The 63,216-nt window shown below is 40.1% G+C and overlaps 4 protein-coding genes across 4 annotated transcripts; 1 reads left to right on the top strand and 3 right to left on the bottom strand.

Annotated features, from left to right (window-relative positions):
- Positions 1-3,600: 3,600 nt before the first annotated feature.
- Positions 3,601-5,013, bottom strand: cunh15orf61 (chromosome unknown C15orf61 homolog). Its single transcript, XM_074678498.1, has 2 exons — positions 4,221-5,013; positions 3,601-4,124 (listed from the first exon to the last, which is right to left on the bottom strand). Exons 1-2 carry the CDS (start codon positions 4,561-4,563, stop codon positions 3,997-3,999), a joined length of 471 nt encoding a protein of 156 aa, XP_074534599.1. The 5' UTR covers positions 4,564-5,013; the 3' UTR covers positions 3,601-3,996.
- A 449-nt stretch (positions 5,014-5,462) lies between these two features.
- On the bottom strand, positions 5,463-25,600 carry iqch (IQ motif containing H). The gene is made up of 20 exons (XM_074677127.1): positions 25,498-25,600; positions 25,033-25,149; positions 24,838-24,935; positions 24,623-24,713; positions 22,612-22,714; positions 22,303-22,389; positions 21,680-21,876; positions 20,993-21,550; positions 19,581-19,647; positions 18,613-18,696; positions 18,331-18,512; positions 17,141-17,413; positions 16,802-16,990; positions 12,361-12,481; positions 11,840-12,126; positions 8,436-8,588; positions 7,004-7,126; positions 6,706-6,767; positions 6,143-6,251; positions 5,463-5,915 (listed from the first exon to the last, which is right to left on the bottom strand). Exons 1-20 carry the CDS (start codon positions 25,546-25,548, stop codon positions 5,832-5,834), a joined length of 3,036 nt encoding a protein of 1,011 aa, XP_074533228.1. The 5' UTR covers positions 25,549-25,600; the 3' UTR covers positions 5,463-5,831.
- A 477-nt stretch (positions 25,601-26,077) lies between these two features.
- aagab (alpha and gamma adaptin binding protein) lies at positions 26,078-29,202 on the top strand. The gene is made up of 10 exons (XM_074677129.1): positions 26,078-26,275; positions 26,592-26,782; positions 26,898-26,994; positions 27,098-27,187; positions 27,299-27,382; positions 27,486-27,565; positions 27,756-27,846; positions 27,961-28,065; positions 28,242-28,291; positions 28,503-29,202. Exons 1-10 carry the CDS (start codon positions 26,182-26,184, stop codon positions 28,578-28,580), a joined length of 960 nt encoding a protein of 319 aa, XP_074533230.1. The 5' UTR covers positions 26,078-26,181; the 3' UTR covers positions 28,581-29,202.
- Positions 29,203-29,394: 192 nt separating this feature from the next.
- Positions 29,395-37,795, bottom strand: smad3b (SMAD family member 3b). Its single transcript, XM_074677128.1, has 9 exons — positions 37,322-37,795; positions 34,004-34,197; positions 33,756-33,890; positions 33,437-33,511; positions 33,292-33,342; positions 32,142-32,354; positions 31,922-32,059; positions 31,654-31,798; positions 29,395-31,142 (listed from the first exon to the last, which is right to left on the bottom strand). The coding sequence occupies exons 1-9, from the start codon at positions 37,522-37,524 to the stop codon at positions 31,019-31,021; spliced, it is 1,278 nt and encodes a 425-aa protein (XP_074533229.1). The 5' UTR covers positions 37,525-37,795; the 3' UTR covers positions 29,395-31,018.
- Between the last annotated feature and the right edge of the window lie 25,421 nt (positions 37,796-63,216).

Here is a 63,216-nt window from a genome sequence, read left to right on the forward strand (position 1 = left end):
CAGCTCATTTGCAGAAAGATTGGAGATCACGCTGCATCAAAAAGTATGTGAAGCATTTCTCCGAACAAAATTGATTTATTCCATTTCTATGTTTGTATGCAGCATCGGTATCAGTGTATTTAATGTAAATCCCCAGTCAAGCATTGAGTTGCTGCATAGGTTGCTGCTTATTGTGCAAGTAAGAAGCAGAGCAATCAAATAGCATAAGGCGCCTGTTCTGCTGCAGAATGATAGTACACGCTGTATTTTCATCCAGAATATTTTGTGTTGAGCTATATAACCCATATGCAGTGTGATAAATTATATCAATCAAACAAAGCCATGCATTACGCCCTTTTTTCAGATCCACTGACGCCGCTTGTTTAAGCTACAAAGACATTAGGCTGCTCTTTGGTGAAATAAAAAGGCATAAGCAAATAAATAAATATTCCAGAATATTTCAATTTTGACTTGGAAAAAACAGATCAAGCAGAGCCCGTGGCTAGAGGAGCCTGACTGCATGCTGGTGGGGGGTAAAAGACAGCCTGGGGGGTGTGGAGGGCGTCTGTTTTTTAATGAGCTGAAACTTTAAATACTGCATAATATATAATAAAAATGGATAGTTCATTTAACTCTCCCGATAAGTCATGGAAAAACTATTAAAATCCATTACTCTCCTAATGTCAACAGAGTAAGCATTAAGTATGAATGAAGGGAACAGGGTAGCACATCATCAGCAGAAAGAAAGAAAAACAAAACAATAATCAACTTGAAGTGAAAAAAAAAAGAATCTGGGTATAAAGTTAAGTGCACAAGCTTTAGGGCATCTGTTAAAGACAGGAAAACAAAAACTATAATAAAACTATACAATTTTGTCTCCATTCAAAGAATGCTAAATTAGCTTGTTTATCATGCTTTTAAATATCACACAGATCACAAGGAGCTTTGATGGAGCAGTCAAGAATTGCTTTGGACTGCTACTTCAGACAGAGTCCGGCTCTGCAGAGTGGTCATCAACTAGAGAAGCTACAATAGATGACTGACAGATATTTCTGCCACCCACTGACTGCAGCTTTGGAAACACTGATTGGCACAGCAGGCAAAGTGTTCCAGTGCTTCTCTCCTTACTGCACACACAAAATCACACACACACACAAGCACACAAATATAGGGCACATCATAAGGATAAAGAAGGAAGGGGGGTGTAGGGAGAAGAATTATGGTGCCTCTCATCATCCCTTGGGTGAAGAAATACACCATAATAGATTTTTAATGGCTTCACTAGGATAACCCCCTGCAAAAGAAAAACAAAAGTTACTGATTTAAGTGAGAATGACAAGAGGTCAGCAGTTATTAACTACAAGTTTAACAGAACAAAAATGTTATGTTGCAGAAGTGCATGAAAAGTGTCTCTAACTGCAAGTAAAGGGGGCAGTACAGTCAGAAAGTAATGGGCTCTATGTTTCAGCTGTCACATTATTATTCAAAGAGTGCCACTTCACTGTGAATATAGTGACAATGTTGGCTGACACCTCTGCATAAAGATGTAATTCCAGTGTGATCTTAAAGTGATCTGAGTGATGGCTCCAGTCCCCCCGCTGCTCATGCAGGAAGCAGGGAGACCGTGCTGGTGGCCGATCCAGAGGCTCAATAATGATCACCTCGCCAGCATTAGCTGCAGGGGTTGTTCACACAATAATTGTTTCTGCCAAGCCATATATCTAGATGACAGTGAAAAAACTGCTGTGGCTTTCCTGTTAAATAATTGATTTTAAGAATTGGCCGTGTCGACTATTTCAAGGAGATGAACATGGTCCGTGTTTTTTTTTTTTTTTTTTTTTTTTCACAAAAGAAACTGTGAACTTATTAGCTAATTAGAAGATAATTAGAAGTCTCTGCAAGTTGATTAGCTATTTCACTGCTGAACATTAACAATTTACGGCAACACTACACTCAATTTTAGCACTTGTTTTGCTTTACTTACCTAAATTCTAAATAGTACAAGTATTTAAAGATTTCACCTTGACAAAACTTATTACCAGCGTCAGCATGCAATTAAACTTGCCAAACAGGCATTAATTCTTTGTTCATTACCACATTAGATGTGTGTCGGGTGAATTAGACACTTCAATACAGGACAGGACTACAGCAGCTATTAAAGGCATCAATCCTGCATTAAATCCTGATGTATTTTCTTCATTTACAGCAGCTCATTTGCAGTGCAGATAGTCTAGACCTGCACTGGCAGTGACTGAAGTTCCACACGTGTAACGCTAAGCCTCTGCCCAGGCTGAAGGGGCGCCCTCCCCTGCAGTTTAGAGTGACTCAAAGGTGAAGCCCTGAAAATGAATACAACACACTCACATGCTCCACAGTTTAGATTTCACTGACTCACACCATCCTGTAATAGCCGCACACAAAGCTGCAGTCAATTGCAAACCCTGCGCAATTGTGTCTGGCTGTATGCAGTGGTATCAATGCAGCTAACGGGTCAAAGGGTCAATGAGTAATTAAGACATGGTTGCCTGAGCATTCCCCATGCACACTTTCAGTCCTGATGAAAGGAGGAGGATTTAAGTGCAGCCTGATACCATGGATAAGATTTCTATAAGTGTGTCTAACTGTTCCTTGTTCAAGGCAATTAGTATGATTAACAAACAGCGTGGTGTCATCAGGTTCAAAAGGATCTGCACATCAATTTTGCAGTAAGCTGGGACATTTTGCTCACAACAGAAGTTACTGCTCAAATAGAAATTAACATTCTTCCTATATTGTGGTTTTGGGGCTCTGATATTAATTGTGCATCAAGTGATAAACAAAATAATTTAGTCATAATCAAGCTGATTTCTCAAGAAGAAAGGGATATCTAGTGAAAGTCTGAGTCATAATTAAAACAAATAAATGCAGACACTTACATTTACACTACAAGGAAAGATTGGCACATTTTACAAATCCAGACCCTCGTGAAAAAGCTGAACATCATGAAACCTATGCAGGCCGATATCACAGCCATCAAGTGTGGAGAAGGTCAAGAGGTGCATTGATTTACATGTACAACAAGAAATTATTCGTCAGGTTTCATTGTTGCTAAAAATGAAGAGGCCAAGGCCAGAAAATTGAGGTCGCTGATAAATGCTATTAGCGGGAGAAGCTGAGGGGTGAAGAAATCAATATGGCAGTTTGTCAAGCTGCCTCTCAGAGGGAGCACGACTCTGCAGCAGAGAAGCATGCCCTGTCAGCAGAGCACATTACCAGAAATCAAAGGCCGGAGAGGGCCTGAAGGAAGGGACGTAGATGTCTCTGTACAAAGGCCACACTTTGGTAATTAAAACCTATTTTATCAGACCTGTCTTGTCACTGGTTTTTCTCTAACACTATTGACTATCTGTTGCATGGAGACTGATCACTAATTTAGCTTTAAATAAATGAGCCAGAGTTATTTAAATTCTTTCATTTGTCACACAAAATGAAGCCGAAGACATTGCAATGATGAATAAATTATGCCACTTGGTATCTTTAAGATTAATTATTAATACTGCTTTGGACAATGGCATTGTAGAAAATGCTGTCTGACATTTTTCCACACGTATGAACAAAGGAAACATTGCAACTTAATCTCTTTGTAAAGTTTAACAGCTGTTGCAAAAATACACTTTTACAACTTACTTGCAGTGAAGACATTTTGGCTGCTACAGTGTTCACTGGTGCCACTGTGAAAACATCCTGGAATAGTAATGCAGTCTTAACTTGGAGAAACCTTAAACTTTCGATTAAACTTTAATGGCCAGTAAGCTTCCCAAATAAACAGTGTCAGTATTGTATGTCAGTGCAACAACATGCATAGCTGACTCCTGCACTGCAACTTTTAAGTCTTAAATAATTAAGCACAAATGAACCTGGTCAGTCAAAGGCAGCACTAATGACAAGGATGGCATTTTTGTCTCTGGGTACAACAGAGCATCCCTCCAGGAACACAGCAGCAACACACATTAAAACAGTCCTCTCTTTGCCCAGGTTTCAGTACTGTGCACCTTCTTGTTCCTTGTAGGCAAAATAGACTGTGACTGGTCCGACACTTGTCTGCACTGTTTCTGCAGCTCCTATCACCATCCAGCAACCGATACCATAGGCTAAACAAGGGATACCTGAAAAGGGCAGAGTGGTTATTTGGCATCAATAGTGTTTCTAAGTTGTACAAATATTTCATTTATATTGGATTAAGAAATGTTAGATTTACTAACCTAGATTGATAGCTTTCAGTACAGTGAAAAACTTGTCCTCAAAGTCCAGGTTCTGTGGTGGTGCTTTGGTACAGTGATATTTGATGAAAGGAAAGCAGCCTGTTCTCAGTATTTGGTAGTTTGATCCCTGAACTCCCCAGTTAAAATTGGACAATCCAAACTGGTCATTGTGAACCGAGCTGTAGCGGACACAGAAAGAGGTCCACGGGGGGAGCCTTCGCTGCTGCAAGTGGCAAGTCAGCACCTCTGAGGCAGCTGGCCGTGGCCCTGTTCTGCCTAAAGTGCTAGGAAACAAGGCGATCTTCAAAAAGGTGTTGTGGATCTTTCTCAAATACTCCTTCATGGCTTGTATTCGAACAAATCAATCCTGGTGCTCTATGAATGTTTCCATCTCGACATACAGATTACTGACACGTAGAGCTGTGCTTTACTTCAAATGAAATGTTCAAGATGTTCAAATCAGACCGCATTCAATGACATTTTTATGGTGGAACTGCACGTTCTTTTAATCAGTGTCAACAGAAGGTCGACACTGCAGACAGGACTGTCAATATGAGCTGTACACGACAGCTAAAGTTAGCAAACAAGATATGCTAACATCAGACTGCCTGCCGTTTAAATCAAGCGTCTCATCCCAAACAGAAAAAAACCGATTTGCCAAAACCACAGCAAACAAACCGCAAAATATGAAAAGTGTCTCTTCACATACAACAGAACAGCTTGCTCCAACCTCGCACTCCAGCAAAGACGTCCGGGTGGAAACTCAGCGCAGCACAATCGTTCCTCATCACACGCATGAGCCAAGAGCAGCCCATCGGGCTTCTTGTACGTACTACCCTCAGGATACTTCGCCAATGTCTCTCATGTTAAACTGTTTAGATTAAAAAAAAAATCCTGTGAACAAAGAAATGTGACCTGCTGGCGTTTTATAGTTGGTTAATATTAAATTATTTAACTGGCAGCCCAGTTAGATGATTTAATTCTTCATGATAATTTGTAAGTACATACAAATATATTGTGTTTAAATTATTATAGACGTTATGTGTATAGTATCTCCAGAATCCAGAATCATATTTAAGTAACTTTATGGGCTGTGTTTAAGAAGAATTTTGAAAAAGTTCACAACCACATCTACAATTTGGTTTACATATTTAGCCATACACAACACATAAATTATTTATGAAGAGCTCAAACATTTATATTTATCATGATTATACTTAATACTCATATAAATGGCTTTTTATCATAAGTAGCTGTATTTGATGCATGGAATGAAAAAAAAAACAATCCATTATCAAATATTTTCTAATGTTAGTAACTCCTATCTCATGGCATGTTAGGGTATCCTTTTATACATTTCTGACAAAAACAAAAACATACTGTTTCTAAAACATTGTATTTTTTTTTTTTTTACTATTCACAGGATGAGGGGAAAAAAGTATTGTTAATCTACAGAAGTCTGGAGTTCAGTTCAGCGGACTCTGGACTTTGTATCCACCTATCCAAATCATCCTTGGCCATATATCCCCAGCTTCACTCAACATGAAAACTGGTAGACACATGATGATGTAACTTATCTTGAGTCAGGAAGTTCCTCACTGAAGCAGCTGTTTAAGCAGCAGTTTCATCCTCCACTGCTCGCATCTTGTTTTTTCTTGTCATATGCAGTACTTCTTCTATTTCTCTGATCAGCTTCTACACCACCGGCAACAAGAAAACAAAACAAAACAAAACAAAAATGAGTTTAAGATTAAAAAAAATATTCACTGAATTATGATGTTTAAAATTAAGCTGTTGCACATTCATCAGCACACACACACACACCCACACACACACACACAAAGCTGAGCAACACTTCAGTGAATAATATGCAAGTTTAATTATATAGATGAGGAGAGATCGTTAAGTCATTAACAGGGTACCTTAAAATTGGTTTCTCCTTGCATCTTAGGAGCTGATATTTCCTGATGAATAACTGACAGATTCCGAGCAAAGGTCACAAGAGCTCCCGGGAGATCTTCTGAGACAGTCCTATTAACAACACCCCAAACAAACGAGTTTACTAATGTTCCCCATGTTGCCAGCTAAGAAACAATCACCTCGTTTGTCTGATGGTAGCGCTTAAATGAAACTTTCAGCAGACAACATCTTCAGTCTTTAGGGGGATGAGCACAGCTTGATTTAACTGTTACAGCACTGTGAAAGCTAAAGGATTTCAGTGATAAATATGTTAAATAACCCTCTGCTAGACAACTTTTAGACTTTGTAACAACATTAACAAAGCCAGAGGTGGCATGTTAATCTCTAAAAGAATTGGCTTTATGCTCAGTCAAAAGAAATCTTCAGTCCACTTAAACCTCTACTGTTTTTCACATGCTCATTTATCTGAACACAGAGGATAACCAAATCCTAAATGAGCTTCTGGTGATAAATATGTTGTTTTCTTGACTGTGTTCATGAACTGAACTTAAGAAAAAATACTCACATCATTCCCATGTTGCACCTCTCAATGCTGTCATAAAGAGCAAAAACAGTGCCTTGCATCCTCTGAAATTAAGGATTTAAAACAAACAGTCAAAAGAGGAGCTATACTTTCACAGGGTAGTCATTAAGATTAAATACGTAAGTTGTTTTTTCTGATGCAGTCGTACTCCCCAAGAACTGTAAACAGCCTTGATGTATAAAAATGTGCAGTCATATCAATCAAACCCACTAAGCTCCAAAGATATTCAAGACATGAAGATGCTAAAAAGATGATTCAGTGAGTTCTTGTTTTTTTCTACCTTTGAGTTAAATCCTATGCCGCGAGTCCGGCACATCTTAAGGAACACATGATGGTAGAACATGGAAAGGTTTGAATGAAACAAGTGAGTCCCGATAACTGCATGACGGTTCATCACAGGAGGCTGTTAAAAGACAAGAGGCGTGAGCAAAAGACAAAACATTTCAGTGCACTGATAAACTGCTGTACTTATTTTTTGTCTTTGAGTCAAATTAAACTAAACAGCAGTTTTAATCATATTATCACAGGTTTGAGTGTAATAAGTGCTGTTGTGTGTAAAATGGATAGAGAAGAGATGTCTGAATCCCATACACATGTCCTTAGGGTCACTGGTGAGTTAGGAAAGTGTGTGTGTGTTGGGGTGATTAGTAAACATGATGCATGTGGGGCACATGTGGTAAACTGTTGGGCTTTTCTTAATTAACTGCAAGGAGGAACAATTAATGTTTGGAAAACATGCCAAATACAAGATGGGCTAAATCGTACAATGCCAATCAAAGAAAATACAGTTTTGGGACAAAAGTGTTGGCATCCTATTTGGGACAAAAGCACTTCTAACAGCATTTAAAGACTCCTCACAACACAATGTGGCACAATAGGTGCGTCCCAAGCATGTGAGTGTCATAAGTAACACTAGAGAGGTTGATTACTTAAAAGTGGCCGCACTCAGGAGGATAAAATTGTTCCTGCTTCTGTGGTTCCTTTGGGAGAGAAAAAGAGCGAGCCTAAGCCCCTTCGAGCTCAGAAGAGAGCCCATAACTCCCCATGATAGCTGTGTGTTTACAGTTGTCAAACACAGGACCCTCACATAACAATAAAAGTGTCCAACAGGGGTTTAATTGTGTTTGTAATATGCAGGCCCCTAATGATGGCCACTGCTAAAGCCATTAACCACTGCGCTGGCTCAACTGCTGCACAGAGGCGCCAGGCCACCGACTAAATGAATGTTTGATAAAATAATACAAGCTGCAGATTAACAAGCGTAAACTCAGGCATACTGCTAATAAAAGAAGTCTATTGTTTAAGGCCTGGCACCAGGTTGATGAGGTGTTCAAGCATGCATACACATGCATAATGAAAGTGGTATGAATTATTAATGTGTTGATTATTTAGGCTCATCCATCAAAATGATAATGAATTCAGCACCTAAACACCAATTGAGCTCAGTGCGTAATTACAGTATTTAGTTGTATTTAACAAAAATAAAGAGGAAAACATTGATCTATCTTTGTGATTACTGCAGGGGTATAATTATGTCCTGTAAATCTCAGATTTCTTTAGACCCAGCCATTGCTTTCAAAAGTAAAAAAAAACAAACAAAAACATGTTAGAAGTATAAAACTTGAAATAGCAAATTTAACAGACATTCTCCTCTTTTAAGAAAATAATTTCAACTATCAACACTGTTATTATAAGTTAATATAAAAAGGTACTTCTGAGGTGGTCCTGTGTCCACAGCATGCCTCACTGACTGGCACTTCTAAACAGCCCGTACGGAAATTTAGCGTTCCTCCAGTCATCATCAGAAGCATCTGGGTCATGGCCAGCTGATTACTGTATGCGAGGTCCAGATCAATAGCCCACACCTGCACAGAAGCAAATATGAGCTTTGAGTAGCTTCAGATAAACAGAACTCCATAGACCTAGTAATGCCATTTTAATCACAAAGAAGGAAAGACTAAATATTTCACCCAGCAATACTCAATATTTAGTCAAGTGTTGGTACCTTTCATCCTAGCAGTTTTATCCAATTTAGAGGTGGCAAGGGGGAAGAAACACTGTAAATGATGTGTGTGTGTGTGTGTGTGTGTGTGTGTGTGTGTGTGTGTGTGTGTGTGTGTGTGTGTGTGTGTGTGTGTGTGTGTGTGTGTGTGTGTGTGTGTGTGTGAGAGAGAGAGAGTGTGCACGCGCGTGACAGTTTTTGGTAATGCAGTTGTGGAATGACACATGCACAAAGTAGACCCTTCACAACGTCAGTCTGCCCTGGGCTACTCTGTGTGGCTCAGGTCTGATGAGAAGCTAGGTCCAGATACGTATGGTAAATGGCATCATTATAAGTATATTAAGGGGTCAGGTATGGCCATAGCCTCCTGCTTAAACAGGGCTAATTTTCCCAATAATAACTTAATAGCTATGCCCTCTCTTCAAAAGTGGCAAATAAATCACCAGTGAAGGAGTTGTTAATAACTAAGTGGCAATCGGCTGCCTCCTTTTGCTGTTCCTATTTGTCAAAGTAAACGCTCCTGCCATGAATGCAAATCGCTGCCTGTCTGAACCACACAGTCTCTTTAACCTGAGCACTTTATCTCCACTAACACAAAGATACGTATCTGACCATTTACAGGAATCCACCAAGAGGCTCCATTTTATTCTATGAATCAAATAAAACAAAGCTCATAATCTGCAGCTGTAAACAATTATTTTCAAATTTGATCAATCCAATATTTAGTCTCTCTCTTAAAGCAGCTGTAAGCAACAAATGATTATCGGATACCTTTAAATATATTGTCTCAGATGGGCTTAAATATTTTACATTTAGAAAAAAAAAAATGCATCAGAAATCAGAACATTTTCATTACTGTTGCTAATCAGTACTTCACTGACCTAATACTTTTTTTGTCAAATGGATTTTTACTTCAGACCATTTTATCCAAACCAGTGAGTATAAATTTAAATAAAAGGCCATCAAACTAATTTTACAACGTTTCCAAAAAAGAACTCAAATACTGTAAATGATACACTAAAATTATATTTCATGTCAATTTTGTGATTCTGGAAAAAAAGAATAGATTTGTACAACTGTTGAAGTTGATAATCAGCAAGTTTTTCTTTTGAGTTAAGAAGGAAATTTAAATGCTTTTTTATTGCACCACTTAATTTTATTCGGTGCGCTAACCTGCCATACAAAAACTACTTGCAGATAAAAAAAGGTGACTGGTTTATCTGCAGTATGTTACAGGATGCAGGCTCCAAAACAATCTCAATTATTACAGACTTTTATAATCATGTTGAAAGACGGTTTACATGTTAGACATGCACTCAGTCACCTCTACTGTCAGAACCAGCTAACACCACATACATGCAAATCTCTCTGCATCAGGTTGGTACTGGGGCCTGCAGGATGAACACCCTCTGCCTGCCTTTCACTGGACACACAAGAAAAAAAAATCATACTCCATGTCTCATTGTTGCTCTTAACAAAGCTGTGGCAAATGTAAGCCTGGATTGTACCTGTTTTCTATTGCCTTGCATTTTCATTAAAATCCCTGATGCTGCAGCTGGGGCCCCATCATTCCACAATGTGAGGGAGGACTGCAAGGGCAAACATATGTGACCCACTTCTTCACATCAAATAAAGTAGGCAGCTTTTAGCAACAGGTTTGAATCTAAATTGATGTTTAAATCCAGACAGGTTTGCCCATGTGGCTCGCCTATGTCTGCGCCCTGTGTGAGGGGAGAAGCTTAAGAATCCGCCTTTAATGTTCCTGCTTCTATTCAGGCACATGCTGTTTATAGTCTGTTCTTAATTATGCTGTCAGTGAATCCCATTCAATTTCAGGTCAACACTGAAAATGGAAATTAAATCGAAGGCAGCTATTATATCACTTCAAACAGTGAAAGAGGAGTGCAGCTTCTGTCCTTTTGATGAATTTGAAAAATCACTCATTTTCTTACCTTAGTGTCATTAACATTAGAATGTGGTTTGACTGCATTTCAAAAGTAGAAATCCTGTGGCACAGGAGAGGGTTGTGTTTCACATGAAAAAATACAAAGTGACAAAATCCACAACACAGAAAAGACAGCTAGAAGACACATCTCTGTATTTGATAAACAGGTAATGGGAGTGAAGTTATATACATTTGACTAAATAAGAAAAAAACACAAGTTTTAGGTTACAAATTGTGCTGTCCAAGCACCTAAGATCACACTGCTACCATCAAATCCATAAGATACTACCCTCTAGTGGCAATCATGCTTTAAGCTACCATCTGCCCCATATTCATCTTTAAACTGAGATCCTCTGTGCATGCAAACATGGATTAAGCTGTTGAGGTTTGGAGAAAGATTTGTATGCAAGAAATGTACTGAAATATGCTCATTATTTTACTCTGACAATAAAAAAGAAAAAAAAATCCATGTACCTCTGTCTTAACCTTCCATACGACTCAAACATTGCATGAGAGTGCTCCCATGCAGTTAGATTATTTTATAGACCATATTATAAACAAAGCATTTTATTTTACAGCTCTGGATCAATAAGCAGTCAGTGTAGCCACATGTGAGGAGCAGAGGTTAAACCATCATAAACCAGTCCATTTCCAATATCATAAATCAACAAGGTTTCAACAAAACTTAATCCTGACAAATGAGATAAGGTTTCACTGCTGCCTGGCTATAATAAAGAGAGAAATTTCAGCAGACCACTACGAGTAAGCAGTGATGGGTTAAATAGTGACAGGTCCTCCCTGTGAAGCAGCACAAATCACTTTAGAATGACCTATTGTCTGAAGGATAGGTGCCTCTGAATTTCTCGGCATTGCAAGGTTAAAGGGCAAGTCTTAAATGGTAGAATCAGTGTATCGACACGATAAGACCTGACAGTTTATTAGATGGTCTTGTGACACATTTGGTCCCCTTGCCCACTGTTTGCCTTTCCTGTTTTCCAAACCCCAAAGGAGCAGTAGGGGAGGCACCTATCTGCTTATATGGATCCCCAAAGCAGCCTAAAAATTGATCCCCTTCACTGAAATGGTGAAATACAGAGATTTGGCACCACATGTTGTAACACCATTACCCAGAACACCATTATCTTGGTAACATGAGATGAATGTCTCACCTTTTGCTCCATGGTGTTAGAGTTTACAAAACTGGCCAGGTTCAAAGAGATGTGACCCAAGATACGTTGCTTCAAACAGGCTTGGCCCACCCGCATGCAGATGGAGATCAAGGTGTCAGGAGGTACAGAGGTCTGAGGGACAGTAGAGCCCAAAGATTCCAGCTGACAGGAGCCGTGGAGCTGGTCTCCACAGGACAGCATGGTGACTTCACCCCCGGGCTCCAGGAGCAGATCTACTGTTAGACAGGTGACACTTTCTGAAGGTGGACAGCCCTCCACAACACCCCCTGAACACAGACAGAGTGGGTGAATAACTGCAAAACAGATGGCTGACAGATAAATTAGATACAGCATCAGCAACTTTCCTGTTTGCTGTTTAACAACCAATCGAGTGACACATTAATTTCTTTTTTTGTTCAGAGCAAAAAAGCAAGATTTGGGTACACACATGACTTTTAACACATTCAAATGTCTGTATTTGCAGGTGAACAGCATTCATTATCTGACAATAGTATTCTGACCTTGCCTGAGGAAGGTCTTCAGGAAGATGGCCCAGGTGGGATAGCAAGAGGTTTTAGCAGGCTGGGCGTAACGGGCAAGCCACTCTGGGATCTCATCTAAATATCTGAGCAGCACAGACTCCTGTAGAAAAAGAGAGTGAAGGTGCAGGGATCTACTGAGAGTAAGCCAGTGATAGATCTGAGGACTTCATGTATTTTGTTAATTCAAACACTAGTCAATGGCAAGTGCTGGCTACTTTAGTTTGTCCCATTACCAAAGCTCTCTACTTGTCGACTACATTATTGGAAATGCCCTTGTGTTATCCGGATGACTCCTGTGACTGCTTGTTATCCTTGAGACCTTTGGTGGCTGCTTCAATTTCTGTGCGAGTGTCTGATGGGTACTGCGGGAGGGTCTATCAGTGAGTGACAGCCTATTATCAGAAGGCCTCAGGAGTCTAATGGTTTTAACTCACAGCCACAGAGACAGCACCTGCCCTCAATAACAACTCTCTCCACTGGGCAGCTGATGAATGCCTAAGCTAACCCCATCTATCTGGGGATCAATCAGGGCTCGACAAGGATCGATATCACTCTTGTTTCTGTAACTAGGAAATGCCATAATGGTTTCAGCACTTAATTACGCCGTTAATTTCTCACTTTTTGTTTTGGGTGTCCTTGGCAACTCATGAACAGCGTTCTTTCTCATAATGCTGTGATTTGTTTGAACTAACAGTGACTGTACACTGCATTTGCACATTACATCATTAGGGAATAAGTTACTTCTTTAACTGACTGTTTGAAGACTTCAAGTGCCGGGTCTTGTTTTAAACAAATTACTTGGTGTTGGTGTCCCCATTAGAGAGGAATTTGATTCAGTCCTACCCATTAGAATATGTGAAACTTGTCTAAAAGACGACACGAATCTGAATAGAAATAATATCTTTAGTCTTCTATTGTTCTATCCAGAGCGTTACTTTGTTTGACTATATGCTGTCTGGCTTCACTGGAGACAGGGCTGGAGATTATGCTGTTGATATTCCAGTCATGTAACAGCCATCATCATATTCAAGTACTGTAAGAGGCGAGGTCAAATGCTACACAGTGATTCCCCCTATACAAACCATAAAGCACACAATGGTGCGGCAAAAAGTGTAAGGGAACGGTTGTCATTTTCAACGGAAGAGCAAGCTCACCCCAGGACTTTGCCTATGCAGTTCGCAGAAACAGCAGGACAGGAAGGAAAGAAAGGGAGGTATTTTGCAATAAATTATTTGGACTTAAACTGCGTACAGTCTCCTGCAATAGGATTCAGGCTTTGCTTGGTGTCCACATAAAGCCAAGCAATCCGGTCATAAATAAAAAAGATATTTCCCTGCCTCTTTGATTGCTATTCTGTCTCTCTAGTGAAACAACTGCAGTCCCCATCAGTGATGGAAAAATGTTATTTTGACAAGGAATATATTTGGCATGAATACATACTTTTTCTGCAGCACTAGCCAGACAGAGCCTTGACTCTTTAGTACTGGTTAATTTCATGTGTACTATTTCATGACACACAGAGTAACAAATGTTCCAGTATTATCCCTATAGCTGACCGAATTAAACCTCACAAGCAACATTTTCTATGCTTAGAGTAAGCATCAGAAACAGATGTCACCATAAGAAAAATCAAAGACACTGCATGGAAACACTGTGTCATGTCAAAGTGAACAACAACAAACTTTTGAACATCTTACTTTCAGTAATTCTGGTTAATTCTGTTTAGGTGGACTATTATGTTTTAGAACTCCTTCAAGCAATCACAGACTGCACAATATTTAGACAGAACACATCTGTATAAAAGTCCCTCTGCCTCCTCTGTGGTAGTGATTATCAAATGACCCATTTCGTTGACAAACTTAACCTAAATAAGGTGTTGCTCAAGATCTGTTTGTACACAGCGTGACAAAAAAATACTCCATCTGTTGACGCTATTAGGTGTAATTTTTACCCTCTTGTGCCTAATGATCCATATGCAAGCTGTGTGAGAGCTTAAATGTGTGTGTGTGTGAGAGTGCATGTGTATGTGTGTGTGTGAGAGTGCATGTGTATGTGTGTGTGGCCCCCTTCAGGCATTGCATGGGTGCAGATCTACATGTCTTTAACCTCTCTGTGTAAATGCTAAAAGATGCCCGGGGGGCCTTTCTGCAGGCTGAAACATTGTGCTGAAGGCTGTGGACCCCACAATATTCAAAGAAGCACACCGTCACCAGGAACTCTGTGTTGGTGCAATCTCTCCTCTCTCCCTTTAAGACAATCAATAATTTAAAAAAAAATGTTCACAGTTTGTGTGGTCTACAGCCAAGAAAACTCTCTGTTCCCCTCTCATCCTTTGCAGTTAATAATAAAGTGTTGGAGATGTTCCACTGGTTTGTAAAACTTGTATATTATACTTAACTTAGTTATAATATTCACTCCAATCACCACTTATTTTTTGGGTAAACAATGCACTTGAAGAATTGTTACTTTATGAATTAATACTTGAAATGCTTGATTTGATAATTTGTGTTTATCAATAATTGATGAAATTGCTTGTGTTTTCATAAACATAGCATTAAGCATCTATTGCTTAAATTATTGCAGACATAGGGCACTGTAAGAATATATCCCATCCATTAGCTGTCTTTTCCTTTGCAATTAGGGTTACTCCTCTCCATTAATGAGTGCTATATCTCAAAATATACTGCCACATTTAAAAATCCATCCAGAGTTGCTGTGAGGTCAAGACAGCAAGAATATACACTGGTATAAAATATTCATATGCTTCTTTCTAATCAACATCATTGTTCTGAAATCTTTCAGTGCACAAAGCCAAATTGCTATTTTCAATAAACACACGCACGACAGAAGGCCAGTGTAAAACATTCAAAGGGCTAATGCTTTTTAGGGGAGGATGATGTCATAACAAAAAAATCATGCAATGAAGAGCACGGGATGTGGGCTTTGCTTTGATTAAAAGAGCAAGGTGTAGAATAAAGGCCAGTTAAAGTGTTGTGTCCATATGGCCCACGAGCCCTGAGGCTGTCAGCCTACACTGGGGGCCTCGGCACTCTTCCCTCTCCATGGGACCCCAGCTGGTGAAACAAACCCCATTTACTTTCTCTGCTGCCTCAGCCACCATTATGGACCTTGGCTGTGGCTCAGCCACTCTCTGCCATAATTAACAGCACCAATGCCACAACAATTACAGCCCCGCGCTGCACATGCACTGTGAATCAAAGAACAAGCTAATAGAAACAAAACAGAGTGAGCATTAAGAAGCTTGAGATGACTGCTGTTCCTTCAAATGGAATAAAAAGCAAAATCGTTGTGCTTCAAGCCCACAATCATTAGCCAGTAATTAGTTTACACGAAGCTCCCAGTTAAATGGCAAAATACTGTAATTAACACATGACAGAAAATCAAAGGCTACTTTGTAAGCATATGAGGAATAAGAGCCAGGGGCTCAGAAGCTGTTCACTGATTGCATTTGTACTAAATGAACGGTTTACCAATGATTAGGGAACATTTTATTTCTTCAGAATAGAATGATATTTGATCTCAATTTATTTTACCAGGCTATGATATTTTTCAGGACAATTACTGTGTTATACTTGTAATCATAAACAGCGTGTGTACTACAATGTTTTCCTGAGCTTTGTCTCAGATCCATCTCATGATTTCAGAAGACAGAGACAGAAAAGTCAATACTCAATACCAGAGCAGCAGATCAAAACATTAACACCAACTGCAAAAAAGGATTGATGTAAGTCAACCCTTTGAGACGTGTGTAACACAGTTACACAGTTTAAATGAGCTGTGAATCTGTGCACCAAGAAACTGCATTTTGGTTTATAGACCAAATGTGTTTAAACACACATGTACAGGGAAGATATACTTGATTCACAAGGATGTCTGTGTGATGACTGCTTTGTCAGCTAGGTGTGTACGCCTCAGAGGATATGTTTGATTTGCTGTGGGGTGGCTCCGGGGACAATGTGCTGTTCCACAGGGACAAGCATTGCCGCTGTAATACTGTAACGCTGTACACAGGGAAAGTGACAACTTCTAACTGACCTTACTGAGAACTCTGCTTCAGATCCATTTGTTCAAAATCTAGTTGTTATAATGTTGACATTAAATTACTGGTTCCTAATTTGGTTGCAAGTAACGAGTGTAATAATAATAAAAATGAGCTTTATTTGTATTGCGCATTACCAAGGCTATTGCTTTGGAGGGAACCATTAAAACAAGACTCAGTAGTAAAAAAAAAAAAAAGCCAAAACAAAACAAAAAACGAATCCTTTCAAATCAGAAGGACTGAATAAGGGAAATGAATAAGCTTTAGATAAATTATAAATTCACTGAAACACTGCCTATAAATGAGTGTGTAAAAAATGACAGGTAGAGGATGATATAGTCCTCTGAGTTGCATGTTCACCTGAACCCAAGCTGTCTTCCATTTCTCAGGATCATGATGTTGGTATTTCCGCAGAGCCCAGTTGTAGCAGCTTAAATGACATGTATCACAGTAAGCTGTACCACGGCCACTAAGCTCGGAGTCTATCTTGAAGAGCCAGCGCTGCACATTAATGTTTTGAGTCATGAGCTCAGCCAGTGTTTCATGAAGCTAAAAGAAGAACAAAGTGTGAATCAAAAAGCTGGACGGTATAATTAATTATGAGTAAAGGTTGCAGTGACAGTGTGTGCTGTGTAATTAGCCACTCATAAAAGAATCCTACTCTGTAATGGAATAGAGTTTTTGTGGTTGATCCCTGACCTGGTTTAATGAGCAGATATCTCCTTGACCAGGGGGTACATCTAACTCTGCCACAGCAAAAATCCTCCTCCCCCCAGATTTGGTGCTGTAGAGCTGTGCGATGGCTGGTTCTGAGGCCAGGATAGGCACTCCTAGCTCATCAGCCACAGCCAGGTCATCCACATGGGCCACTCCACCCACAATATAGGCCTGCTTCCCTTGGATGAGGTTGCGGATGCGCTTCAGAGTGTGTGGACTGTACTTTAGCAGCGTGGACAGACTCATGTTATGGGTCTGGAAGAGAAGAGGGTAAAAGAGATTACTGCTGAAGCTGAAAGTTTTAAGCATGTCTTCCAAGGGGTTGCTCCTTGACCTGATTTATCACTATGTACACACAACAGATCTATTATTATAACAGCCAGCAGGGTTTTGACCTCTCCTGTATTCCAGCAGGTTGAATTGATAAAAGCTGCCTGTGGGAGGCCTCCCCTATCCTTCACATCTTTAATGTGTGTTAGCAATGAGCTCCTTGGGAATATAACTAATTACTTCACATCTGTATTTATTTGATCCACATGGAATTATCCCTTCTGTCACTGGCAGAATGCGCTGCCAGCCATGGGTAGCAGTGATTCATCTCAGCAACACGTCTGGCACAGTTTAACAACAAAACAGCAGGAAAATCAATAGAAAGAAATGAAGACCATGACATGTTGCACATTCAATCTGGTGCAAAAAGATGTAAAACAACATATAAAATGGCTGGATGTAGAAAGACAATAAACAACACCTTGGTTTTATTGAGCTGGGGTAATTTAGACAATTTTTGATTGTGCAGCAGTTAGAAGAAATGAGTAAGTTAATTAAACCACTATGCAATTTAATTGTTTACAGAACATTATCTAGAGGCGTTCAAATGTATATTAATTAAGTATAACTTGATATAGCTCCAGTTTGTTTACTTTGAAATAACAAAGATGTTTAATTCCAAAAGTAGTAAAAGGGAAGAAAAAGTATTAAACAGACAAAGTGTGGCTCTCACAAGACAATGGCATAGTAAAAATCTCCTCAACAGTATCCTCTAGAGGAGGATTCACAAACTACAGATGCACCCCAACAGCGCAGTGCTATTCCTCTCTCTAAAGAGATCTTTAAAATACTGCTGAAAAAAATAGCATTTGTAAATAAAATGTTAATGTCTTTGACCCTACCGGGAAATAATCTACAGCCTCAGGGGTGAGGATGACAAAGCGTCTGCTGTAGGATGGGGCCTGAGCTGTCCTGGTGTCTGGCCCGTCTGTTACACGCTCACACCTCAGCACACTGGTGTAATACTGCAAGGTGTCCTCTCCCAGATGCCTCGGACATACATAGATGACCTCCACGTTTTCATCTAAGTATTACAACAGTACTTGAAAGACACAATTCTACAATAACATATAGAGAGGGGATGAGTTTATTTTTCGAAATGTGAGGCTATGAAAAGCACCTACCTCTAATATCACACAATCTCCAAAGCTGGGTGTTCTGTAAGGTGTTAAATCCCTTCAAATTCTGTCTCTGGCTTTGGGAGAATCCTGAAAGACCAAGGTCACAAAAAAAATCAGGCAAGACCCACAAGACACGAGTAAAATCATAAGCCCAGTACAATCCAACAACACTTGAGAGTGAGGTAGTTAGGTCTGATCACAAAGTAGTACCAATGCCAAGTACAATATAATGATTAATTTAGCTGAATAACTAACAGGTGCAGTGTCTGACGTGTGCTGGGAGTCCTGTTGCAGCATGTCCAGCCACCACTGAGCTACATTCAGTGATACCTCCAGGATTTCACTCAATGTCTGTCTGGATTTCTGCCTGAGAAAGAATCCTCAACTGAATCAAGGTAATTAAATGATTGGATTCATGCTAATTAACAACAATGGGGTTCAACTTTCTAATTATCCTTGCTCACACAGCACTCTCTGTAGCCACCCCAAGTGCAAATAAAGCATTCCATCTGCTAGTAATTAGGCTTAATAATTTTAGACAACCGCTCAATGATTTACAATGCACATGCCTGATTACAGTCTAACCGCCAGTGCCATGCTGAAATTAGAACAAGAACGGATCATAGCTTGCACTCTATGTCAAGTTCAAAAGCATGGCAGCCTCTTCCTCTCTTTTGGTCTCCTTTTTTTTTAACAGCAATAAAATAAGACCTTTGTGTCTCTGGCAAATATTCTACATAATGGCTTTTCATTTGCTTAATCTGCAAATTAAATGACGATTGAGACTAAATTGTTCAGTTCCCTGGCATGGGGACTGTCATCATCCTGTGAGTGCTTTCCTGCAGAGAGTCATTTGAACGAGACGGAGTGCCTCCACCAGTGCTGCAGACTGGGGTGGCGGAGTGGCGAGACAGGGGATGACTGCTGCTAGATCAGATGTGTGTGTGTGTGTAGCAAGCGGAGAAAGCTACCTAATGAAGGGATGTGGATAATGGTCCTCTTGGAGGACTGGATGTGTTTCCAGTTGGCTGCCAGATGCTGGGGATGGAGAAAAGGAGTGATCAGAGAGGGGACTGCTTAAGCGTGTAAGAACACACACACACACACACACACACACACACACACACACACACACACACACACACACACACACACACAAACACACACACACACACACACACACACACACACACACACACACACACACACACACACACACACACACAAACACAAATCATCACATCACTGTATTGCTAAAACACATCAGGCCAATATCTCTCTGGGCGAACAGCAGCAAATCAAGCATAAAATACCACCTTAATTAAATTAAGCGTTTACTTTAGAAACATCTTCTTGCAATTAATTCAATAAGCAAAATACATGATGCTACTGCCAGTAGAAGATTAGCAGACTTAATTAACAGATGAATGTTTAAAGGGTAAGAACATACATTCAGTGCATGTATACACACAGAATGATGATGAAACTAGATGAACTTGTAGGCACTAATTAATAATCTGTCAGCACACTGAGAGATGTCCAATCCAGATGACAGAACAGACATAAAATTCACACTGAATGAGAGAAAAATTTAGATCATGCGTCAAACAAAGCAGTGCCGACAGTGTGCCTCCTGAAAGTGAAATAGAAGCAAATGACTTTTAATGTAAGTATGAAAAGGTGTTCTACTGCAGAAAAAAAAATCATAATCACACAACACACATTACATGCAGCCTATTATTACTTGAGTGTTTTACTATATATTCACTTATTCAGATACATAATTGTGCTCAAACTGAGGGAACGAATGAACCTGGTTTCCATGTTTTTAATCCTCCAACTTACTATTTCTCAGTTTATTAAGGCTTCAGTTTTCCTTTGTTAATCTGCCTAATTCTTCCTTTGTGCTCAACTGAATGCTTTATCTGCCTCAATGTCTCTTTTTATCATAGCTCATAAAAATCCTCTTTTTTCAGACTTGCTTTACTCTTCTCAACTCAGTTTGTCAGTCTCACTGGTCCCCTCTGCTGCTCTGTGTTTTTGTTCACATCAAATCAGAGGTACATGTGTGTCCTTACTTTTTAATTTACAGCATCAGCCGAGAATGTGTGACAGGTTGTTGTTCCATTGGAGATTTTGATGTGAAACATTTAACGTTTGGCTGGATATTTTCCTCAATAGTATGTCTAAACAAAATGTGCCTCTAAAGATTCACATTGTATGAAAAAAAAACTCTGTTGAATCATGTTCCAAATAAAGTGTTTTGTTTTGTTGAACAGAATTTTATTGGCTTCAAAAACTCTAAGTCCAATTGGACTGAGCAACAAAAATGTAACAGAAGTGAAATAAGGGGGTGTAAACTGATGGTTGTTAGAAATACTACCTGTGCTCTGCTGCGATGATTCTCCAGCTGTCTGAAGCGCCGGGCCTGCAGGGCCTCCCTGACATAATGCATCTGATTGTGCATCCACCATGACATGGCGATGGTCTCTGCCGCCCACTTGCGTCGACAGTGGTGCAGGTAGGCTGTCTGGGCTAAGTAGCGCCTCCAGCAGGACTGGATGCGGGTGGCGGCTGCCTCAGTGCCTCCCTCTCCCTTGTAGCGCTGACCTGGTTGTACAACCAGGCCCAAAACCTCCTCCCAGTTCTCAAGCACAGAGAGGAGGTTGGTGACTGGAGGAGCCATCCTTCCACTATTATCCCAGCTATGGGCAAATTCCACCAAGCGTTCTCCACTCACTTTGGCCAGAGGCACAGCAAAGTCCCTGAGTAACTTTTCCAAGGCCTCCAGAGCATACAGCACAGCGCTCCAGCATAAGCTAAAGCTTTGCTTAAAGAGACAGAAATCTTTTGCTGTTGGGTTAATCCGCCCTTTTATGATGGTGAAGGAGTATCTGCTGATGGATGTAGGAACTTGCACAGGCAGATCTACGACAGTGTTCTGCAGAACATAGAGAAACAAGTGAAAGTACACCAAGATAGAGAAGAAAATTAAATCCTGTAATCGAGATGGATAGATAATAGATTTAACTTAGGAGTCACAGAATAAAAAGAGTAACTGAGGTCTTACCTGAGGACTTTTAGGGATGGAATCCTTAATGCCTTGGATCGTACCCACTTGGTCGGTGATGTTGGAATTTGTGGAGGGAGGTGGGGTTTTTGTGGTCAAAGAGGGTATACATTCTCTGTCTGCTCTTTTAAAGGTCAATCCAGGCTCATTTTCCAGTTTCAACTGCTTGTTACACCTGGGCTTTGAAGCTAATAGACCTAAAGTCACAAGTACACGGGCCAAAAATGTGATCTAAAGTTTTAGTGATAACCAGTCAACATTATCAAATCTTGTGGAAGCTATTTCCTCCACAACTGAGTCACATCAAAATAGGAGTGCTAATGATCAAGAAAAGACTCAATGGATAATGATCATTGTTATAGTGATAAGTCCCCGCAAAATATCAGATTGGAACAGGGGCAGGACTTTTTATTTCTTTTTCTTTTTTAGAGATTTTCAAAGAGAAGACGTTTTTTTCATCAGTTTTAAGGCATCAAAACCTCATGGACCAATCAACAATGTTATACAGTTTTTTTTTTCCTTTTAAAGATTAAAATGTTAGCTTTGAGTTTGGCTTGTAGAATCTGTAAAAAAAATAGTTATAACAACACAAATCTTTAATAGATTATATGCATAAGCCTGACCTGTTTTAGTAGTAAATGAATCCTCTCCACGATGAAGGTGAGTAGACACGTGCGGGATCGCCATACAGAGCAAATTTGTATCCAAACCTAATGAAAAAATATGAAAATAGTGCTTGTCATTTTCATTCACACCTGAAACTAAATAAAATCAAAAATACAAGATAATCAGAGCTAAAAATACTTATTAATTATGGAAATGTTAATAAATGCAATTGTTAAGGGTTTAACTTGTTCAACTGCCAAACAAAGAGATAAAACATCAAATGACAGTTTCAGAGAGCGTTTGCCTGCAGGTGAAGGTCTGTTTACCTCTCCTCATGTCTTCTTTCAAAATTCCCAGGTTTTTCCGGCATTTTGGTTCAGCGACCTGCTGCCTCACCACAGGGCCAGTGATTATTCTCTGTGGTTTAGACTGCATAAAACAAGTTTGTCAGATCAATAAAGTGCTCTTTTTTAAGAATGAGCCAGACTGTGGTCCAGGAGTTCTTGGTCTGACCATCAAAAGTTGTCGCCAGCACTAAAAGAAGCTTGGTCCTATCGTCAGAAAAGCCCAATTTTCTTTATTTTCTCTGAAGATTCTTGGAAGGACAGGAGGTGACTCTGTGACTGAATCAAACTCTTGCCAGCTTGGTGATGTGAGAAAAGAAATACCTTTCTTGCAGAATGAGTATTTAGAAAAAAAGGGAGCCTGAAATGGCTTTTATGTTTGTGAGGAAAATGTTTTCTGTACCCATTCAACATTTAGGAGATCCATATCTGCACTGTCCTTGACCCAGGCTCCTGCAGTAAATCACAGTTAATCTTACAGTAGCAAAGGAGCAGGTATTAATTATCAATATTTTAGGAGCTTAAACTATAGGTATTCTGTTCAGCTACAGCTCTACATATTAAATATACACTGCTGTTTTGAAGAACAATCATAAGATGTAATGGTTGTCCTTGATTTTAAAAGAAAGACGTAAATGTGTCATTACTCAAACCACAAAGTTTTTGCTGCAGATTCTCCAGACTGTTATCTAGTGTCCTTCCCTCTGTTCTCCTCAGACCACTGAGCTCTCTGACAGACCACAGGTAGAAGACAGGTGCTTGGAGAGCCTTCCCTCAGAGGCACACATCTGTTTCAGATGGGGTTGGGAAAAGGTGGCACCTTTTCTAAAATTGCTAAAATGCAAAAGCTCATTCCTTGGCACGAGTATGGATCCAAGAAGAGCTGGCCTGAGTTGCAGGAGGCGGCAGCAAGCAGGCAGAGAGCCAGTGGTTAGCAGTTGGGGAAGCTACGGCTGTCTTATTGGCATGCTGGACCAGGTACCCACTCCTGTCCTGAGACAGCTGTAAACCAGTAGCCCATAGCACAGCAATCAGGCGCCTGTTTCTTTAGAAGAATGCTGATGTGCTGCAATCTGCTGTTTCCCGCTTTTTGCAGCCAGCACTTCCATCTCTCCTATATCAGAGTGACAGTCCTGGCTGCTATTTCTCATGTCAGGTATAGATTCCCAAAAACATATTGGAGGAGAGAGTGTGTAAAGTATATCTTAAACTAATGTCGACCTTTGCAAAGATTAATTTGTTTGCTCTGACAAGTGCCTGCTGTCATCACTAAGCCTGGTGACCTTTATGTCACTGTTTCTCCAAGAATGAAACTTGGAGCATCTATTAATGAAGAGCTATACCATCACTCTTCACTCCAGCATTAAGTGTCTGTTCTGGGGATTAAAGGAGAGGGACACAATGATGTCAGATTTATCTTGGTTGCAGCATAAATTCCTAAAATGCTTTCTAATCAAATCTTTCTTGAGGCATGTACTGTACATTACCATTAATATCAACAAAGACACAGGAATCAATTTCTCACTGCACAGAGCAAATAACTGGAGGACAAGAGGGTGCTATTAGTAAAGCAGATTATAGTCTTTCCCAGGGGTAAAGTTTTAAAGCCAGATATATGTATCACAACTTCCTGTTCCTGTCCTGCGGGGTGCTGAGCTTTACCTCTGTTCCACCTCTGTTCCATGACTAGGTACTGTGTGATCACAATGTATGTTAGCATTCTTATATTCAAATTACTTACAGGTTTTGTGCTTCCCTTGCTTGCATCAGGGAGTGATAACTGAAACTTTTGCTGTGTGAGGGCCGTGTTGTTGGGATGTGAATGTACCAGTTGCACAGCGAATGTTGATTAGTGCAGAACAGACAGAGGAAACTCTTTAAAATGCAACTCATGTCAAGATGAACTGTGGAAATAATTACTCCAACCTTAGACACTAGTTGAAAAATATTGGGGGACAAATGCAAGCAATAGTGAACATAAGGAATAACCTACCTTTTCCCCAGATGAAGGACCTGGAAGATCTCCCCTCTGTGGATGCACATTTTGAAGAACCTTCAAAGCAGGTTCCTCCAAAGCTGGTTTCCTGTATTTCATGCATACCATCACCATAACTTGTAAGTTTTAATCACATTTTTTTAGTCAAAGTTCTAACAGCAACATGCTGCAAAATGTGCCAGTAGTTAAGTTACTCAAGAGTCTCTCTTTACCATTTGGGAATGTGCACTGTCTTTTTTGGTAGGTCTTTAATAGCTGGGAGAACCAGTGGCTGTTTGGTCACTGTATTCAGATAATCCTCGGCATGTTCCTGTTAAAAATGGCATAAAAACGGTCTGTAATATACCTATATTGTCACTCATATCTCGTTTATCACTTTTAATCTTTCTTTATATGCACATCCTTACCCTGATTCTCTTTTCTGTTTTAAGAATAGCAGAGTCCAAGGCTTGAATGTCCAGTGTTTTCTCTCCATCACTGATTTTCCTAAGACTACATCTGAGTTTCCTCAAATCATCTTGAACCTGCATATAAACAAAATATGATAGCTGTCATATAGAAAACCCAAAAGGGAAAATACACCATAACCTGTCACGCAGCAATAGTCCAAAACACAGACTGTCTGGCCCTCCGATAACCAACAACCACGAAGTTAACAGTATTAGCTTTTAACTTCGTGGTTGTTTTTGTACTTTCAGAAACTCGAAATGTTGATGCACTTTGTAACATTTGGCTTACTGTCTGCACAGTAAGCTAACATTAACTTGAGCCAGACTGTGGCCTTCTGGGGTCGTAACTTTTTTGGCATAGAATTTTTCCTTTAAAAGTTACTAAACGTTAGTAATGAGCAAATCGATTTAAATTTAGTTTACCTGAAATAAAACTGCTCCCAGTTTATCGTCATTCTTTTGCGCGTCAGACATTATTTTCCTTGCATCAATAATTAATGGTATTGTAGTTGTTTTAAACTCTAACAAACCAGTCAGGCCATCATTAAATGTCTTAAATCGGTGCTCGTAGCCATGACAACAAGATGACGCGTGAACTAATGAAATTTCTTCGCCCCGCATTTTAACTGTCAGGCACTCAATCAGTTCCTGTAGTTGAAAGTACAACTGGAAGATAAATTTAAGATTGGTGAATGGGTACCCCAAATGAATTCTACTCAAATACTGCTTTAATTTTAACTTTAACGTACGTATAAAATAATTGTCGGAATTGGTGTGGCAGTTTGCTGCCCTAAGTATAAACTCAGGGCAATAAAACGAAATGTAGCGTATTCAATGCAATTCACCGTAAACGGTGCGGAATGTAAATGCTCAAGCCCCCAATATAAAAAATAAACATGAGAGGTCGAGTAAGAGCGAAAATAAACTGTATAATTAATACGAACACAACAGAAGGCATTTTTAAACGAATTCCCATATTGCTTCACAGTTTTGTTGCACCGGAAGAGACGTCAAAGCGACTGAGTCATAGTTGAAAGGTTAGCAGAGTTGGTTATCGTCCCGTCAAGCTAGCAAGTGGATCAGCTTGCACAAAAAAAAAACGTTACAATGTCAACTGCGGACGAAAACACAGAGATGGCTGTTCCGTGTGTGATCATCACTAGCTGTGACATTAGTTTTAAAGAAGAAGATCTCATAAAACGTAAGTTTATAGCATGGCTTAAATGTATGAATTAGCTTAAGGCTAATGCAAACAAGGCTATATTATAGCTCCAGAGAGAACATTACCTGCGCACAGGACCTATCAGCACGTTGTCAACGGTGGTCAGGCAAACTAGGAGACTTATTTTTGCGAGGTATATTAGTGCGCGTCAACGGGTAAGTCTGGTGAGGTTAAGCACGCCGGAATTTTCATGGTAGGAGGCAGTCAGGTTTAAAGCAGGTTGAGGCATAAACAACAACGCAACTGTCTATGCAACGTGGTGTTGTTCATAACGAGTGGTGTTTATTTTCCACAGAAATCCTCAGTACGACGAGTCTGCCGGAGCCCGTCAAGAGAGAGGAACTAGTAGTCTGGTATCCCTGGACCATCAACAACAAATACTACACAGCTGACGTTCGGTTGTGTGCTGTACCAAGCACGTTTCAAATGTCTTCGGAGATCGCCCATTCTATGCAGGCTTTCATCGCTTATTTTGACAGTACAGTGGTGCGTGACTCAACACTGACATTCAATTGGAAAGGTCCCAACGTGTACACTTTATGATCATACATTCATTCGGACATGGATTAAATGTATTATTGTGCATGCTTGGTATTTGCAGAAGGATGGTCTTGAGAAGCTTCACCCTTGGATATCAGTGGTTGAGGATCTTGCTCCAGAGGTTCTCATTCTGGTGTGTGACAGAGTCAGTGAGAATGGTTAGTTCTGCAGTGCTGTATGGAAACTAAAAGCCCGTGAGTACAGTTTTGCGGGGTAGTACACTGCATGTTAAATGTGTCCTTTTTTTTTTTTTTATCCCAGGAGTCACCAGACATGAAGCACAACAGTGGTGTCTGGCTCATGCGTTTGAGCTGGTTGAGCTCAATCCACAAGAATTGCCTGATGAGGATGGTGAGTTTTCACTAGGCAGAATTCACACTGATATAGGGCAAATGTACTTGTTCTAGTGTTTTTGGATGTTGCTTTCTCTCAGTCACACTTTTTTTTTGTTCCCTTTGTCAGATGATTTTCCAGAATCAACTGGAGTCAAGAGAATTGTGCAGGCCCTCAATGCTAATGTGTGGTCAAGTGTGGAGATGAAGGATGGTGAGTTGATATCACCAAAACATTTATATGTGCAGTTTCCCTGCCTGTTGAATGTTTCTCTGTGAAGGTGAAGGATATGAAAGAGAAAATCTCTGTCTGATAGGGCACAACCAGGGCTTTGGTCTAATGAGTAGTTTAGTGGCTTCAAGACACAACAACCCACGCAGCTGTCAAGACCCACCAGTAAGTTGCATTATATTTCCATTCCATTTTTAATATATTAACATTCAATTAGTATTTATTCTTTTTTTTTTGTTTATAACTGGCAATGTTTGTTAATTTTGGATTAAAATATATGAATGCTATGGCAATTGCTTTTTTAACTGTCATTTAATAACAAGACATGCTAATCTCAATCCTTTTGTGATGCCAGTCTTCAAACCTGTCAGTAGAGGGCACATGTGTCAGTGAAGAGGCTAACCATACAGAGAGTGGCATAAACACACAGGAAGATACCGTGGTTGGTAAGTGGAAAACTTCTGATGGATTTTGCCCTTTATTATGTCTGAATTTTTTTGTCTTAGGAAACACCTTTTCACATCTGAAATCATTAATGTTCTCTTGCTCTGATTCCTCAGATGCTATGACTGATCTGGACATTCAGGAACTTGCTAATCTCACGGCTGGGGATGCAGATGTGGATAACTTTGAACGCCTCTTTACCAAATTAAAAGAGATGAAGGGTAAGTTTTGGGAATGGTAACCAAATGCAAATCCAGAGGACAAAAGCCTCATTTCCTTTCATCTCTCATTACACACAAGATTTTGGGCCTTTTTTTTAAACCTTGCTTTCATTTTTAGTGCACAGGTGAACATTTACAAAGCTGATTTCCCCTTTTCTTCCAATTCTAACCTGCAGACAAGGCCTCTTCATTACCTCATGAGCAGAGAAAAGTTCATGCAGAGAAGGTAAGCAGCTATATTCTACTAGTTGCAAGATTTATCAGAAAGAAATGTTAAATAACTGACTATTGTTGCAACCTCACATAACTGTCAGTCTATTCTGCACAGCCTACATAAGAGATAATGATAAGATGGTCATAATGATAAGGGTGAGATGGATCAAAATGTTTAAATCTAAACTCTGGTACAAAGTATTGATACTGAGTGTGATTTCCAGGTGGCAAAAGCTTTTTGGATGGCCATTGGTGGTGATGATGACGAGATAGATGGGCTTTCATCAGGAGAAGAAAGCTGAAAGTAGCTACCTGTGACTCAGCCTCTTTCCCTCAGATCCTCCTTCTTTCCTCAATCTCCCACAAGATCCAGCGCCCTCTGAATCACTTATTACACTTGGAAAGTGGAAATGCTAACAGATGGTACCGTAGGCGTCATCATGTTTAGAAACTTAATTTTCTAGTGAAATGACTGCAATACTGGTGTATTGTGAGAAGCAGTTGAATATCTTGACTAGGAGGAAAGATAGCCAATGGATGGCCCTGACCTTCAGCCATCTCCCATGGGTCCTTCTTAAACTCTGTGTGAACCTCAGCATGTAATAGTGTTGGGGTAACCCAAGAATAAAACATACAGACTTTAAGTATAAGTCCTTTAGGTACAGCTGTCACTTATATTTACAAGTGACATAATGTGCCTTATCCATAGAAGAGTTATGCACATTCTGTTAAATGAATATAAAAACTTGTGATTGAAATTCTCTGATCTCTCCTGTAAAGTGTGGTATTGTTTTAAACATGATACCTGTTGTGCTGCATGGTTACATGATGCTCATCTTTTATAAAGAAAACTGATGACTGGAATATAGGAACAAAAGTGTGCTGCCATGGAGTACCTCTGCAATAAATAAAATATTTGGTTTAGCTGCAGTCTGTTTTAGACCATACATATTAAATGATCTTACACCACCCAACGAAACTCCACAAACTATGATCCTCTGGATTTCCCTATTTTATATCATCACCTCTGATGGTTTGATAGGTGTGTATGACAGGAAGGTGGGCTTGAAGTAGAATTTACATCCATTCCTTTATTACAAACAGATTAATATGAACTCTTTTTACTCAGTTGCAATTTATTATTTTTTTCCCAGATAATAAAACAATGGTCATTTGCAAACAAATATTAAGCCATGTGAAAAACCATATACATAAGACTGAACAGAAAACCACCAACTAAAGATATCAAGGAACACAAGTACTAATACAGGTCTACTGACGACTAAAACACAGTATTTTGGTTTGGTACCATGCATCCCTTTTAGATAGATACCATGGTGATTCAGTCTTATATACTGTGAGTAAGTGCAAGCTAAACATGGCAGCTTCATAGACAATGATCAAGGACACCAAGCTTATAACACATGCTTTGTAGCAATGTATGTGAAGTACACTATTTACTGGACAAGCAAGCTACTGCTAGAACTAAACTTTACACCTATCAACACAGTAAATTTGAAGTGTATCATTTATCCACAAGGGGCATAGTGTAGTATTGGTAAACAGAATGTAATATGTGAAAAACCTCTATATGTTCACACTCAGCATGCCATCACTGGATGAACAACACATCAGTAACAGTGTCTAAATTCAACCATTCCCCTACGACCGATGATACTTTGTCCTTTCTTCCTATTATGAAATAAGACAAGCTGGTACAATTATCTCTTGTTACACAGAAAAGCTTGACCCGCATTTAAAAGCCTGCATTTAAATGAAGTTATGTTTTGGGTCATTAAAGCAGAAGTTTTTTGTAAGCATACTCATGCCAGAGGTCAGTCAGGTCCAATGTTTCAAGCAAAATGACTACAAGAAATCACAGGCTATAAATATTTATGTACAATCAAATTGAGGCAATAAAAAAAATATATTCCCATGCAAGACAGTATGCAAAAATAACTTATAAAATGTCTCTTTCACTGAGCAAAATAGTTTTCATACAAGGGTTCTTTTCAAGAAACAATGGTTCTACTGCCTAGGTTTCATTTGAAATAGATAAAACACTGATTAGAGATCAATTAAATAATCAACACTTTCATTAATGCAACATTGGCAAAGTACTTTGTACTTTGTAAGTTAATAAGTACCTTGTAAGTTATTAATATATCCTGTTGAATTGAAACTCAGAATGACAGGTTTATGGTTAAATTGATAAATAAGCTTGCTTATTTATTGATGACAAAGTGGTACTGGGACACTGAAACACCAGTAATGATCATTCCGCCATAGTTTTAGCTAATTCATAGAATCAAAATAGTTTTGAAATGTTTAAATTGATGATGCAGCTAAAACTACCATATTTTCATCTTTCAACTTTTTTTTTCTTTTTTTTTTTTTTTTTTAAGAAAAGAGAAAACCAAAAAATGACACGGCACAGAGACATATGTCTGGATGAATTCTGAATGAATTTGAACCTTTTACCCAATATCCTATGGCTGCCTGTTGAACACATGAAACAATGTACAAGTCCTAAGTAATGATCAAATGGAGAAATTAAATGGAACTCCGAAAAGTGCTACAGATGTGAGGTGAACTGTTTGACAGCAGGGGAGGAGGGTCACAACACCATAAATGGTGTCTCTTTCCTTATCAGCATTAAGGGACGCCTGAGTTCTCCTATGTTGTTTGTGAATAAGAGCATTAGAGTGAAGGAGGGCTCCTTTAAAAGCATTAGCTTATTCTATGACACACTGGAGCAGTGGATGCTGGGAGAACCCATCTGTGTGAGGACCTTGTCAAGCCACTGCAAAGGGCCGTTGAGGTGTAGCTCTATCCAGCAGGGGGTGCTGGTCACTGTCTGACGCCTGCAGGGTACAGAGAAGGACAGGAGTTATACAGTCTGACATAGTTCACACGTCTTTATATCCAAATGCGTTAAAAATCACAGCTAGTTTTTATCTATAATGTAACTTCTTCAGAGCCCACTCAGCTTCTCTCATCCTTCTTGAGTGTCTGACACATTGGTGTCTATTTTTGAAGTCATTGAAGTTTCTATCAGGGATGTTTTTCTCCAAGGTGTTTGGTGCCAGAAATATAACACGCAGCACTCACAGTCCATTGGGAATCCCCCTTGCTGAGGTGTCTGAAATGTGTTCACCTCCCACTTCGTGTCCCCTTCACCACTGCATGCCTGCTGCATTCTTTCTCCATTACTCAACCCTCTCTTGCCTACTCACTGCTGCACCCTCCCCCATCATCCTCTTCTGAATCTTCAAGCCTGTTACTGTATGCGCATGACACTACCTCAGTTTTTCATCCCCTTAACACCTGGGAGTTAATGAAAATATCAGACAAGTTTAAAAAACATCCAATTACCTGTACTCAGCTCCCCAACCCTTAACAAAACTCATACGAATGGTACACATCCTGGTGAGTTGGTACACAGCCTCAAAGCCCTGGTTGACTGACTGAGCAAGTAGAGCAGCAAACTCCTGGTTATTAAAGATCTTCAGGTTACAGCCTGGAAATGAAAAAAACAAAATATTCATTGTGAGGCTGAAAAGCAAAGAAAACAATCAATGTATCCAAAGAGCAGTGTTTTCTTTATAGTTGCAAGAATTTGTGTTCATCCACTCATGCTCACCTGGGGGGATTTTGCAGACAGTGGCAGGATGCCACCCGTAGCGCTGGTTGCAGTTGGGACTCTGGACAAAGATGGCACTATCACTAAGACACTCTGCAAACACCTCTCCCCCAATGTAGTACAACCTCACACCCCGTCCTGGAGAGAAGAAGACATTATAGTCCCTTGGTGCACACTGCCAGCTGATCATGCTGATGTAAAGGGAAATAAATAAAAGTACCTATGTGTCTGCGTGTGAGCTCTACTGCTGAGTTGCGGTTAACGTTGGACAGCAAGCCAAGACAGAAGCGTTCAGAGTTGGAGGGGTCTGTGAATCCATCTACTGTAAGGGAGGGCTGTGAGGCGTGGAAGGTCTCTCCAACACGTTGGTTGAGTTCATAGTAGGAGATGGAGCACCAGAAGGCAGACTCACAGTACGTAACAGGTTGTAAGTCTGGATGGAATGAGATGGAGTGTCATTAATGCACACACAGTACATGCTCCAGTCTATTCAATGAAAAAAGTCTTGGGAAGGTCATAAATTTATTCTATTCACAGTAACCCCCTGTTGACTGACAGATGTCACAGAAAGGATAAGCTGATAAGTGGAGCTTCTCATGGGAAGGGACGAAGACTCAAATCATACCACACACACTCTCATGCTGACCTGAGGCTGAGCCTCCCAAACTTTACTGTTTGTAGCTCATCAAGCACTCACACATATGCCTGTTCTATCCTGTTCCTACATTCACTGTCTATAGACTCCAACACTCTAGGCAACAGCTGATTAGGGGCATAATTCATATAGATCATACAGAAAGATTCGTCAACAAAGAGACAGCAGTGAAAACAATGACGGTAGACGAGAAAAAAGGGACCAAAGCTCTGCAAGACGAGCTTAAAAATGGTTCTCAGTACCAGGAAATCTAGGGAGTAAAAGATGGGAGAAGGAAAGAGTAAAGGCAGCATTTTATGGGAATGTTTTAGGTGTGTGAAAGGATTTCTTAGTCAAGAAAGGAAGGGAAAATTCATGGCTTTGTGGCAAGAGGTTGAGGAACGCTTAGGTTGAGGACGCACTGAGACCCAGAGAAAAAACAGAGGCATGGGTGTTTTTCCTGACATACTACCAGTAGGCGAGATAAAGAACCCCACGGACACGAGGTGTGCGACCACACTGGCCATCTATACCACGCTCAAGCATGTTTCAGCCATGAAGTCCAGTTTGTTTGGCCAGTGTGACCACTCTGTACCGTGTTCAGGCATGGTACACTTCCTTGGCTTTGGCAGAATTCAGAGAGGTGTGCTTTGCGCTGTGCACTTCATGCATAAGCAGGTAGGTGCACATCATCAATGATATGGTAAATGAGGCAGATTCCTGTTGAGTTTCTTACCAAGATTATTGTTAGTGGGTGACACAGGATTGGGTGACAGGCTGGGTGAACCTTAAACAGAGCAGAAATGAAGGACTGGATCAAGCTTCTTAATTAAAACAAATTGGGCCTGTACAGTGCAGGTGTTTTTCCCCATATTACTCACTTGTGTCCATGCTTTGGTTGTGCTGGTGATCATTTGTTTCACCATCTTCACTGAGATACCCTGGTGGGGGAGTTTCTGGAAAATACATATACAAATAAAAATTGAGAAATTTGAAGCGAAATGCAAAAAAGTAACAAAAAAATATTACTCTTGTTGTCTGGTATGTCTGGACAACAGTCAGTATTTCTAAGAGCTGCATTCAGAGAAACGTTCAATTTTGGACAGTCCTTGTAACTTGTACCATGCTCAAGATAATTTATGATGAAAATAAGAGTTTACAGACTTTTTGTGCACTGAAATAATGACACAGGTTCCTTACCAGGAATATAGTTACTCTGGGGCTCGATGCCAGCTGGAAAATTGGTGTTTTCAGGGATGGATGGGCTGTAGTCATCCAAAGGTGGAAACTCTGCTGGTATGTCTGTATGTCTTGGTACCAGTACAGGAGGCAAAACTGGAGACATGCACATACCCTCATTAAGGAACATTTTTATACTGTAAACTACACAGCAAATGCATGATCTGAACTACTGTCAGTTGAATCATTTAGCAATTTACTGCACTCACTTGGAGTCTCCACCCTTTGGTAGTGGTATGGGTTGACACAGACCTCATCCTTCTTTGTGTGGAAGGCAAATTCACAGTGGTCCACAGCCCTCAGCTCATGATGAGACTGTAGGTCTGGCCAGCGCCACAAGCGACAGTAGATTACATGAGGAAGACCTTTTCTGTGGGAGACCTGGAGACGCCCATCCAAAGACCTGAGACAAACACACACCAAAAAAAGATTTCATTGAAACACGCAGAGTGAACCCTAAAATTCGGTGTGTGACCCCCATCTCTTACCCTGGTCTGATTACAACTAAAGTCAAGCTTTTGAAATAAGACAGTCTGAACATCTGAAGTTCTTTATAAACCAACACTCACTAAGGGAGTAACTCAAAACATTTGATAGATGTTGCCCAAGTTGAAAATGCATTATTTTACCCAATAATGAATCTGGCTCACAGGTTGTTTGCTTTTTAATTCAACAAATAAAATAAAGTAAGTAAAAAGACTTGGCATCCCCCCTTTTTTATGTACTTTATGAGAGTAGGAACATGTGCAGACAGACAAGGCCATGAAGCTGGCGTCAGAGAAGAGAAAGGACAATAGTAGATTCTGGATATTTCTCCTCACAAATAGTCAGCTGTGGTGGTGGTGCTGTTTTGTTGCTAAACCCCAGCTGGTCATATGAATGAGACCCACCAAGGCAAATTACAGAGTCAAACAAAAATTTTATCATTAAACAGACTCTTCAACATTTCACAAATATGTAATAGGAATTTAAGAAACTCAAGGCAGTATCAGTATTTACTGTGTATAGAGGGTATGGGTGCACAGGAATCACATTTAAAATGATTACTCTTGTCCAAAACATGTGTAAAAACTTTATATACTTAAAAACTTTATGTCACTGAAATCATGACACAAAGGAATGCTTAATCAAAAGCACTGTGTACTGTGAGCAGCAATGAGCATCTCATCCAAACTTTCTGACACAAGACATCTTAGAGGGTGTAATGTTGGGTCAGCATTTCTTCATCTTTGATGGGATTGACCCCTGTTTAATCCAATTGGAGATCTTTATTGTATATTATCATTTCTTGTGACCTTTCTGCTTTTTATTTTAGGGAAAAGGGGCACAAACTAAAAATTGAAGTATAGGCCATTTATAGTACAGAACACATTTGGCCTGCTTCAGTGAAGAGCTACTGAATCCCTGCAGTCCCATCAGATAGCAAGACAGCTGTTATTCTGTAAACCTACAGTCTCTAACCCTTCCAACTGTGAACCTTAATCCAAACAGTGGCCCACACCCTCCTCTGAGTCTGCAGCACATTCCCAAGACCCAGAGAAAAGTTTGTAATGTAGGTTTAACCCCCATCGTCAAACTAGGGCTGAACGATTTGGGAAAATAATGTAATTGCAATTTTTTTAGACCAATATTGTGATTTAGCATACGATTTTATGGGGGGGATGTTTATCTTCTGCAGTGTTCACTTAACACAGGTTTTAAGTCATTTTATAGTATGACTAACCAACAAAAGATACTGTTAGCATTTAAATAGGTCTTTTTTTGCATCTCTTAATTGAAAAAAAAAAACAAAGGAACACTGTGAAATTTTACTGACCTTCAGTTGTCAGTAAGAGTAACAAACCATACAGAAAAAAAGTAACCAAGGGGTATGGCTCTATGATCTACTGGATGGATCTTTGTAGCTCACTGGGTTTTTTTTGTCAGGAAAAAAACAGCATTTTGACTGTTGCTGGTTTTAAGGGAGAACAAGTACAAGTTACTATATTCCTTCCAGGTCTGTGTACATGAAACTTTTTTTTTTTCTAATTGAAGCCTTAGGGATTTGAAAATTGCATCCTATTACATTGCGATGTCGGTTTGAAATCGATGAATTGTTCAGCCCTAAGTCAAACTATGAAGGGGAATCTCTTTTTGTTGTTAATGAGGCCAACAAGTTGTGTGACTTAATAAAGCTTGGGGGGGGGGGGTCCAGGAATCTAATATTTTCAAGGAGCTCCTTTTGCATTGCCTTTTACTTCTGGCCTAAATGTGAACCTGCATAACTTTTCACCCAGAAACGTAATTTCAGGGTAACACAACAACCTGCTTGTGTTTCTTGTTAAAGAAATGATCCAGTATGATTAAAACCTACCTCACATTGTCATATTCCTTTGAGTGTTCTTAACTTAATCATTATTGTAGTTTCTGGGGTTTTAGTATACATATATATATATATATATATATACACACACACACACACACACACACACACACACACACACACACACACACACATATATATAAATAAATGGGTCTTCTATTGTTTAAAGTTTTACTATGACAACAGACAGAAGACTAAAGACAGTGTGCAACTTAAATAAAACTGTCTGCAAAGTTATCATGACTCATTCAGACCACAGAGAGTACAACTATGTGTGTGTGTATAACCAAACTAGCACCAAAAACAATCTGTCTCGTATATCAGCAAACTATGAGATACAGATGGGTGTCCACATGGGAAATCCCAAACCGAAATCCAACTTTCCTAGAGTTCACACGCTCCAGTCTAAACATCCCCCTGTGAGTCAGAGGCTTCGCTTTGCCAAACCCCACATTCTCCTCTTCATCACACGTGAACAGTGGTGAAACTTGCTTATGCAGCTCTGATATTATATGTGTCACTGCTGATATGTCAGCATCTAAGCTTGATGTGAAACCGAAATATCTTCAAACTTTTTCAGTCATTTGACCATATAATTCTAGAAATAGCATCTATGCAGAGGTGATGCATCTTTGTTAAACTGAGAAAATAACTCTGATATACTGGTCATGTTAAATATGGTTACAGTATGATGAGACAGGTTCGTGGTTCAACGGGATGAGGCTAACCGCCCCAGTTACTGATATTAACATTAATCTAGTCGTACATAAACGCCCCAGAGTCGCCATTCAAGGCTAGGTACATACCAGATTACTATACTTTTTGACAAAGTAAAATAAAAAGTCATTCGAGTTTCTACCGAACAGCTACTGCTGGCTCTGTGATACTATTTTGAACAATTGCAGCTAAGGCTAATTGCAGTGCGATACCAAATGCACAACATTAAACCATTCCTTGTCTTTTCAGTTCTTTCTGAACACTGTCACTTAAATTTGATGCTTTTAATGGAATAAAACAAAACACTGGAGTGCCAAAGCAACTATCTTCTAATATCTGCAGTAGCTAACTAGCAAGCTACTTAGCTACCGTTAGCTGTCATCAACAGCAGTTAGCCAGCTTAGCTTAGCTAAGTAGTAGACACAGTTAGCTCTGCTCGTGTCGTTACCTGGGTATGGTTAAGCATTTCGTGTTGACATTCTGTGTTGTGATGGCCTTTTCCAACTCGTCCAACTGTCCCGTCTTTTTCAACTTCTTCACCAGACTTTTGACAGCCTTTTCGCACCATTTCTCCTCCTGTCCATTCTGCTCACCCTTCTTCCAGCCAAGAAGCCTCTTCACGATTGGAGGAGTGAACGGTAATATCGACATTTTAAAAATGCAACTTTTTAGCAGTTAAATGCAGTTTTCATTTAATTCTGCAGTCCAGAATCAACAGTAGCTCAGTTTTTATCCCCACCGTAAAGACTGCTACTGAGCTAAGCTAGCTTAACTCCCAGACAGACAAACGGCTGGTTGCTGCCGGAGACTCGGCAGCAGCAGCGGCGGCTTGCGTCGCAGGTTCACTGCGGTCGACTTGGCTGTCTGTCGGTCTGTGTGGAGCAGCTCCCCCGGCAGAGGACTGTCTGTCTGCCCCTCCTCCAGCCCTCCGGTCAGCTGTCCTGTCCACCTGTACCAAGCGAGCGTCCCAGGACATTTCATATAGATTAAAAAAATTACACATTATCAATATAATTTTTCACCTGGGTAAGATAATCCCAAATTTCCGTAACTTAATAAGACTATGAAATTTGAAGAAAAAAAAGTTTATTCAAAAAAAGAACCACGCAGAAGGCTTTCACTCTCCCAAACTAGGTAAACCCCCTCCCCTCATCAAACCGGGCTGTATACAGCAAGAAATAGAAAAACTGTTGTAATGAAAGATATGTCAACTCCGAAAAGTGATCCAACTTTTGCATTTATATGTCTATAAATAGAAGATCCCCTGGAGTCACCCCAATGAGCCCCTTATAAAAGTTATTTAATTTCACCTTAGATGTGTTTTTCCCCTTAAATGGACCAGGAAGGAGTCTGTATTCAAAGATATTTGGAGTTTTATGGCATAACTGGTAAATGTATCTCTGGCTGCTGCCCCCTGTAAACAGCAGTGTGCTTGTGCTATAAATATCACTGAACAGATCCATTCCCCTTTCTTCTCTCTATATTTATAACTTCCATCAATAACTGTGGTCTATTTTTAAGGAACTATTTGGCATGGCTTCTTACTTCCGTCTTAGATAAATATAATAGCTATCTTGGCAGTGGCACCTTCAGCGATAATGTTGACTATTAATGGCTCTCTATGGAGAAGTCTGCTGCAAGTATGTCCTGTTTAAAGTCATAATTAACTGTAAACACTGTTATATGCTTACAATTTTGTCTGCATTTCAACATTTTTTCATTAGGGGTTAAACTACTGATGATCCTCATATGAACAGTGAAACAGAACGAACAGCAGTCTGTAAGAATTGTGATTTTTATCACAGACTGTATAAAATTTAGTTGCATTTTATCATCTTGCACAAACTAAAGCAACAAAAACCTACAAGTTAAAACTGATCTTAATGATCATTCAGTGTTACCTTTTCAGAGTCAACGTTTAGTTGACAGGGATTTGCTCTGGTGGCATAAAGCAACATAAACCATCTTCCTTATTTGGCATGAGCAAATGGTGAAATTAGACATATACATACACAGTATATTAGATTTCAAGATGTGTTGGATTCATAGTATCTTTACCTTCTTCAAAGTCTTGAAAATCTATGTTATATTTTCTTTCTTTCTTTCTTTCTTTCTTTCTTTCTTTCTTTCTTTCTTTCTTTCTTTTTATTCTTTTCTTTTTTCTTTTTTTTTTGGCAGAAGAGTGTTGACAATGTTAAAGTATTGTTGAGATACTCTGTCAGTGGTGATGAAAACAGCCCAGTACTTGATGGTCTGCTTCAGGATCCCCTCAGCACATCTAACTGCCATGGGATGGAGAGCTGAACAGCTGGTGTGTGAAGTTTTCTGCATGTCTCTGTTTGTGCAGTGTTTGCAGGGGGGGGCAGATGGACCATGGCAGGCAAGAGAGGGTCTTGAGGACAGAAGGAGGAAGGATTTTGGACAAAAACATGGCAGCAGGCTGAATGAATGATGAGTGCATACAATCTGATGGACAGCAATGACATTGTGATGGACCACTCATAAGTTAAAAGGAAAACAAGCAGAATGTGGTGCAGGGGCCTGATCAGCCTGACTGCTGTCACAACAATACTTAAACAAGGCTGGAGAGGCAATTAAAGAAAATATGCCTTTTATTGATCTGTATTAGCAAAATATTGTTGTACTATAGCTTTAAAACCAATCAATCCCAAAAATGTTAGGTCATAGCTCTGTTCTTAATTCAGATTTTATTGGATAAATGATAGCTTCTTCCATATATTTGAGGAAAACACACCCACATATTTACCCTTCACAGACCTGTAATTGCCCCCACAGCTAATTGCAGTGTGTCAGAATCAGACATGGCTGTTCAACACAGCCCCAAACGGGTGGGGTCCGATTCTCCCTACAATCTCTGCCGGTTTTTAATCTCCCTTCACACTGCAGGCTGTTATCTGTCGCTCACAGCCATCAATCTCTCCCCAGACAGTGGCACCTCCAAATCTGACGCAGGAGTGACCTCCCTGGTTTGTCCCTCTTTCTGGTCTGAATCAAAACAACTTTTAGTCCTCCTCCTCTGGATTCAGAGCCACAGGGGTAATCACACTACATCACACAACGTAACAATAACAAAGATACACTGACATGCTGGGAGACATTCATCTTTTGTAAAGAATTATCAATGGATTACCAACATTTAACTCTGTTTCTGCAAAGTAGAAAGAAATGGTGGAACATGAGGGACTGTGACCACCTGAGAACCCTAAAGTTTTTTTTTTCCTTTTTTTGTTTATGTTGACAGCTTTTACTGGTGTGTATCATCCAATAAAATCATTCAGAAGCAATTTATTCACCCATTTCATTGTCATTATAACAATACAAATAAAATAAAGAAGAGGATGATAACATAACCTTGCAAATAGGGAGTTTTCATAGCCCAGTTCCCCCCATGGGTCTTGTATTTCAAATATACATAGAAGCATTTACAGTTAGTCTAGAAAAAAAGTATATAGGCAAATCAAATTAGCAAAAAATAAAAGTACAAATGAAAATGATAAGAATAATTTTTGTTCAAATGTTTGATGCCAAACATTTGAACACCACAGGACACTCCAACAATTTACACAAGAACTCCCAAAGTATTCATGATGTCACCCTTACATTGTATTCCTGACTCAAACCACTGATTCGAAAATTAATAACAATAAAAAAAATGATCACCCAGGTCTAAGAGTCATGCAAACTATATGATTATAAGCTTTGAGAGATTCTATAAGGATGTAAAAAGGATTTCTAAAAAACCTTGAAACACCCATTTGTTAAAGTGTGAGTTGTTGCACTGTTGCTCATTTTATAGATTATTATCCATATGTATTTTCACTTGCTCAAGATTGTTATACATTTAAAAATTTTTATAGTTGGAAACAAAGTCTGTATCTGGTTTGATTTACAACATCAATGTTACAATAAGAAGCAGTCGCTCTGGCAGGCATAAAGTGGCAACATTAAAGAGGCATACTACACCACCTAGTGGCTTGGAGCCATAACTACAGGATATTGACCCACCTATTCTTCACAGCAGAAATTAAAGAATCTGATTTTTTAAAATGATACTTTGCTGAATAATGACACAATTATTTTTAACTGCCTCCGTTTTAGGTCCTGTTTAGTGTGGGATTACCGAATCACACTGTCAATGTCCAACAGAGTGATCGAAGACATTCTTAAATCTCTTACTTTAGTAAATAATAATAAAAAAAGTCAAATACCTTTGTAGAAGCAGAAAAAATACACTTGGAGCAGAATGTCTCAATCAAAATCACATAAAGATTATTGTTCAGATAAAATAAAACAACTTTTATTGATGCATAAAGCAATCAATGATTAATTCAATGTTACAGCTGTTATGACTACACAGTTAATCTCAATGCGTTAAGTTTGTAAATACTCATCCTGAGAAGCATTGTCTTTTCCTTTAGTAAAGAATCAGATTGTGTTATACATCATGTCATAATACAATTGCCTAAAAGGTCAAATATTCCCATCAGAAATATATCACAATGGGAAGACAAATAAGAAGGTGGACATTATTCAGGTAACTTCATAAAGTAATACCCATGCTTTTCTATTCTAAAGTATATGATATCTCTATTTTCTTCTTGTGTTTTTGTTTTGTTTCTTTTTCTTTCATTTTACACCCAACTACATTCACTGTGATGATAATTTAATTGTGATCTCTGCCATTGATTTATTGGGTGTTCCATAAACACAATTTACATGTTTATTGTGAACAATGGCCCATAAAAGCATTAAGTTGATTCAGAGGCTTTGCACAATATCTCCTCATCTTACATATGGATGGAATGCGTTGCTTGGACATGACTCATTAATTTCACCTCCAGGCTAAAACAGATTTCTGTTTGGCCTCAGTTACTCTGCCCCGTATTTACAAAGGATCTCTTCTTTTGTGACTTGATATTGAAATTGGACATTGATATGACCTTTGATAAACACTGGACTACAATGTGTGTGTGTTAATACACATTTCAGGGAGTTTAAATGAAAAGTGTGACCATTACTAGGGATTCACCACAGTCACTGTACATTTCCATTAACAAACAGATAGATTAGACTTTTATTTTTACAACTTCCTCTCGAAGCTCGTGAAACTTGTCATTTTGTGTGATCTGGTAAGTACACTCTGTCACTCACACCACCACCAAAACTAATGATTGTGAAATTAGTTTCAGAGCAATCAGGAGCTCCCCTGCTAAGACCCACTGTATCCATATGCATGAAATTGCTTGTGTTAATACATGCTATGAATCGTGGGTAATGCAGTGAATAATTCTGACTGCACACAATAATGCTATCTTCTATTAGATTGGGGACTGTTGTGAAGCAGGAGCCCTGTGGCAATATGCTTGTAAATGGCCATGTAAGGATAATTAAGCATTATACTTGAACATTAAAACTTGCTTATTTCCGAGAGCTGCAGGCTGTAGAGAGCTCTTATTGGAAGCATTCCTATTTTTGGTCTTTCGCTATAATGTGTTCTCATTAGTACTAGTGTTCAAGCAATTGTGAACTTTGAGTCCTTCTTACTGTATCTTTCAAACTGCATTTAATTAGAAAAAGTACAATAACAGTTTGAATCAGGTTTTAAAACTTAATAGAATATACATTTTTTAATTGATCACTCTTTAAGAAGTTTGTTGTATATTGCACAGATGTATCTCCAGCTTGTGTTCCTGCTGTCACCACCACCTTGTGTTTTCTGGCCGCAGGGGGCAATGTTTCAGATGACAGGTTCCCCTGGACTGAGAGAGGACAGCAGTCTCATCCCTCAGCGGTTGTGTTTGGGTAGAACTTGTTGGAATCATCTGTGTCTTTTGTTGTGTTCACACTTCATCTAGTCAACAGGGGTCTTTTTGGGAGGGAGGATGTTGGACCCTGATGGGAATCGTGTGGTCATGTCAGAGCAGAGACAGTCACAGAGTCTGATAGAGAGTGTGTCATGAGTGGAAAGGGCAGCAGGGGTGTTGTTGTCTTTGGGATGATGAGCTTTACTCCTTTGATAAGGTGTGCCTAATTGGAAAAGACAAAAGAGCAGACAGTCAAGGCGATTTTTTTTTCAACTTTGCTTCATAAAATAAATAACATAGCTGTAATGCCTGTACTCTTTCAAATCCATATGTAAACCATTTCCTCCCGCCGCTGCCTCCTCCTCCTGCCCTCCCTCTCTTAAAAACCTCCGGCTCATTAGTGTTGCCTTTATGACATGGCTTTACCTAAATGCCGTGGATTTTCCATTCCCTCTCTGGCCCACTCTCAGGCGGCTCAGTCTCTACTCTGTCACTCACAGAGAGGCTGAGAAGGCATTTTTGTGTTTGTTTCAGCAGCATTCCTCTGCACTGGTTGTGGCTTAATAAGACATGTAGACCTATGAGCTTTACAAAGCACTTATACAGAGTGGTGAATTTACACTATGTAGACTGTAAGTGAAGGAAAAGTTCGGTTAAATTAGTGGGATTAACCTTTAAATTGGTTTTGCATGAATAATCATTGTCAGTAATGATAAAAAAAAAAGTTGCATTGAATAAAAAATTTAAAGCTATAAGAGAAATAGCTTCAGGTCACATTTCATGCACTGCTTTTGAAGAACATGATTCCCTTTATCTTTTCTTTTGTTTTTGTTTTTTAACTTTATTTTGAAAGACATCCTAAGAGAGATAGAAACCAAAAATGACATACACAAAATCCCACTGTAATATCAATGGTATTACAAGTGTGATGACAACTGTTGCCTCTGTATTTGTGACACCTGCTCTACCAACAAAGCTCAACCAGCACTTGTGTTTCAGAGATAATATTATACGTATGACTCTATATTCACCCAAGCAGGAAGGTTTCATATCAAGCATAAATTATTGAGCGTTAAAAAAGCCTGTTAGCCAGTCACTTTTACCAGAAAATCAATATAATAAAGAAAAAAAGCTAAAAAAAAAAATAAAAAATTACAATAATATTGGAAAGAAAAGATTAATCGGAGACAAAAAGCTGTTTAAGTCACTAAAGGACAAATGGACAAATCTAATTTAAGTCACACTATGTAATAATACTACCAACCTAAAATGCAGTTAAAAATAAATAAATGAATAAATAAATAAATAAATAAATAAATAAATAAATAAATAAATAAATAAATTAATAATAATAATAATAATAATAATAATAATAATAATAATAATAATAATAATAATAATAATAACCTTATGAAGAATTTGATCGAGTGATTTATTCTTGTGATGAAGCCTCCTATGATGTAGGTAGCAGGAGTAGTGTTTTTACTTTAACTGAGGACTTAACTATATTAAAAATTCACAATTTAGCTTAAGGGCTCTGACACCTAAAATGCCACAAATATGCAAAGCTTTACATTGGGTTTGTACTTTAAAAGATGTTACTACAAAAGAATTGAACCTGGTTAAACAAACTAAATGGTTCCTTATGTTTAGGTAGGAAAGTACAATCAGGATCCACAAGGTGGCAGTGTAACATGTGCCTGACAAGCCCCAGAAAAAGAGAATTAAAAGTGTGATTTCCTTCACTGGGTGCTTTAACTATTGTTTTTAGAACCATAGTTATAAACATATTCATTTTAGATTAAATATTTTATGTGCATGTCCATCATATGTTCCATTTATCATTACTTTTCCCAGCCTGTTTTAGTGTAAGTACCAGTGATCATACATGATAATAAAAGTACTGTTGTATTTCTGGTGTTGTTTTGTGTCATGAAACACATGTGAGATGGAGACCCAGGTCAGGAGAATCCTAAACTCAAAGCCAGAGCTGAAATGACTGAAGGCAGAGCTGAGAGGAAGGTGAGTGATCCAATTTTTCCCACTGGCTCCTGTATTTTACAGAGAGTGGTTTGGGTTGAGAAGTTTTTTCCTGTTTATCCATTTGGTGGAAAATAATATCCTGTAAAAAGCCAATAAGTTTCTGTCTTTGAACTCGCTGAGAGTTTTTCCTCCCCACTGGCTCAGTGCTCTTTGGGAGAAATGAGGGTGAGCCGCTTGCCGAAGGACTTCCCATCAGCTGCCTTCAACCCTCCACACATGTTTCTGATAGACCTCCACAAGCCCCAGTAATCCAAGGGCAGCTCATTCAGAAAGAGAGAGGCAGCTATAATAAAAAAGGGAAGGGAAGGGTGAGAGGGAAGGGAAGGAGATATAGGAGAGAAGGATGAACTAGAAAGCAGAGTGGGAGCAGGCCAAAGGGGAGGGAGGATAAAAGGAAACATTTTAGAGCATGTTATTTGCCTCTCTGGAGACAACGCTGCAGACTTCTCAATTTAAAATGGCAGCAATGTTTGTTCCTTTAGGCTGGAGCCTTTATTCCAGTTCATACCATCTACATTATATGCGCTGGATAAAACCCTAACTGCATTTTCCAAACAATTCCTTTTCTTATTTTGTTCCTGAGTCACAAAAGAATCAGAAGCTGAAAGATCAGAAGCCCAAAAGTACAAAAGAAAGGAAAATGTGCTCCATAAAAATCCTCCTCATTGGAAAAACTGACCCTTGACATCACCAACATGAGCTAAGTGTGCTTCAGTGTATTCCCTCTAAAATCACCCATCAATGTCTCTTTATTCAAGTGTTTACAGTGAAAGCTCCATAGTAGTTCAGCCTGAGTAGGTCTATCAGAGGGCTGACATTTGCCGGCCTGCAGCCCCTGGAGAGGAAAAACAGCACACACACTACGCAGGTCTTGCCGGTGTTTTAAACACAATGTAATCCGTCATGCTTAATTTCCTCCTGTCCCTCATCAATCACCCTGAAACCTGTGTGGACAGACAGGAGAGTGTAAACACCTGTTGTGGTGCGTGCCCCTGTTTTAACATGTAAGAGTAAATGTGAGTATGAGTATGTAGTACTGGGGTGGTAATGGAGTCAGAGGAGGAACAGTAAGGGGGGTATATTCTGAGATGCTTGTTGAGGTAAAGGAGTGGGGAGGGGGGGACAGACTGTGAAATGTAAAACAGCTGCGGCCAGCTACAAAGAAGTCTCAGCTGGAATAACTCACTCACAAAAGTTACTCCGCTCTCTTGAGTGCTGGCAGATTGGCACGTCCCCAAACACAGGAGAGTAGATCCATCCTCTCCTTTTCATCCATTTGCTCAGACACAATGGAGCTGCTCCTGCTATTAAACACAGTCACAACAAACCTGCTAGTGTTGCAGCATTGTGATCTTTCATAATAATGTGAGAATAACAGGTGAGTCTACATCTTTACAACTTAATGAACTCACAAATACTCAACTGCAGAATTTGTGGAAATTTGTATAAAGCTGTGTCCAAAGCGTTGCCTTATTTTAGCAGCTGGTAACAAACACTTTTATTGCCATGGTTACATCTCACTATTTCTGATGCACTCTCCATGGTGTTATATGAATATCTAAAATTTTTATTTGTGTTTCACCAAACATCCATTACCTTAATTTTCCCTTTAAGGGTCTGAGAGGTGGGATACACCCAATACAGGTTGCCAGCCTGTCAAAGGATAGAGATCAACAACAATTCATAGACACCTGTAAGAAATGTTAAGTGAGCAATCTAAGATCCAAAGCCATGCTCACCTGATGAGCATGTTTTGGACTGTGGGGGGAAGCTGGAGTACCCACACATGCAAACTCCAACCAGGAACTTTTTGTTGTGAAGCAACAGCATCGACCCCTTCAGCGCCATGCAGCCTTCCACAATAAGACAGTCATTTTAATAAATGTACCTGTGCATTTTAAAGATCCTAATGCCACAGACAAGCACATGTTCCCACTTTTAGGCCCTCGTATCAGCAAACTATAGCATAGGGATGGGAATTGATACGATTTTGTCAATACCAATGCCCTTATCGATTCTGCTTATCAATCTGATTCTTTACCGATTCCTTTATCAATTCCTGTTGTGAATGTCCTTGGTACAAAAAGTAGCTTTACAGGCTTTCTGTGTCAACAACATTTAATTGAGTTTATACTGTAAGTGAATAAAATGCAATTGGTCCCTGAGTCTGGATATTCCTTAATTATACAGAAACAGGTAAAAGTTGCACACAATGTGATGTTGATATACTGTGTTGTAATATATTAATAATTCAAGTAGGCCATCTAGTGTCTCAAAGTGGTTATAGCAACGGTTTAAGTTGTTTGGAAGCTTTCCGTAGTTATGAAGTCAGCTATAAGCCTTTCAATTGCCTGTTAGCTTTTGACATTTGAAATTCTCAGTATTTTTTACAAAGAGTTGATGTGATATGTTTCTGTGATGAAAGTTGAAATTCTATTCTGAAGTTGAAGTTATACTGATGTATACTAACTGCTAGCATATCAATGCAGTTTCCCATATACGTAAGCATCAAGCTTGCGCTATTTTGTTATTTTGGTAAATAAGGTAATTTCTACCATTTTGAATGTACTGAATATGAATCTCCCGAGAAAGAGTAATGTACATTTCTTCATGAAGTCAGTTCTTCAGCAAAACTTAAAGCTGAAAAGCCTGAAACAGAGTTTTCTTGGGCAACGTTATCTAACTGCTAGGCTAAGATAGCTGCGGCAGACTAGTCGACGTAAAGCCCGGCGGCTCCATCACAATGTAAAGAATTGATAAGGGAACCATTAAGCACAAAAACTAACGATATCGATGGATTGAAACATTTTTTATTGATTCTCAACAGGAACCAGTTTATGATTCTCATCCCACTATAACATGATGAAAGTATTTAAATACTGTGTTTGAGAAATAACTGCTGTAGTATATGGTGGTTTTGTTTTTAGGATCAAAGTGACTCCTCTTTAAGTTACAATATTTTGAGTTACATTGAAGCACTGCTGCATTATTGGGTCAGTGTAGCATCTATATGTTGTAGCTAATGGAGAGCTGCAGCTTATATTATTACAAAGCTTTTGTTAAGTGATAGCTTTCAAGTGCAAAGTCTAAATTTTAAAGTGTCCAATAATGAATTAAGTGGGGGTGGGGGGAAACAAAATCTCAGACCAAATTGTTGTGCAGCACTCTATGCAGCCTGCAGCAAGTATTCATTAAAGTATCTCAAATGTGTGTGTATCTGTAAATGCTGTAAAACTGTTGTAGCGAATGCTATATCATGCTAAGTGTGTGGATGTTCACCTGGTGAGAAGGTCAAACAACAGCTTCTCCTCTGACTTTAAGGAGAAGGAGGTCACTGACAGCAGGAGGTTACGCTGAAATGCTGCAAACACAGACAGCACACACACATAGACAACACAAACACAGGCCTGACACTGTTGCTTAAGGTAGGAAATAAAGTAAGTAATCTTGAGTGCGTTTAAATGTGCATGTGTGTACAAGGATGGAAGAGTGCGTGTGCACATGGCTGTGTTTAGGGCCTAGAGGCTTGTTTAGCTGACCTCAGTGAAAGCAAACCTCATGACAGAAGGTCTGGCATTGTCTGTGTGCCCGGGCTGCTCTGGAGCCAGACGGTCTGCCGGCCGCCAGCTTTGCTTGCTTATAACGGCTGAGAACATCCGATCCCCTTGGGGAGGACAGAAGGGGAGGGGAGGAGGGGTCTACTGCACCGCTTGCCACTTTCCTCTCTGTCTTTATCTCTGCTCTTTAGACAAGGAACAAGCATTAGCTAGGTCATCAACTACTATGTTTATTATGTATGTGCATAAGTGTGTGTGTGTGTGTGTGTGTGTGTGTGTGTGTGTGTGTGTGTGTGTGTGTGTGTGTGTGTGTGTGTGTGTGTGTGTGTGTGTGTGTGTGTGTGTGTGTGTGTGTGATGAAAATACCAAAAAGGCAGAACAAGAAAGGGGCAAATTTGGAGTCAAAGAGTTGAAACGCAAACGGAAAATTGTGTCCATGAGAACACAGAAAACACACAAAGAGAGAAGGAAGAAAAACAGACCAAACGGTTTTTTCCTCAGTTTGATGGGCCATCAAAGAAAGACCAGTGCAGGTAATCAGCTAACGGCTCTGTGTCAAAGTGTTTCATTGATGAGTGTGTCCTCTTTCATCTCTCCATCCAGTTCACTTCCACTAATTCATCTATCACAGAGCATGGAGGCTGAAGCTTTGTGCTCTGACAGGAACAAATGGTCTCTAATCACCACCAGACGCCCATGTTCAACCATGACAGAACACTTCCACTCTCTCTTCCCGAGCGGTGTGCTTACTGTGTCCATCCAACAAACCCTGCATGGACTCCACACGTGGCTCTCGGATGACTGTTGGACAGTCTTGAAAAGCTTGTGAAAGAGAGAAATATGGAACATTTTTGATGTTTTTAAGTTGCATAACTCCTGGGTGGAGTATTTTCCCAGCCTCAAGTGGTTTAAAAATAGTAAAGCTTCACTCCTGTGTGTAGTAAAAGGTGGAAAGCAAACAAGTTGGCCTGAAGGTGAACGGGCCTTACCTCTGTTGCTTCAACTCTCTGTTCATGAGTTGGTGTGGGAACAGGACATCTCCATGACTGCATGGAAAAAAAAGGATACCAAAGCCATCGGAGGGAAAACTCTCAGAGTGCAGATACACGTGCAAGGAAAGGAAAGGGAAAACCTGAAAATAGTGAATCCGGATATGCAAAGAAGAACATAAGTCACATAATTTAAACCTATTTACCACTATGAATGATATAAAAAAAGAAAGAAAATTAAGTCTGAATGGAGAAATTAAAGTTTATTTTTCAGAAGCCTTCACTTTGTTTCCATCATCTTTCAGTTGATCATTTTGGTCCCATCCTGGCAGGCTCAAAAAATACTACATTATAGTACGTTTGTGTTATTTATCAAAATGAAACGTGACTGGTTTAGCAAATACTAGCTTCTTGTGTTGCTTTTGACCAGGAATGGGCAAGAACTGGTATCGGTGATGAGTTTCGGGCCAATACCGGCATTATTTCAAGGTATCGGTACTTGTGAAGGCTGCCAATACCAGCAGCCAAAACTCAAGGCAAAAAAATCATACATTGAGTAAATCCTCCTTACCAGCAGCTGGCGCTACATTGCTGAGGTTTGTCAAGTCCCACGCAGACAACATGAATGAACCATAGACTGTATAAAACATCGACGTAGTCTCGCCGACATCACCTGTCTGTTTCTGAAACGGAAAATGAAGCACATCGGCTATGGCGGCCATATTGGTAGTGACAAGGGCTTCGCGTTCAACCATAGGGCGCCTGTCGGTCATGTGACCCTCAGCTGTGCCTCTTATTGGGCGAGCTCGCAATCTTGATATCCCCTGTATGGCCGAGTAAGAAAAAAATTCACCCCCTGTACTGTGGGTGCCGATAGTAAAATTAGCGACACAGACAGGAGACGTTTTTTGAACCAGGCTGTAAATAGGTTAATTTCTGCTTTGAAAATGGCTTTTTTTGGCTTGGTATGTATGTGACTTCTGATACTTCCGGAGCCAGCCTCAAGCGAACACTCCAGAAACAGCAGATTTTAGCACTTCCGCATTGTACTCATACTCTTAGACCGGAGGTTGCCGCTTGGAATGAACCAGGTAGAGTTAACAGACTGTTTTATTTTGAACCTCAGTTTATTAAAAAGTTACTAAAACTCTGGTAGCTGTTAGTTTTATTTGCACTTATGTTGATTCATTATAAACAAATGGTAAACTAAGAGAGAGTTGTTTGTGTTTTATTTAGGGCTTAATGGCAGAGTGACATGCTGTCTTTGTGCAGGTGAGCTGTCACTGTTAATTGAGATTTTATGTTTTAAAAGCGGTATTGGTATTGGGTATTGGTGAGTACCCGGGAGAGAGTACTTATTCTGGTATCAGCCTGAAAAAAAAGTGGTATCGAACATCCTTAGTTTTGATATTAGTCATTCATGATCCAGCCATAACATGTATCTACCCTTGATGCTCTGCTTAAACCTCTCCATTTTCCTTCATTGACAGCAGCTTGCTTTAAATATAGCAATTACAAAAAAAATAAAATAAAAACAGAACACTGGATTTTAGTGGCCAACCCACTTGATAAACTTTCATGGGTGCTCTGGGCTTTGCTTTTGGTAGCAGCCAATTTAAATGGAAAAATCTAAGTCCTATTATTTGTTTAAGGCTCAGCATCAAACAAGAGACAGACCCTGACAGAGAATAGATGATGAAGGGCATTAAGCGGCTAAACTCTGGGCCTGAAACAGCTCACTAGATTAATAGTTGTGTTGATCTGTAATTGTGAACTTTGTCACAAAACAAATGTTTGGTAACAGCTAAGCCATCTAAACATTATGAGGTGAAATCAGGCCACATTTGTGATAACAGCTGCTTGCACTGCCAAAAAGTAGCCACAAAAGTAGATGGATATCAGCAGCACTGATGCAAACACAGCAGAGAAAGCCACTCATCACAGGCTCTGAGACAACCAATGGAAACTTACATGAACAGAAGCATGAGCCGTTCATTTTCCCACACACTACAGTTAAAGTGACTTTTTTTTCTCAACACATCACTCTCACCAAAGCCATGTTTCTTTTTGTTAACATTTTCATCTTGGAAATCCTTAATAGCCTACAGTTTATCTTACATTATGGGAGCAGTAAGCAGTCATCTGCTGCACAGATCCCTCAGTGTGTGTGTCCAGTAGCTGCTCTGCTCTGCACACTTACAACAAAGGACAAGGCCCAAACAGCGCTGCACATCTGGAGCCTAAGCTGGCCTCAAGCCATGAGTCCCTTCTCCTCCTCCTGGGGTGTACATTACAGCTCACTGTTAACGCACATTTTCATACCTACAGCCCAAGCCTCTGCTCAAATAAGGACTATCTTTGTGGACAGAGGTCGAGCAAAGTTTACACATAGCATGAGAGGAACATCCCGCCTGGTTCGTTTGAAGGTGTGTTTCAAGCAAGAATAGCTCTGATATCCAGCACATCTCGAATGTCACAGGAACCATGTTACTAACATGAACAAATACTTCACAGAGAGCCGCTCAATGCTTTCTGCTGTGGTGACATGGCAGCAGTGACCTTTGGTGGGTCACTGATCAGATAGAGAGTAATTTAAAAGAATGCACACAAGCCACGCAGATTGTTAATCCTTGAGATCAAATGATCAGCCCCACAGCCGTGACTTCATCCCTAATCTGTACAGCTGTGGGAACTTACCATATATCAGTCCTTGAATCAGTATGGTGATCTTTGTCAAGCGGCACATCAAAGGAGGCACAAGTTAGTTTACATTGCTAACAGTAAAGCACTGTGGTGTCTCAGAGAGCTGAGGGCATTTCATTTTCTGCAGCTATCACAGTCCGTCAGAAGATGTTTTCAAGTTTGGTATCAGACGTTATATAAAAGAGTCAATGAAGTCATCTTAGCGCCGATGTTCTGGTTTGATTTTGTTTGTCATATTAAGGCGCCAGTATTGAGTAGAGGCGACTCTATACCCGATTAAAAATCCTTACCATAGCTTTAGAGATATCTTGGATTGTGATGTTGCCTCTTGGAGTAAGAGACAATATTTTGGGGCTTCCAGTGATGAAATCAGTGAAGGACTTCTTTCTATGCTGGTCATTGCTTACAGTCAAACCAGACAATGGGCAAAGTGAGAATGGAGCGGGGCTTAAGGTCAAGTAACAGCCAATAAGTTTCAGGATAGACTCCCTTCTTCACATGGACCTTTTTCCTTCAACAACCAATGAGCACTAACCAGGAACGTTACAACAGACCAGAAAAAAAATGCCACTGCCATGCAGATTCTTCATTTATTATGGTGGTAATCCAACTTAGCTGGGCCACTGACCATTGATTGTATATAGAATTGACAACATACCTTTATTTCCTTCCACTGTGAGCTTTGAAGCCAAAATACTTCCTTTGTGGGCGCTGATGTATTATTCTGTTGCAGCTCGGCATGCACAGAAGCTACTGTGAATGGGGTCATTTGACTTCACAAATAAATGTTACCATCACTGATCAACACCAGTGTTATAAGTTGGTAATGAACATAACTTTGCCTAAAATAATGGTTAATTTGTTGGGTCTGACGCTAGCACAGCTACATACCTCAAGTCAATCTTTAGGTCCAGCTAGTGACAACAAATACTGCTTACAATTGTAACCACAACACTTAGGTGTAAGGATTACCATCATGTAAACTTTCGATAATGACAAAGACAAATATATATATATATATATATATATATATATATATATATATATATATATATATATACATTGTTCACTTCCCTTTTTCTTTTGTGTAAAGCCAGGTTGAGCACCCTTTCCTCTAAGTGTATTAGACGTGCTCTTTATTTGAAGTGGCATTTGATCTTGAATCAAAAAAGTCAACATGAATTTGTGAAACTATCAGAATTTTACACATTACAAACCTGGGAGCATCTTATCAGATGCCCAACTAAGCAGTAAGCCCTGCAATCTTATGTTTCAAATCATATTTTCAGGAGTTGTTGAAAGAAGTGGTGAAATGAAGTAGAAAAGTTATGAAATGCTAAATCAAAGCTCTAAAGCTCATAGTTGTACAGTACATTGTGCAACTCCATTCTCACACTACCACACAAAGCCTCAGTCACCACATGTTCCCCCTTCCCACAGACACAGACAGACAGACTATTATCCATAATGACATTAAATATATGGGGAATCAGAAAAATGAATAGTGTTTTCATATCTACAGCATGTCTGCACCTAAATAAGCTGATATTAAGTTATTCAGTTTCATACCCGCTGCCAGACACCTAAATAATCTCTTTTGTAAGAGCCAATTCTGCCCTGACCCTTTTCCCCTCTCTTCATCTTCTTTTCTAACTGAACAAGGGTTGACAGGTTCTTGTCGTTCCTGGCCGGTCGGTGGGAGAGCCAACAAAAGAGGCCTTGTTAGAGACTTACCCCTGTCAGACTCCACACTTTGATATTAAAAACTCTGCTAAAGGAGGAGGGGGTTGGAGGAGGAGGCAGCAGCTAGAGAAAGATGAAAAGAGTGAAAACAAACACCTACTGTCTCTGCAGCCCATGTCTGTAGGTGTAACCTCATAATGGACTCACAAATATTTGTCCAGTCAAAACAAAATAAAACAGCTCTTTGACTCCATGTGTAGTACGACTGATCAGTGTGTCTCCAACTTGTTCTGCTGTAACAACCACCTGCCTATTCTCTTGTGCGCTCTCACTGACACAGGGGGCCTTGCCTGTTAGACTGGACCCCAGCCATCACCAAGAGCAGAAATCCCCTGATACTGTACCTCCTCAACTGAGGCTGTGCCAGGGACCTGAAACACAAGCAGATGCCTGGTTGTGCCTAAGAAATATGCACATGCCAGCAAAAATAAACCAACTCTGATGAGCAGATTTACCCTGCACTCAGTTTAAACTTAAAGCTGAGGGTGAAGACTTGGCAGGAGAGTCAATGCTGCTTTTTGGAGAAGAACTGAACTTTCACACCAGAGCACCACGGGACATAAAATACATCACGAAAAATATGAATTTCATCACATCCCTCACAAACACATCACTGGGCCAAAATATGGAGCCCCCTGCTTCAATTTGCTGCATGTTTTCTGGGCCTGGAGGAATGAACGGCAGCAACAGAGATATTTCTGTACACTTTCCAAGCTGAGGTGACAAGCTGCAGCATGTTGGCCATTCAGGAAGAATGCAGCAGCAAGTGTAATGAGGATTTTCTTTTGCTTTCTGCTTGCATGGCGCCTGCTATTATCCTGATTTTGAGAAGCCCCAAGGGCAGTTATTACAGCATTTATATTAATTCCCCTGGATTGCTTCATTTGGTTCATACAGGCCAGGGAAAAAAGGCTTGGGCAATTAGAGAAATGCCAGAAGAGAGTGGATGAGCTCAGTGATGGCACAGAGGCTGCATTGATCTGTGTGCTGCTTTATGATTGGCATCATTGTCCTGCTGATGACAGTAAGATCTCTGCTTGTGTGAAGCACCAGGGCTTATTGTACTGCAGCTGACCCGGCTTTCTGTAGCTGGGGGCTCATTCCTATTAGCAATAGTTTGCCGTGTTAATAGCTGTAAGAACATCATCATGCTCGTCAGCTCTGACAGGCTGCCGCCACTCGTACCTGCAGCCACAGGCGAGGGGATGGGCCTTCACATAAATCTGCAGAGAAATCTGTGAGAACGATGCCATCATAAACAGCAACCAACTGACGAGAGCAGCAGAGATAACAGAGCTGGAATAGTTTGCTCAACTATAACCTCCAAGCTTACAACCTGCACAGAAGGAGTTATCACACAAAAATGCATGTCAGAGATTTGATCTGTGAGATGAGTCACGGCAGCAGGAACAGAAATATATGGGGGGAAATGTGAGGGCAGCCAAATGCTGAACTAACAGGAGGCTGTGTTTACTTCTCTGTCTAACCTGTAGTTTCTCTTTACTGATTGACTGAAATAGCAAATTGATTGGTCAGAAAGTAACTAAGTACATCTACTCAAATGCTACACATAAATACCAAATTGAACAATTTTGCTTTGATATAAATATATTTTGGTGATTTGATGGTCAGTGACAGTCAATCTAAATGGCATGCTAGAAAAACACTGAATAAGTTGTGTAAAGCTACTGGAATAAAACAGGAGGACCATCTCCCAATCTCCTAGCTTGACTTGCAACAGGTGAGTACAATGATTTGGTATAGGTAGGGCATTCCAGAGAAGCTGAGTCACTCAGAAGTAAAGATGAAAAAAGGCTCAGAACTCTGTGAGAGACTATGTGGGCAAATAGTTCAACAAAATTGGAAAAAAAAATTAATATCTACATTACATGATACCATTTAAAGATTTAGAGAATTTGAGGGAATCTTCACACACAGGGGGAAAATGCCAAAAACATAGTATCAGCAGCTGTAATCTCCAGGTCCTCAGGCAGCACTGCATTTAAAAACACACAACTCTGCAGTGGAAATCACTGCATGGGCTTAATCCACTTTCTAATACTGTTGTCAATGAAGTTTGTGGCTGCATCTACAAATGTGTCTATTCTATGGTCTCAAAATGTAAAATTAGGCATTATTTTTGGAAATACAAGCTTGTTCTCAACACATTTCAAAAGCCGCCTTTCCATGATGGTACGGTGATGGTCAATCCCAATCAATTAAACAATCTTTATTTATATTGCACCAAATCACAACAAACGTTATACCAAGACACTTTCCAAAAACATTAACAGGTCTAGACCTGTTAACTTTAATTAAATTTTAAATTAGATTAAATTTGACCTCATCTTAATCTACCCTGAGTACTGCACCTTGCATCATTTGGAAAGTTGCAATGGTTTGGTAATGGTATAGTGATCGTATGGTGATGATATGATGATGGTATGATGACACAGAAACTTCTGAGCTTACACATCTGAAAAGCACCATTAATGCTTGACAGCATATTCAGGTTTCTTAGCAACACATGCTGTCACCCAGTCAATGACTTTTTTAGAGAAGACCTCACATTTTTCAGAAAGCTAATGATGAAATTTTCTGCATGCACTATAATAAATTGGCTTTGTAGCAGAGGTGTTTATTGAGATGGCCCATCTACAGTCCTGACTTGTCAGCCCTTGAAAATATTTTGATTATAATGACATAAAAATGTGACAAAGGAGACCCTAAACTGTTGACCTGTTAAATATCAGGCATGAATGGAAGCAAATTTCACTTTCAAAGTCCAGAAACTCTCATTGGTTCCCAAACATTTACAGTGTTGTTAAAAAAGAGGTGATGCAACACAATGGTAAACATACCCCTGTCCCAACTTTGACTGAAACATGCTGCTGGCATTACATTTGAAACTATTACTATTGCTTTGTAATATGAAAAAAGTCGGTTTCAACATCTGACATGTTTGCACTATGGTTTTTGAAGATTTGCAAACCATCAAGTTCTTTTTTTTTTTTTTTTCAATTTCTGTTGTTTTTTTTAGAAGTGGACTGCATGACAAGTAAAATTATTTGTTCCTCTGTTCAGTTGAACTGGTTTCTATTATAAGTAATCATAATTTTATGACATTATAAACATAACACCTACTTTTCTTTAAAATAATCTCTCTTACTTTTGAGAAATATGAGGCTACATTTTAAAAAGTCTTTCACCTGTCTGTACACCACACTACTTCTACTTTCCACAGGTATTTGCTACACAATCAAATCATTTCAAGCATTTTTTTAAAATGCTGTGTTGTTACTTTTATACTTCAGTAAAGGACCTAAATACTCTACAAGGCAAACATGCAGTCTCTCCATTCATCTCTGCTTTTATAAAACACTCCATTCTCCCGTCTCTCGTCCTGCTGCCTGCTCCTCTCCCCCGCTCTCTTACAGCCAGGTGCTGACAGAAGTTAGCATTCACAATCTTTCTGTTGAGGCTTTAACAGGAGCCAGATGAAAGACAGCAGCAGATTAAGATGTTAAACAGCCTCAGATGGGATGGCACGGGATGAGGGAAGCAGTTGGGGCTGGAGCGCGGTGGAAGTGGAAACAAACAAAAGTCCAGGAATGTTAGATGGAGATCATGTTGCATGGCCCTCAAGTAATACTTCTTATTAACACTGGCTGGAAAGCCCTGAGGGGTCTCTAGGGACCCCACAAAAGCACAGAGCCTTAGGACTAAGCACCAATTCTCTGGGCCTCTCAGTTTTTTGCTCATAGTTTAAAAAATTGTTTAGAAGTAATAATCATGTTTTTCTCTGTGTATTGTAACTGAAAACAGCTGATAAATTGCTGCTTAAGGAAAAGTGTGTCTGATCCATAGTATTGAGCCGACGAGCCAACAATTCCTGGCCTGAGGCCCCCTCGTCTACTGCAGCTATGCTGGCAAAGAGGTGAGTATTGAATGTAAAGTTACACTGCACACGGGTTGCCAAGCCTGACATAAATTAAGCATTAAGATAGCATCATGACTACTGCTTTTAACATCCAAGACGATGTCATAGCCCATAAAACTTTTACACTGGGTTGGACTAATGTATGCTTTAGAGCATTTTTATTAGCTTCATAGTTGGAAAAAAGCAGCTAAAGTTAAAGGATGCGAAAACTGTGCAGCTCAAGTTAATGCAGTGTTAAAAAAGTAAGAAGGCAATGCTAGGATCTGATTGGTGATTTACCGTCATGTTGCTCATACCCAGTCCCATTTCAAAGACAATGAAATAAACACTGTTGTTAAAGTAATGAAAACCGTTTTGTGCAGCCGGACTGGTGTCCATATCCCCCTTCAAATAAAAATCACAACAAAATGACTGAACAAATTCAGAGACAAGTGAGTGGTGTTTAGCAAAGCTTAACACTGAAATAAAATTCAAGAGCAAAAAGAGCTGTAAAAATCCGCAGCTGACTCTGAACTCTTCCTTCCTTCCTTCCCTTTGTCCTTCATTCCTTCCTTCCTTTCTCTGTCCTACCCTGCCTCAGAGCTGATTGTGAATGCCGTGCATGGAGCGTAATAGCTTGGTCTGATTTGGTGTGCCAGCTCCTCTCCTCTACATCTGTGTGTGTTTCCCTGAATCACACATTAAAGAGATGTGAAGAGAAACAGCTCTCTCCTTTGTTTGCTTTGCTAAGGTTGTGTGTGCATGTTTGATGATGTGTAATGGAATGTAACATATTCATTTTGTCACATTAGTTTGCAGGAACAACACACACTTCCCACACGTGCACATGCACACACACACACACACACACACACACACACACACGCCCACACACACACACACACACACACACACACACACACACACACACACACACACACACACACACACACACACACACACACACACACAGGGTTACTCATAAGCATTCCCGGCCCCTCTCTGGCACTCAAACTCTCAGCAGGTATGTCAGTGTGGAGACAGGCGCTGGTATGTGCCCCAGGAATGCGAAACCTGACCTCTGGGTTGGAATTTGAGCCCTCTCGCTCATCTTCACGCTTCTCAGAGATACGCTCATAGAAAGGCCTTGTACTGCCCAGCAGAGTCCTGAAACAGCTCCATAAAGTCATCTCAAACAACTGGAGGTCTAGTTTTAGCTTTGGCACCGGCTAAATGAAGATATCACAACACAGTGGGCACAAAATAAGCATCAAGGGACCAGTATTAGCCATACCAGTGCAAAGACTGAGCCTTTTTAAAATAATATGATAGTATAAACACTCTTGTTGGCTTTGCTTTGTTTGATTCGGAAAGAAAAACATGATTATTATCACATGTCTGTGTGGTAAATGTGACGCTGTAGATAACAGTTGTTAGCCTTGTGTTACTAAAGACATGAAACAAGTGGAAACTGCTACACTTGCTTGGTCCTCATTTGCTTTGCTTCACCTCCAAGACTCACATTGTCAATTCTTTACAAATGAAGTTGGTCACAGAAGTCTCAGCCTTTCCTCCCTTTTTTGCTCTTCTTTTCACAGTTTTGATGTTAAGCTAAAAAACTAGCTTCAGTTTAACAGCAAATACTTTTGAGTGGTTTCAAACTTTTCATCCAGCTCAAGGCAAAAACCGAAAACTAAAAAACAATTAAGTTTGTTTCTCAACCTTTTTCCTTTAGAAGTTCTGCATCATAACCCAGAGTAATGCTGGTCTAAGAAAGTCGCAGGAGACAAACAGAGTGTAAGTGGGTCAAAAAGAGAGTCATTAATGTGCACTCTGGCTGAGATGAGACTCCACTGCAGGCAGAGAAACAGAACAAGACAGAACCAGCGACGTGGACAGCTCGGCTCCTGAGGAGAGGAGGAAGAAAGCCCACATGGCTGAACCTAACCACCTCGGCAGCTCCAGCCGCCCAATCAGCCCCTCCACAGAACCACCAGCACTGCAGGCCAAACCTCAGACTGGAAGCTTGGAAGGCAAAGCAGTGTGACTGCATTTCCTGAGTCCACCCCATTTAAACTCACAATATGGAACATATTAGGAGCCCTGCAAAAAAAAAAAAAAAAAAAAAAAAAAAAAAAGGTGGGGGGGGTGGAGGGGGTGCGTTCCTCGAACTCCTCTCTTAGAGCCCCTTGGAACAAGAAAGAAAAAAAAACAGAGAGAAAGACTGTGACTTCTGAAAAGGACAACCTCAGCCTCTGAAAAAAAGGGAGTCCTCGGTGAAATAAGTGAGGATCACAAACTTTAATACAAAGACCTACCTCTGAAAACGTGAGACTCAGTGTTTAGTGAACGCGTTTTGTATCACTTTGCACAAAAATGAGCCATGATTGGTTGGCTCAAAGACTCTCATTCTTGAAAAACCCACAGGCAGGCAAGAAAATATGTATCTCAGCACACTGCATTCATGTGCCCTTGGCTCACTGTTTAAATGAAGGGGTCTGCTGGGATCTGATTATAGCCTTAAAAGCAGCTCTATTAAAGGCTGGTATACATAATAGAGACTTTTGAGACAATATTACACAGTTCTGAGCAAAAAAGGCCTTTGCTGCTTATCAGCAAAACGCTTCCTGCAGAGAGACCAGCAGAGGAAAGTTTTGCAAAGAAAAAGAAAAAAATGTATCAGTGAAGTTCTGTGGGTTTCTACCTTGGCAAAGGTTGTTACAAGGACACATTTGATTTTCAGAGAAAATAAAAAGGAGCAAGAAACCAAGGACTAAATACCTGTGTATGTGACTTTATGCATCAGCATTTAAAGAAAATCTGATGAAGGAGAAACTGCTTCCCAATACCTCTTCATCATAACTAAACCCACAAATGAGGACCCCAGTAGTTACAGTTTTGAGTTGGACGAGGGCAGGCAGCAATATGCTGTTGATAAATGCACTAAGTCAGAAGATGTGTATGAATATGTGTGTGTGTGTGTGTGTGTGTGTGTGTGTGTGTCCATGTGCGTGTGCTCACACTGTGGCATTCTTTTAGCCTCTGTGGAAACTCACTAAAATAAATCCTTTCGTACGTCAGAGAGGCCCCTGTGCACCCTGTAATTACCGAGGGGAGGGTGGGATCTGCAGAGGAGCATCAGGACCGAGCTGCTTTTGGCTTCTAAAAAACCACCTAAACACTTACTCAGTACTCTGCTTCTGGCTCACAGCTAGCTGTTAGGGGCCTTCAGCACAGTAGCAGAAGGAAGAGTTTGTCATCAGGAACACACAAAACAGAAAAATATCACGTGATTAAGCACGTTTAACAACCAGCACCACACACACACCAGTGCAGGAAAATAAACACGTAACCCTAGCACAAACCTATGAGGCACACTACTCTGTGTCCAGCCACTGTCTGAAATTCAGCTTATTAAGGTGGAAAACACCCCAAAAAGGAAAAGTCTCCCTATCCAGGCAAGCCCTGCGTGTCGTCCCATAATCCCCTCTGAGAGCGTGGATCCCCTGTGCGCAGGCATGTGTCAGCACGCCCGGCAAGTGGCTTGCATGGCTGCTGCGAGAAGCCGTAATTAACGCCCTCAGTCAAGGTGAGAAGACTTCTGTGGACTGGCATTCAGCAAAAAGAGAAGCAGAGACAGACAGAGCAGGAAGTGTTTCAGGCGCTCTGTGTAATCTCCATTCATTTCAAAAGGTGCTATTACTTCACTGTGTTTTTACTCAAGCCAGATGTGCAGCACAGGGTCACCAGATAGAGCTCGCTGCAGTAGTTTCACATCTGCTCAGCTAGAATGACACACTTACTCTCAGCACTATCTGGGTCTGAAAACAACAGCAGCTGGCATCATGAAGTTTCACTTTTGTTCATCTAGCATCCCTTTCCAGGTGTGCTCCCTTTGTCAAAAGGTTTATCAAGAGGCGTGATTGTAATTATCAAAGAGACCTCAGCCCTTTGTAGCTGACTGCGAGCACAGAGGAGCAGGCCTTAGGACAGGCTTCCAGGCAATCTACAGTCTGAGGAATGCACTGAGGCTTTGGCAGGACAGGAGCCATAATAACAGGGTTTCAAAACTCAGCTTTAAAAAGCAGCTCTCTGCACACAAGCTCAGAGAAAGATTCAATGTGCACTGAAACACAACTTTACATACATCTACATGGAGAACATCTATATTTTACACAGAGAGCTTCATGTTTGTGTTAAAAAAAGAAGCTATGATGTTGTATGTTTACAATGAATGCCACAGCGTCTGATCCACAGCTCACTGTGTCACATACAAACAGTGGAACAAAATGGCGCCTGGGTTTTTGGGGCAGAGCGCGACACACAGCCTCCTCCAGAAAATGATGGAGGGCTGCAGCCTGCTAATCAATACCATTCCTGGGATCATGGAGCTCACAGAGCTGCTTACACGGCTTCTCCCTCTCGCTTCTTGATGAAGCCCTCCTGCCACAACTATTCCAGCTCTGGAGCAGAGATGAAGCTACAGTAGATGTGTAATGTCACTTGGCCTCTCCCCAGACTCGTCTAATTAGGCCTTCTCACATACCCTCTGTGGTGGCTTGTGTAATCTGCCCACTATGTGTCTTAGCTTCTGGCCACCCCTTATAATTGTCTGCCAGTTCCTCTCCAGTGGTGTTGCGGGCCCTTTTCCCATAACAGAGACACAAAGGAGCAGGATAATGGCCCCCAGTTGTAGGGAAGAGAGCGAGGCAGAGACGGAGGCGGAGTGGAGCCACTCCTCTCTGCTGTTTGAACTCTACACAGTCTTGGCTCCAGACAGACAGCAGGCCTAGAGGAGACTGTCTGAGCCTTTATGGAGGAGAAAGACAGAGATGCTGCTCTCAGCAGCAGCAACACACTGTCGTACAAAAAGTGTTTTCAACAAAAATGATTGCCAACCTATCATAAAAAAACCCACAACTTTTCTTCTTGTAGCGTTCTCAAACTTCAAAAGGTTTAACCAGTAGTGCGATGTCTCACAGAGCCCACTTTTAAAAACATGTATCCTTATAACTGCACAGTTCAACACTCATTAAACCAGAATCTGAGTGTTAGTGAATGCCTCCATTGCTGAATGTTGGCACAGACCTCCTCACCCCTCCCCCCTTCTCGCTACCACCACCGCCAATCTGACAACCCAACACCAGCAATTATGAAGGAAGCCAGCTAAACCACATCCACCTTGGCTGCAGTTTTTTAAGATTCCAGCAGGCTTGTAAAACTTCTTGGTTTCTCTGCATACATTCCAGTATCACTGTGGCGGTTTCAGGGCGCAGCATCCCCCGGGTCAGTCATGACAATGTCCATTGTGAGACACTGCGGCTGCGGAGACCTGAGACCTGCAGGGACGGGTCTACAATGATGTGCTGAAGAAGGAACACCTTTGGAAGGATTAGCTCAGTAGTTTCATCATTTCCTCTCTCACTGTCCTCAGCTACACTCTCTCCTCTCTGTGCTCATTACCGAGGCTCTTTAGGACCACAAGGACATGTGGATCTTGAAACCTTGCTATGATGCTGCTGATTTTCAATCAGTCTGTAATTTACTCGACAGGTAATGTAGAA

Source organism: Halichoeres trimaculatus, unplaced genomic scaffold (assembly GCF_033239565.1).
Source record: "Halichoeres trimaculatus isolate MK-OKI-2021-1 unplaced genomic scaffold, fHalTri1.1 fHalTri1_scaffold_10, whole genome shotgun sequence".
NCBI classification, from domain to species: domain Eukaryota; kingdom Metazoa; phylum Chordata; class Actinopteri; order Labriformes; family Labridae; genus Halichoeres; species Halichoeres trimaculatus.

Bases quoted from the DNA above. Each gene is read 5' to 3' on its own strand.
- smad3b (XM_074677128.1), bottom strand. From the start codon at position 37,524: ATGTCGATATTACCGTTCACTCCTCCAATCGTGAAGAGGCTTCTTGGC. The intron at 32,060-32,141 runs GTACTTTTATTT...TCTTCTCTCCAG, and splicing joins GCTCACACGCAGACACATAG to GACGGGGTGTGAGGTTGTAC. The intron at 31,143-31,653 runs GTAATTGGATGT...TGTACCCTGCAG, and splicing joins GGTTGGGGAGCTGAGTACAG to GCGTCAGACAGTGACCAGCA.
- iqch (XM_074677127.1), bottom strand. From the start codon at position 25,548: ATGTCTGACGCGCAAAAGAATGACGATAAACTGGGAGCAGTTTTATTT. The intron at 24,936-25,032 runs GTAAGGATGTGC...CATTTTTAACAG, and splicing joins AAACAGAAAAGAGAATCAGG to GAACATGCCGAGGATTATCT. The intron at 8,589-11,839 runs GTGAGACATTCA...GCTTCTGTGCAG, and splicing joins CTAACACCATGGAGCAAAAG to GTGTGGGCTATTGATCTGGA.
- aagab (XM_074677129.1), top strand. From the start codon at position 26,182: ATGTCAACTGCGGACGAAAACACAGAGATGGCTGTTCCGTGTGTGATC. The intron at 27,188-27,298 runs GTGAGTTTTCAC...TCCCTTTGTCAG, and splicing joins AGAATTGCCTGATGAGGATG to ATGATTTTCCAGAATCAACT. The intron at 28,292-28,502 runs GTAAGCAGCTAT...TGTGATTTCCAG, and splicing joins GAAAAGTTCATGCAGAGAAG to GTGGCAAAAGCTTTTTGGAT.
- cunh15orf61 (XM_074678498.1), bottom strand. From the start codon at position 4,563: ATGAAGGAGTATTTGAGAAAGATCCACAACACCTTTTTGAAGATCGCC. The intron at 4,125-4,220 runs GTTAGTAAATCT...TGCCCTTTTCAG, and splicing joins ACTGAAAGCTATCAATCTAG to GTATCCCTTGTTTAGCCTAT.